The sequence below is a fragment of the Sorghum bicolor genome, chromosome 9 (genome assembly GCF_000003195.3).
Source record: "Sorghum bicolor cultivar BTx623 chromosome 9, Sorghum_bicolor_NCBIv3, whole genome shotgun sequence".
Taxonomy (NCBI): domain Eukaryota; kingdom Viridiplantae; phylum Streptophyta; class Magnoliopsida; order Poales; family Poaceae; genus Sorghum; species Sorghum bicolor.
Window position 1 is genome coordinate 1,872,031 of NC_012878.2, and position 71,392 is coordinate 1,943,422.

General features: G+C 43.7%; 5 protein-coding genes and 3 long non-coding RNA genes across 8 annotated transcripts in view; 4 read left to right on the top strand and 4 right to left on the bottom strand.

Annotated features, from left to right (window-relative positions):
• Positions 14,351-17,935, bottom strand: LOC110430183. Its single transcript, XR_002447485.1, has 2 exons — positions 15,277-17,935; positions 14,351-14,811 (listed from the first exon to the last, which is right to left on the bottom strand). It is a non-coding gene; the product is annotated as an uncharacterized LOC110430183 (long non-coding RNA).
• Positions 22,320-23,471, bottom strand: LOC110430604. The gene is made up of 2 exons (XR_002447971.1): positions 22,676-23,471; positions 22,320-22,581 (listed from the first exon to the last, which is right to left on the bottom strand). It is a non-coding gene; the product is annotated as an uncharacterized LOC110430604 (long non-coding RNA).
• Positions 30,155-31,753, bottom strand: LOC110430590. The gene is made up of 2 exons (XR_002447951.1): positions 30,628-31,753; positions 30,155-30,553 (listed from the first exon to the last, which is right to left on the bottom strand). It is a non-coding gene; the product is annotated as an uncharacterized LOC110430590 (long non-coding RNA).
• Positions 33,164-34,053, top strand: LOC8067357. The gene is made up of 2 exons (XM_002439135.2): positions 33,164-33,504; positions 33,618-34,053. Exons 1-2 carry the CDS (start codon positions 33,221-33,223, stop codon positions 33,805-33,807), a joined length of 474 nt encoding a protein of 157 aa, XP_002439180.1. The 5' UTR covers positions 33,164-33,220; the 3' UTR covers positions 33,808-34,053.
• Positions 36,553-37,494, top strand: LOC8071230. Its single transcript, XM_002439136.2, has 2 exons — positions 36,553-36,923; positions 37,054-37,494. The coding sequence occupies exons 1-2, from the start codon at positions 36,634-36,636 to the stop codon at positions 37,238-37,240; spliced, it is 477 nt and encodes a 158-aa protein (XP_002439181.1). The 5' UTR covers positions 36,553-36,633; the 3' UTR covers positions 37,241-37,494.
• On the top strand, positions 39,801-41,319 carry LOC110430036. Its single transcript, XM_021446887.1, has 2 exons — positions 39,801-40,292; positions 40,887-41,319. The coding sequence occupies exons 1-2, from the start codon at positions 39,821-39,823 to the stop codon at positions 41,021-41,023; spliced, it is 609 nt and encodes a 202-aa protein (XP_021302562.1). The 5' UTR covers positions 39,801-39,820; the 3' UTR covers positions 41,024-41,319.
• Positions 46,082-48,250, top strand: LOC8067358 (agglutinin). Its single transcript, XM_002439137.2, has 4 exons — positions 46,082-46,479; positions 46,902-47,103; positions 47,243-47,440; positions 47,650-48,250. Exons 1-4 carry the CDS (start codon positions 46,199-46,201, stop codon positions 47,881-47,883), a joined length of 915 nt encoding a protein of 304 aa, XP_002439182.1. The 5' UTR covers positions 46,082-46,198; the 3' UTR covers positions 47,884-48,250.
• LOC8071232 overlaps positions 70,618-71,392 on the bottom strand; it is a 1,437-nt gene continuing 662 nt past the window's right edge. The window contains exon 1 of the mRNA XM_002440446.2: positions 70,618-71,392. This exon is cut by the window's right edge and continues 662 nt beyond it. Within this exon, the coding sequence (XP_002440491.1) occupies positions 71,098-71,392 (295 nt within the window). The 3' untranslated portion in view covers positions 70,618-71,097.

Here is a 71,392-nt window from a genome sequence, read left to right on the forward strand (position 1 = left end):
TTTGTAAAATTTTTTGTAACTAAACAAGGCCCTAGTTCGCGATTTTTTTATGTCACACTGAATGTGTAAGAAGGATGTCGGGAGGTATTTTCGGATACTAATTAAAAAACAAATTACATAGCTCGTATGGAAACAGCAAGATGAATTTATTAAGCCTAATTAATCTGTCATAGTACATAAAATTAGTTATTTCTTTTATCTATATTTAATGAGATTCGATGCGACATAAAATCTTGATTTTTTTAAAAAAACCAGCCTTAATTAGCAGAAAAAAATTACATACATACCGTCCACACCAGCAACAATACAAACCCCATCGCATACTGATGGTCCGCACGCAATTTGTTTCCACTGCCCAGGGGCCTAGGGTGGGTCATGGCCTCATGGTCATGGGTGTGTCACCTGGGTGTGGCCGTGCGACCGTGTGCGTCTCTTGCCACCCATGGTCCACGTGGCTGCATAATACCTGCACAAAGTCAATGCCCAGAGTAGTTTGTCATGTCGTCTTGTCCCATCACATGCACGTCGACGTCACTACCGGTCGGGCACTCTTTTTTCTTTGAAAAAGAAAAAGAAAAAGCAAAACAAAATAGTTGTCGTCTGATCTGGCTTCTCCCTCAAGTCATCCCGTTGACGCAGGCCGCCGCACCGCCGTGACAGACGCGTATACATACCGGAGGTACACGTACTTGTAGCAGTACGTCTTCAGGGCAAATACGCGCATACATACCGTACGCTGTATCTGTTTTTCTTCGTACTGCAATGTACTCCGTACTGATCTTGTGGAACCGAGAGATCCTTATAAGGACATTCGGGGACAGACAAAACATAAGGGTTTCTACGCCTTCGTGTGCGAGAAGTTTTTAAATGTTACATCGAATGTTTCATGTGGAAGAGATATTCAGATACTAATTTAAAAAATTAATTACATAACTCGTATGAAAACTGTGAGACAAATTTATTAAGCCTAATTAATCCATTAACACATATGTGTTACTGTAGCAATTATGGCCAATTATGAAATAATTAGGCTTAAAAGATTCGTCTTGCGATTTCTATACAAAATATGTAATTAGTTATTTTTTATCTATATTTAATGCTTATATGCATGATGAGACTGGGTGAAAGTTTTCGAGTAGGAACTAAACAGGGCCTTTAGGCCATCTTCAGTGGAAGTTTCATGACCTAGTTTCTAACGCATCTATATTTTGGAAACTGTACAGAAGAGTTTCATCTTCATTAAACCCCCTCTACTCCTATGAAACTCTTATCATCTCTCTTTATTAGTACTGTGCCACATCGGTATATTTAATGCCCATAAAACTCTATTGAGGCCTTGTTTAGTTCACCCCGAAATCCAAAAAGTTTTCAAGATTATCTGTCACATCGAATCTTGCGGCACATGCATGAAGCATTAAATATAGACGAAAACAAAAACTAATCACACAGTTTGACTGTAAATCGCGAGACGAATCTTTTGACACTAGTTAGTCTATGATTGGATAATATTTACCACAAACAAACGAAAGTGCTACAGTAGCGAAATCCAAAAATTTTTCACATCTAAACAAGGCTTGAAACTCCATTGAGACTGGTGTTATATAAGATTTGATTGGTTGTGTTTCTTTGCCAGCCTAGCTAGTAAAATAATTAAGCCTAGGAGTAATTAACCTAAGCCAGTGCATGCATGGTAATGTAATTAAGATGTTTTGTCTTTATTACATGTACTACCTAAGATTTGGCTAACAAAAATCTTATTTGCGGTTTCATAGATGGTTTTGGTAGAATCACCTTATCTTTTGTGAGGGTAATTTTTAGCTTCATCAGCTCCCACAACTTTCCCTTGCGCTCACCTCCTCTTCTACTCCCCTTTACCTCTTTGGGTGATGGAGCAGACAGTGCGAAGGCCTCATGTTGGCTCCGATGATGAGCTCGCTACGTTTATAGTAGGGCCAGCTATGGCATGTTCATGTACTACCTCCGTCCTCAAAAGGATACATCACGCATCAATTATTATTAAGTAAATTGTTTAAAGTTTGATCGAACTTATAGAAGGATAACAAAGACATCCACACTTGGCTTAGCAAAAATAGTTTTACTATTAAAATATGGGTATTTCAATTTGATCAAACTTTTTCATCAAAAAAATTTGATCAATTCTATAATGATTTAATTAACTTGGGACTAAAGCATGTTCGCTTGTCTGAAAATCTATGGCTAAAAATATTGTTCGCTGATTTATTATGAGAGAAAAACACTGATAAACTCAAGCGAATAGGACCAGGTGGAGTACCAATGATTGAAGCCATTTTAAGCCTGCCTATGCAAGCTCCAACAGTGTGCACTGATGCTCATCACCACCAGCAGTTTCCTTTGCCCCTACTCAACCTCCGACGTCGACGTCGATCAGTCGATGCATGGACGTCTCCACTTTTGTTGGATCTTGCTAACAGCAGAGTCCTATACTCCTATGTTAGTTAATTACTCTCTCTGATCATTATTCCCAACAAAGGTCGTCGTTTTAAGGTCGTCATAAATCAATGTGAATATTTTTACTTTGACGACGACCGGCGTCCAGTGATAATATATATAGCTGAACATTTAGATAGGTTATGCATACTGTAGTAAATAAGATTAATTCCAGTAGATTAATTGATCATGAAAAATTGCAAAGTAATTCTGAAGTATATAGTTATAAATACAATATATTTCATAGAAAATTGCTAGTCAAAGTTTAATGACGACCACTACATTGTGAATGCCTTCAGTGTCCTTACTTTAGGTATAAATATATATTCGGGGGATCGGAGCATGCGATTTGGTTAAGTTATCTACAAGTGGATCAGAGAGTTCATATATAAAATCCTGGGTGCTTTTCAAATCAGTAGAATATCTTCACATCGTCCGCGGCTTCTTGGAAAGTTCCGAGCGATCATCCCTGTACGTGCTCTGAATCTCTGTAGCAGTTTTATTGGGAAGACTGCACAGACTATAAAGTATAACGACGAAGTTGTTTAAGACTTCGCATCCAAATTGAGGACAAGAACGAAGAGGACTTGCGTGCTTTAGTTTACTATACTACCGTTTGTTTGTTTATCTGCTAATTCTAATGGACGTCACGTTCTTGTATTCCTACGATTTTGAGGGATGCATTTGGGGGAAATGGTAATTGACTAGTGCGTGGAGGAATACCATTTCTTTCCGAGAGAAGGGATAGCCTCGTAGCGTTTTCATTACCAAGGAAAGTATTTTTTAGGGACAATCATATTTAGTTTATAGAGAAGAGGCACTTTTTTATTCCAACCGTCTCTAACCAAGATATATATTTTGTAGCCATCAACCATTTCCGGAGATGGTCGTCTAGCTAGGGACAATGTAAGGAGTTGTTCGGTTAGGGCTGGTTCGGAGCAGGAATCAATCCCGGTGAACACTGCCTATATAAGTTACACAGGTAATCCTGGCTAAAATGATTCCAAGGCATGAATCCCTGTCAAACGAACGGGGCCTAATTGAGAAGAAATCCACTAGTGAAATGGGTCACAGGTTGCATAGTCTAGCTAGAAGTATTGTCGGTAATGTAACCTGAAAGAAACCCACTAGTAAAGTGGGGTCACAAGTCATCCGGTTTTTTTCCCATGAAAAGCTCTTTCTATAATTAAACTAATTTGCGGGAAGATACTGGACTTTTCAATTTGAAAAGATTTTTTTTTTCAGACAAGCGCCTTTTCTACAATTCAAATCTATGATCTCTAGTGCGAGCTGCCTTACCACCACGCTATATAGTCACTTCTGACCGAGTATAGGATTATACTCTTTTCTACGCACAAATCTTATATTGAATATTTCAGTAAAGGATTTTAAATGAAAAAAGTTTCCCATCACTTTGAGCATTACAACTTTGCTATTTGATGTGTCTCGATCTGATGTCGCTTTGGTATTTGGAAATTTTGAATTTAAAGTTACGAGAACAAAATGTGTATTTGGATCCTGAACAATTTCAAGTGAAAACTTGATCATCTATAAGTTTTATATCTCGTAGAGATTTACAATTCTGACTAACTTAGACTTTTCCTAGTTTGATTTAGAAATTTTTATATGTTTCTTTGTGCGATATCTATTCTTATTACGTGTGGTGCACTACCAAGCACCTTTCTAAGAGTGGCTAGTGTATCGGATCGCCCCTAGAAGTGCCTTATTTTTAGGAATAGTCCAAGCACCAATCGTCACTAAAACTCTAAAAGTAGCATCTCTATGGGTGATGTGTAATATGCCCCTGACAATAAAGGATATTTCTATGGGTGGGCGGTAACACCAGCCACCGAAATCGATTTTGTGGGAATGTTCATCTCTAAACAACTTCTAAGGGCGGTGTTTGATCTGGCCATTCTTGAGAAAAAGAGAGGGTGGCGTCCGGCGACCACGCCGACGGGCGGTGTCATTTGGTCGGATCCAGGCCTCTGCGGGCAGGATCTACCGTTCCTATCGCCTGATGCGGCAACTGCTCCCCGGCAGACCTCGCGCAGCTCTACACCGCCATCATGGTCGGGGAGGACCTGGGCCCCTTCGTGCGCCAGACCTTCACGTGCGGCCGCCCCGAGCCGGTGCTCGCCTCACTCCGTGGCGCGAACGAGGCTCCTCCTGGCGCTGCCTGGCGGCGGTCGAGCGGCCGTGCGGCCGATGGCCAACTGGGCAAGATGCCTTGGCGGGCAAGCGAGGCTAGGGCGGGGGCAGTCGGCCAGTGTGGCCATACTTCGGGGCGGTCGTGGCGAGCCTGTGGCTGCACCCCTATCTGCGGCGTAGCCAGGCTCCCTCCCACAAGGTCTGCAGTCCGGTGTGCAAGGGCGGTATGGCGGTGCTTGTGGGATTCATGGTGGAGTGGCAAGTTACACAAGGTCAGGGCGAAAGCTCAGCCCGGCTCTGCCGGGTGACCGACGGTGATGCCTTTGGCGCCACTCACCTCCATGGAGGCGTCGTTTTCTGGACCTCGTGCCCTTCATTAGCTTCATTGGATTCTGGGTGAAAGCCTCGTCTTAGAAGCATCTAAGGCCAGCGACAATGGCGTCTTGGGCGTCAACTCCTTCCTGAAGGCGCCGCTGAAGAATCTCCCATAGCTCGTCGCTCACTCCCTTGGATGGTCGTTGTGGTCGCTGCTCTGGTCCTAATTTTGTTTCATGTTTCTCCTCACTTGGTTGGTCCAGCTTGTGTTGTTGTAGCCGTAGTCGTCACTTGGTGCTTGGGCGGATGCTTTGTCGCTACTGTTGCTTGGGCAGTTGCTTTGCCACCAGTGTGATGGTGGAGTTGCCGTCACCGCGTGCCATGGTCTTCATGTTGGTGCTCCTCGCCCGTGGTACTGGCCCTCAGTGACTCGGAGGAGTACTTAGAGGGTAACTTGGATGTGCTCCTCGTCCGTGGTCCTAAGGGCATTACGTCCTTAGTGACTCGGAGGAGTACTCCGAGGATGACTCCGAGATGTTGCGCATGGGTTGGACCCCATCCGCGGATGCTTTGCCGCGTCGATGGTGGCCTTGGTATGGAGCTATTCCTCGTCCGTGGTCCTGAGGGCCCTTAGTGACTCGGAGGAGTCGGTCGCACGGGGCGGTCATGTTTTCCGGCGGATGCTTTGCCGCCGAGGAGTTTTCGATGGATGCTTTGCCATCGAGGTCGTCATATCTTCCGGCAGATGCTTTGCTGTCGAGGTTGCTTGGACGGATGCTTTGCCGTCTAGAGGTTTATCACCTACGACTACACATCAATGCTAGCGACCAACGTGTTGAGCTATTTTGTGTTAGATTCAGTTGCTTGGGGTTGTCATGTGGAGGGTCCTCCCACCTCATGTTTCTTGCTTCGTTTGTGTTGTGGACTTCGATGGTAATCCATGGATTACTTATGAATCCGTTGTATCGGTTACTTTGCCGTTCCATCGGCTCTCCTGCTTAATGAAAAACGCGTGAAGTCGCGATCTCGAAAAAAAAGAGAGGGTGGATGGTTCTTTAAAATTGTGTTTGTTAGTGGGTCTATTATTGCTGTTATTTGTTTTGGCCTTTTGTTTTGCTTCTTTCGTTCTAATACCATTTGTACAAGGCAAACTATCCTTTCGAGAAAAGGGTTTGCAATTTTTAGAGCCGGTAAGTGCATAGATGATTCTCTCCTAGTAGGTCATAGCTATCTTTGTCAGAGTAGTACAAACAACAGAGCAAGAGAGAGATCAGCGTGAGGGACAAGTTGATTGATCACACATGAGACAAGATCATGTATTTCTTTGGTAAATTACCTAGGAGTTCAGGAGCCGGCCTGCATGTGCAATACTTTTTAACGAGTCTTCCTAGCTACTGTTCTACTACATGATTATTGCTGCACACAATCCTCTGTGATTCTTCAATTAAGTAGCTTTCACTGGAGAATGAGGTAGCTTTCGATCGATCATATACTAACTACTACTCTGTGGGATCGGATTTGGATCGGATAGATAATGCTGTACTGAACTTCTATACCAGATTTCTTGGATGCTTTTGGCGACATTTTCCATCGGTAGTTTGCCATGTACTTTGGTCCGAAATTCACCTGTGGAATATGCTGAATGTGCCGACTGAGTCACCAGGCATGATCCAGTGCAAATAGGTAGGAGACAATCTGAAACGCTTGATGAAGCTGGCCACAGGATGTTTGGAGGCTAGCCAGTCTTGGGATATATATATAGTGTTGAGCGTGACCTATATATCATATCCTTTTCAAAGTACAACCAACGCCAACCAACCAAGATAGACTACATCAACGTGAGCAACAAGCTCACCAATATTTGTTGCATTTGCTTAGTTACTTGGTAGCTAAGTTGGTTCTTTCACAATTTTATTATATATATAATAGTACTTCATAAATAGTTGTTGTAAGGCCTTGTTTAGTTCGAGAAAAGAAAAGTTTTTGGGTATTATAGCACATTTGTAACTATAACAGTTAGTGTTCAATCATGGACTAAATAGACTTAAAAGATTCATCTCGTAAAATATATGCAAACTGTGTAATTAGTTATTTTTTAATCTATATTTAATGCTCCATACATATATCCAAACATTCGGTGGGATGTGGTGAAAAGTTTTCCTAAGTAGCTTTTGCCGAGATCTCCTTTTTGGAGCTGTGAGGCACATACATATGTGTAGAGTACAAGTTGGGTAATGCATCGAGGTATCCGAGGTTGTAGTAATTTACAGCTATGTGCTAATGCGCGGTCCCGACTGATGCAGATGTTGTGATAAATTTTCATTTTTGTATCTACAAAGAGCAATCTGAAAACAACCGGCAACTTTATTTAGTCAAAAAATATGTCATAGCTAGAGATTCACAGTTTGAGAAAGATTTTATATGACACTGTCATTTGGAAGGATCAAAACAATAGTTAAGAGCTCCCCATGCATGTCCCTTTCTCTTGAAAATGAAAGGAAAGGAAAGCAACTCTGACGATGTTAACAGGCCCGGTGGATTTTAGTTAAGAGAGAAGAGTGTGACGGTGATACATAGATACACACAAGCAGAAGCTGCTGCCTTGACAGCTTCTCTCTACGACCAGACGACTTGCATGCATTGCCCTCTCCGGTTCAGTTGCTTGTCCTTGTGGAAGAGATGTTGGTGATGTGGATGTGTGATGGACCGGGTTGTATGTATTCTGCAGGTTATATATTAGCTACATAAACCAAATTAAACCACCACCAAACTCATCGGTGATGTAGAGATGAGGAACCAAAAGCAAAGCAAACGCCGCTTTCGTACGGAGGAGATGTAAGGGCCGTACGTACGTTGAAACACATGAACCGTGTGGGCCTGTCAAATTTCAGATTTTTTTTTAATAAACGAATTACTGGGAGTAGATTCTTGGTTAAACAAATTATGAGGAGCTTTGTAGCTTTCTCCTAGCGTAGCCTGAATCTGTGCTGAACATTTCGTTTACAGATCGGTATGACAGTTTGGCATTGAAAAATCCATCAGACAGACTGCACGCAGAGGAATGAAAGAAGCATCAAAATAAATAAAGGCAGTAAAAGCTTAAGATAGTTTATATATATGTTCCTTCGTTCATCCGAAAGGGATCCAGTTACCAAGAAAGTTGTCCATGTAACATGCTGCAGGTAACTACTAATCTCTCTGTCTCTGAATGTCAATGTTAGTCTGAATATGAAGGAGGTATTTAATTTATCAGTTAATCTGAATCTGAAGGAAATAAAAGCATAGCAGTGACCAATGAGTTGTACGGTGTGTATACAACAACAATGATGGTAAAGCTAAAGCATGCACTGCAGCAGGTGATCTCTGATCATTGGCAAATGGTGGATCATGGTACTAAGTGCTATAGTTTTCTACCTGATCTATCTTTTCCACCCACGTGTCTACCAAAAATTTAAAGGCAGGGACAGCTGGATGGATGCATCTGCACTCTGCAGCAGGCCATCAGGACTGATTGTTAATGAAATGATTATAGCTACGGTGATTAAGAGAGAGATGGAGTGGCGAATGTGAGTGGTGTGTGATGGGCAAACAAAGAATCCTGTGGCTGGATGCTGTCTCTGCCTGTACGGCTGTACCTCACCTTCTTCCTGCGACCTTCCACCTTACACATTACTTAACTGACACCATGATGGCCAGTAATGTCATTTAGGTGTCTGTATACTGTGTTCTATGGCCCTCTTATATTTTGCAGCTTAATTTTGTTTTAGGGAACTTTACCTGAGCAGGTTTTATTTTTCATACTTTGTGGAATAGTCATATTAATTTTTTAGGGGAAGAAAATTAACGCAAATTCAAAAAAATCTCGAAAATAGTTTTATGAGACGAGAACACCAGCAGCAGCACTGAACAATGACCATCCCACCAACAAAAAAGAACACAAAATACAACTCATTACACGAACGTAGGCTTGTGTACCATCTCTATTTTGGCTTCGTTACTTCTTAGACCAAGTCTCCCCAAAGTCAATAAACGTATTTCTGCGATCCTAACCAACATGCCTCAATCCATACAACTCAGGCTAGCCAATTGCACGACAATTGTTGGGTAAAAAAGTTGCATGTCCAGTGCCCAACTCATTTCCATTATTTTGTCGATCCAAAGTAACAAAGTGGTAAGACGTTGATATGCATTATCGACACAGTAAACCAATCATACATATCATTCTTTGTTTTCATGTCTATTCTTCATTTTGTCATCTAAGTGAATGATATATTTGCTCCTTCCTTCATCCTACAAATGCACACACTGATGTGACTTTGTTCACTCATGAACTGTTTATCTCCAATCAACCTTTCATTGAAACAACCCACTTTCTCACGCTTGCGAGCATGGCTTGCTAAAATTTGGTGCCCTCCAATGTCTCAAGATATATCACTAAGCTTGCATACAATAGATCTTCAAGAAGATGCATAGCTACTGAACTACTACAAACAGTTTGCCTACTAGTATTCCAAACATCTTTGCCTGCAACTGCGAATACAAACATTATATATTCAGCCTTGGTACCCTGTATTTTCAATCTAACATGTAGTAGCTGTGCCATTTATCATGTCATTGCTATGAGCAGCTAGTGAGCAGTGTCATGCATTTCATGTAGTTCCAATGACAACACGTTCAGGTACACAGAAAGCCTGTACGGAGAAAGAACGTGCATGGGCGGCGGAGGACGCAAGGAGCGTCAGATAGATGCTATTGCTGGCTTTCTGCTGCATACCTAGGCACCGCCGCCGTAGTCTCTTGTGCAACTGTGCTTTTGGGAACCACAGTTCTTCTTCTTCTCCTTTTGATTTGAAAAATTGGGTACAACACTTATCAATCCCGCCATAGAAATAGAATGACAGACTAATAAGTAAATCACCTATGTTTGGAAATTGGAATGGCGCGGCAGCACCAGCCAGCACTCGATCCAGCAGTATGTATATCACAAAATTTGTCACGTATAAGCCTAGGACAAGAACATCCAAGGACTCACAAAAGGCATCACGATTGAATACCTTGAACGCAACACCGCTTGCATTGACACACATGCATGCATCCGGCCTACATACTACGGTGCCAATGCCTGGTGTGATGAGGTAATAATTAAGCGGTGTCGCCAATTCACCATGACGACGATCCTCATTCAGCCGGCGATTGAACACTACCGGAGACGACGATTTTGTCTAGTGTTTAAGGCCTTGTTTAGTTGGCAAAATTTTTTAGGTTTTTGGACACTGTAGCACTTTCGTTTGTTTGTGGCAAATATTGTCCAATCATAGACTAATTAGAGTCAAAAGATTCATCTCGTGATTTACAGATAAACTGTGTAATTAGTTTTGGTTTTCGTCTAAATTTAATACTCCATGCATGTGCCGTAAGATTCGATGTGACGGGGAATCTTGAAATTTTTTGGAACTAAACAAGGCCTAAGTACTCGGCAAAGACCCAAAGTCCAAAGACACTCGGCAAAACCTTTGTCGAGTGTCACACTCGGCAAAGAGCAGTAGTAAAAAAACCAGATTATTACGCTAGGTGCAGCGAGTAAAGTTTGTGTTAATTGATTGAAGAGGCATGTGCATGTTAATTGATGTTTTCACGTACGAGCGATGGAAAATCAGCCAGTCGAGCAAACTCGGCCCATCTGTGGAGGCCCACAGAGCCCACCATCAAGGCTTGTTGAGCCTGCCGTCGAGGCCCGTCATATGCTGTTTCACCACCTGATTAATTTTATTTGGCCCTATCAACTGCCTGTCATAGAGTACAAACCAAGCATCTCTAAAGGTTTTGTATAATTAAGTTGGCATTCGTTGTTGTTTACAAACTCACAAAAAAAATGTAAAGTCTAAAAATAGACCATCTCCAAGGGTTTTGCATAATTGAGTTGACAATTAGCCAAAGCGGACCCGGCTGCGATTTTTTCCTTTGCGCGCGCTCGCGATCGTCTTCCCGCACGACTTTTCTTCACGCGCGTAAAGTCGCCGCCGGTTCTCGCATTTTCCTCACAGGTCGCACCGCCAGTTCTTTTTGCTCTCCACCGCTCGTTGCAGGTGCCACCGCGACGACTCGTATCAGGCTCGTATTAGACTCGTATCAGGTTCTACAGCGGACGGCGACGATGGTGTTGCTCGCGATCGGCAGTGGACGGCGGGGGTTTCTGTCATGATCGATGGACCATATATGGCGCGAAGAAAGTCCGGGTCGCGCGGGGGACCGGGAGACGCGCACGATCGGCCTTTTGCCAAGCCGTGCGCGGCTTGGCATATATGCCAACTTTGCTCTCTCGTTTGCCAAGTTGCTCAAAATGCAAACTCCAAATGCAAAACCATTGGATATCTCTTTTTGTGATTTTTGGCAAAGTACAAGAATGCAAAGTCCAAATGCAAACCCTTGAAGATGCTGCTTGTGGAAGAGATGCAACCATATATGTTGGTGATTTAGATGTGATGGCCGGCCGCGGTTGCAGCAGTGGTTCTATCGTATTATTAGCTTCATAAACCAAATTAAACGACCGCCAAACTCATGGTGATATATGGAGATGAAAGGAACCAAAAGCAAAGCAAATGCCGCTTTCGTATGGAGGACATGTAGGGGCCGTATGGCCGTTGAAACATGAACCGTGTGAGTCTGTCCAATTTTCTGTTTTTTTTAAGAAAAATGGATTACTGGGAGTAGATTCTTGGTTAAGCAATTTATCAGGAGGCTTGCTTGTAGCTTTCTCCCAGCATCGCCTGAATGGCTGAATCTCTCCAGAACACTACTTTACAAATCCACATGGTAGCTCGGCGTTGAAAAATTGATCACACACCCACTGCACGCAGAGGGATGATGAAAGAAACAGCAAAATAAATAAAGGCAGTAAAATCTCAAGATAGTTGATATATATGTTTTTTTTAGGGAAAGTTAGTATTCAGTTCATCGAAAAGGGAGACAATTACCACAAAAGGTGCCCATGTAACATGCTGCAGGTAAGTACTTGGATCTCTCTGTCTCAATGTCAATAGTTAATCTGAATCTGAAAGAGGTATTTATTTTGTCAGTTAACCTGAATCTGAAGGAAAGAGTATAAAGGCATACCAAAAGAGGTGTCCATGTAACATGCTGCAGGTAACTACATCTCTCTCTCGCTCTCTCTGATTGTTAATTGTTAATCTGAATCTGATGAAGGAAATAAAAGCTAACACTGGTACGGTGTGTATACAAGAACAATCATGGTAAAACTGAAGCATGTACTGCCACATAAAGGTGATCTCCGATTATTGGCAAAATGGCAAGTGATGGATCATGGTAGTGCTAGAGTTTTCAACCTCAGCTGTTCCATCGGCATGTTGTCTACCAAAAAAGATGGGCCGGGACAGCTGGATGGATGCATCTGCAGCCGGCCATCAGGACCGGTTCTTAATGAATTGATTATAGGGTGATTAAGAGAGAGATGGAGTGTCAGATGTGTGTGGTGTGATGGGCAAACAAAGAAATCCTGTGGCCGGATGCTGTCTCTCGCTGTACCTCTGCTCCTTCATGTCACCTTCCGTTCTACAACTGACACCCGGCGGCTCACGATAATATCAGGTATTCAGGTGTCTCTATGGCCTGTACTATGTTTCACGGCCCTACTATGTTTCATGTCCCTCCTATATAGGGCACCTTAATTTGGTTTAAGGAATTTCACCTTTATTTTTTTTCACACTTTGTCGTTTTTTTTTTGAAAACCTTGTAGGAGCTCTATGTCTCAGATTTAAGAAGGAATGAAGTTCTATGTAGAGGAAAGTCTGGAAGTCCGGCTAGCCCCACCGAACACACACAGAAAATAGGGAACACCCAGCTCTTACCTCTCTTGGGGTTATACAATGCAGACAAATTAAGTCGCGTTGTTAATTTAGGCCTGTTTTGCACAACTCAATTTCACTAGTGATTTTTTTTAGAAAAAAGTTTCATGAGCAACTTTTTAAATAAAGTTGAACTATTTTGAAAAGGTTATTTGGCAAACAGCTTTACCAACAACTTCTTGCATGGATGAAAGAAAAAAATGGGGGAAGAGAGCTAGGATAAGCTACATTTTTCAGCTTCATACCAACTCAGGTTCATGTGAGACGGGAAGAAAAATAGCTTCACCCATGAATCTATTTTGGAAAAGTGTGTTTGGTAAAAAAAATACAGAGCTGTTGTGAGCTATGCCAAACATTGGAAAAAGTCTACATAACCCCCTAAACTATCTAGGGTGGACTACTTCACCCCTTGAACTATAAAACCGGTTATTCTACCCCTGAACTTTCAAAACTGGTCAAATAACCCCCTCGAGTGGTTTTAGAGTGTGGTTTTGTCTTTTTCTTTTTTATTTATTTCCGCTGAAACTTTGAAAATCATAATAAATCACAAAAAAAAAATCATAAAATGGAAAATTCAATTTTATTGGACTTATGATGAGTAGATCTACACAGTGAATATATAATATGATATATTTTAGTACAAAGTTTTTGTTGTAGCTTTAAATCTATGTTTTTCTGTAATTAATTGGAATAATTCATATACGTAGTTCCTATGGTCCATTTATGGTGAGCTCATTATTGTATGCTTGAATTATGGTAAAAATTTCATATCCATTGGATCACGTATAACTTAGTCATAGATTTCACAAAGAATAAAGCTAAATAAATCTATAACTAAGTTATATGTGATCCAATGGGTACGAAACTTTTACCATAGTTCAGGCATACAATAGTGAGCCCACCATATAAATTTTACCACAGTTGAACTATAGGAACTACATATATGAATTATTCGAATTAGTTATAGGAAAACATAGATTTAAAGCTACAACAAAAACTTTATACTAAAGTATACCATACTATATATTCACTATGTAGATCTACTCATCATGAGTCCAACAAAATTGAGTTTTTTATTTTATGATTTTTCTGTGGTTCATTATGATTTTTCAAAGATTTAGTGAAAATAAATAAAAAAGAAAAAGACAAAACCACCCTTCAAAACCACTCAAGGGGGTTATTTGACCGGTTTTGAAAGTTCAGGGGGTAAAATATCCGGTTTTATAGTTCAGGGGGTGAAGTAGTCCAACCCTAGATAGTTTGGGGTTATGTAGACTTTTTCTGCCAAACATTGCTTATCAAGGTCCATGGCTTTCAAGGCAACTTGTTGAGCATCCATAGCCGTGTCTTGGAAAATCCTTCTGTTTCTTCTCTCTTTTCATTTGTTCCATATCATGTATATCACCACCTCGTTGAAATGTCGTCGTTGCACCCTAAGGACTTTGGTTGCCGCTTGTTCCCAACATGTTCTTATCTCTATTGTTGAAGTATCGTCGTTGCAGTTTGGGTCTGATGCCAAATTAAGTGTGATCTGATGCCAAATTAAGTCACACTTTGTCACACAGTATTCGTAGACGTTGATTGATATGTGGAAAACATTGGCGACTAGTTGATTGATATGTCGAAAACATTGGCTTTCTATGAACACCACGATTAGTCTGACCAAGTCTAACTTGATGACATGCACAGGATTGTCTTCGAATTATAGTCGTTCACCACGTTATAGAATCTAGAACATCTTCTCCACCCAACTCCGAACCACCTATTTTTTTCTAAGCTTCCTTCCCTAACTCTGGCTTCTTTGGTAACCCACTCAAGAGGTTGGCATAATTGCTACAGAAACCTAAATTTGTTGTGCATGGAACCTCATACTCGGCATCCGACCATTCCCAAACCGCTCCCTCTAGATCTTACTCCTAGTCACAGTTCTCTTCAATCTTTTCTTGCACTGGATCAAATATGAACATGGACTTGATCTTTTGTACATAAATCGTCACTCCATCCGTGGCTAAACCTGCCAAAATGGGCAATGATCAAATAAAGCAAAGGATAACATGCCAAATCTAGGTAGCACAGATAAACTTTCTTATTATATATACTAAAAAGTATGACTATGTCTCTCTCCTGAAAAGACCTGACTTATTTGTGTTCCTATAAAGTGATACCAATATAAAAAATATGAAATAAAAAAATATAAAAAATATAGCCTATAACAATTAGTTGGTGACTTGATCATACTGTTATGATAGCTGTTGCCATGCTGCGGCACTCGCGGCACTATAACGGCCCTTAAGCTAGTAGTGTTTTGCAAGAATGCAATACTCAATTAGTTGGTGACTTGATCATACTGTTATGATAGCTGTTGCCATGCTGCGGCACTCGCGGCACTATAACGGCCCTTAAGCTAGTAGTGTTTTGCAAGAATGCAATACTTAGTTTATTGGGTAGAACAAAACACACTCAAAAAAATTGCACGTACATTGGGCAACTGATCTCCACTTGTTCACTCTCGCGACAAAACACTTAAATTTGGTGGCCTCCAATGTCTCAGGATAAACCACCAAGCTTGGATACAATAGATACTTGAACAATGTCATGGATGCATAGCTACTGAACTAGAAACAGTTTGCCTAATATTTATATTGCAATCATATTCCCCTGCAAATATATACATTATATATTCAGCCTTGGTACTCTGCATTAAAACATGTAGTAGTTGTGCCATTTATCATGACATTGCTATGATCAGTTAGTGAGCACTGTCATGCATTTCATCCTAGTTCCAACTACAGTTTCCAGAAGAGTTCATTAGTTTCTTATCTGATGAGCTCTTGCTCCCCAGCCTACGCAACACCTCTACATGCTTTATCCGTACAAAAGTGTCATGCAGATACCAAGTCTACTTGCATGAGAAACCTACCAGTGATACTTATTCATCTTAGCTAGAGGTGATACTTTTCTTCCTAGGAGCCTTGCGTCCAACATTTGGTTCTGCTCTTGCAACACGTGCAGATCCAGGAAGACTAGTAAATGTTTCTACACAGCGACCTTTTTTTTTTAAAAAAAAAGAACAAGAGGCCCCTACTGAAATTTATTAAAAAAACAATAGAAACAAAAGGCATTATATACAAAGAGAAGAGTATAATGTTTTTCTCTCACGATAAAAGGCTTATCAGTCATGATACAATGTTTTTCTTTTACAACAAAACAACATCAATCAGCTATGGCTTATTAGTTATAAAAACCATCAGTCGAATAGCCCGCTAAGACTTGAAAAAAAAGGGCACCCGAAAAGAGCTACGGTGAAATTTAGAAAACGATGATAAGAACATGCATGGGTGGAGCACGCAAGGAGCGTCAGATAGATGCTATTGACGGGCGACGGCTTGCTGCATACCTTGGCACCGCCGGTCTTTTATTGATGCATGCACCGCACACTGACTAACCGCCCAAACGACTCCACGCGCCTTCCGTCGTCTCCGACGGCGATGGGCGCAGCTGGGGTTTCCATCTCCCGGGGCCTCTCCTCCGCCAAGGCCACGGCGCGCCTACGGGCCCAACGAGCTGGCCGAGCACCCGGGGCTGCTAGACCAGTTCGAGGACACGCTGGTGCGCATCCTGCTCGCCGCGCCGCTGCCGCCGCTGCCGCCGTGAAAGCATGTATAATCCCAGCATCACATCGCTTGAATCTCTACCGAACATTATTAGTTTACTCTTTATAGATAACAGATCGATATATGGTAAAATTAGCTCAAGATAGTTTATATATATGTCCATTCATCCAAAAGGGAGCCAATTACCAAAAGAAAGTGACCATGTAACATGCTGCATGTAACTAGATCACCAACCTCCCTATCTCTCTCAGATTGACAATATATAGTTCATCTGAATCTGAAGGAAATAAAAGCATACTAGTGGTATGGTGATTTATACAACGACAGTCATGATAAAGTTAAATAATGTACTGCAGCAGGTGATCTAGTGCTAGTGGTTAATTGGCAAGTCGTGGATCAAGGATCATGCATGGTAAGTGTGCTAGACTAGAGTTTTCTAATTAATCTACCAAAAAAGATAGGGACAGGTTGATGGATGGATCTGCATCAGACCATAAGGACTGGTTGTTAATGAATTGATTATAGGGTGATTAAGAGAGAGATGGATTACTGGTGATATGTGTGTGGTGTGATGGGCAATGCCGACATTGTAGCTCATTCAATAAGGTGTCTGACTACATAGTGTGTTCCATGGCCCTCTTATATTTGGCACCTTAATTCGTTTCTATGGAAGTTTGCCTCACAGGTTTTATTTTTTTCTTGACACGACATTCATTGTTTTTTTTTCAAGAATGTGTCCATTGACACGTGTTTCATTAAGAGAATGTTTGAGTGTTACAAATTGCAAGCATAGCAGCATTCACGCGAGAAGCGTTTACACTTGTGCCCCACCACGACGCAACATGGCTGCTTGTCAACTGCATTTAGATTGTGATTACATGATAACTAATTTTGCGACTCGTGGGTTGTCCCTAGGTCCTCATGACAGACATTCATTATATCTTTTAAAAAAGATAAACATTTTTAGATAAAGAACTCAACTTCTAATAAAACTATAAAAGTATTGTATAAACTAGGATGGATATCAGGTAACAGTGAGCACAAAAAAAACCTAGAAAGCAAAAGAGGAAACGATTACATGAACATAATGTCTGAGCTAAGCTCGCATGATGTCTTCTCATCCATTTAGTCAAACAATTTACTATACTTCTTCTTAACCGAGTCTTTCTCCTTGAACAAGCTTTCCCAAAGCCAATCAATGTAATCCTACCCTTATGTCTATCATTTTCTCGAACCAAAGCAACAAATGATTATGGTGTTCATATGCATTTTAGACGTATTGAACCAAACATACATACCCTTCTTTACTATTTATCTCTATTATACGTTATATTTTCTACTTCAAGAACATGATATTTCTAATCATTCCTTCATCCTACAAATGAAAAATGTTCAGTTGCGTACGCTCACTCTTGAACTTCTTATACCTAAACAATCTTATATGCAGAAAATCCACTTGTTCACGCTCGCGAGCATGGCTTGGTTCAATTTGGTGGCCTCCAATATCTCGAGACAAACCACTAAACTTAGATGCAAAAGATGCTTCAGAAATACCATGGATGCATAGCTACCGAACTAGCAAGGGTTTGCCTACTACTTGTGCTGCAAGCATCTTCCCCTTCAAATGCATACGTTATATATTCAACCTCGGTACTTTGCATTTTCAACCCAACATGTAGTAGCTGTGCCATTTATCATGCCATTGTTATGAGCAGCTAGTGAGCTCATGCATTTCACCCTATTTCCAATGACAATTTCGTAGGGAGTTCACTAGTTTCTTATCTCATGAGCAAAATGACGGGTTGCTTCTCAACCTACACAATACCTGTCTTTACACATATAATATCTGTGTCTCTACTATTCATCTTACCCTGCGAGGCATAATAGAGATGATATGTTCCTCCTACGTACAACACATGGTGCTCCACATTTGTTCTCCAATGTACTATATGTCTTCAAACAACCTTGCATGTAGAAGATCTCTTTTTAGAGTACACTCGTGATCACGACTTCACTAAATTTGATGACCTTCAATATCTGAATATAAACTACTAAGCTTCGGTGAATACATGAATGGTCTATTTGTGTTATGCACATATGAAAGATATTTAATTTGGTTAAATCAATTCGTGCTAATATGATTTTTTAAGCTTCAGTGAACCATTTTGGCTAACATAAACATGCAAATACAACCAACATGACTTTGACACCTAAGATCAAGTCATCATCTTTGCATAGAATAGTATATATATATATATATATATAATATATATATATATATATATATATATATATATATATATATATATATATATATATATATATATATATATATATATATATATATATATATATAGGTTTCTTTTGGTAGAACCCGCTCACTAGGGTCAAGTCCTTGACTTAGCACGATGGTGGCAATTTCACAAACACTACCGTTCGTATATTTGTGGTAATGTCATATCCAAAAGATGTGCAATTTGAGTTTATTGGTTACTTGAACTTAGATTATTTGCAAGGTTGACAGAAAGAGCACATCAAGAACATGCCAATGAAATGCTAGGCAGGTCACTTGTGTCATGGTCATTAATGAAGCAAATATCCGTTGCATTATCCATGCTGAAGTGGAGTATATATCAACTAGTAGTTGTTATATGCTCAATAGCTATTGATGAGAGTGAGAGATCCTATGTGACAATGGAAGTACAGTGAAGATTGCAACCAACTTTGTTCCAACAGTCAAGAAGACTCAAGACTTGCAAGATGTCCGCACCGGCTCTTACAATTTGACGGGCATTGTAATACCCGATTTTAAGGACAAAATCAGATATGCACCATATGTGAGTTTTAGAAGTCAAATCTCACATATAGCTACAAATAAGGGGTAATATCAAAAGACAATGCACAAATATATAACGTACTTAGTTTAAAAGAGATAACCTTTAATAGCAAACAGCGGATAGACAACTCCAACTTCGGGTATTAACTTCACTCTACAGGATCCAACTGACTGGTTGATCACAAGCCTAACACATCTCCTGAAGTTTGGTGGAAATAGCAAGAGTGAATCCATGTCGAACTCCACAAGTATAGAAACTAGATTGTATAGATCCCACAATCTCATGATCAATGTGACATAAATAATGTAGAGCATTAAATAATAAATAATGAACATATTTAACACACAAGAATCATCATCATCGATTCAAGAATCCCCAAGGCCGCTCATGACCGTGAGCACGGCTAGTATACCAGTTTTACACTCTGCAGAGGTTATACATCTTTACCCATGAGTCATGATTTACCCTTTCGCCTGAGGTAGCTAATCACTTAACCCCCTTCCTAGGGAGGTCGGCAGGGATTACTATGAAGCCTTTCAAAGGTTTTGTCTAACAAGTTAGGGCCATTAGATTCACTCGGCAGGCAGATATAGAGCCCTCCTTCCATGGCACATAACCCGCAGCCTATACACATGCATGGACAAAGGCCACACTATACCCAACGTGTCTAGCCATTTAAGGTAACCGCTAACAAGCTAGAAAAAGGTCCTCATACTGAGCTAAAGCCAGAGCCATTATAGCCCTCATGGTTGCACTGTTGTCCCGGTTATCACTTACAGATAAATCATCAAGTGGCTAAAAAGTCATTTTTATCATTTATTACTTAACATTAATCTAGTCACAGGATCATGGTCACAGAAATAAAATCCAAATGCTATACTTGCCTTGATCCAAATGCTCTTGCTGATCCTACTGATCTTACTAGCTGTCCAAGGCTCGGATCTTGATCACCAAAAGCTGCTTTCCGTCTAAACTCGATCATCGATCACACAAACAACAATCGGAGACAAACATACACGAAGCAACCAAGGCTACAATTAGAACAGTACACTAATCATATAAAAAAACAGTATAAAAAGTCTATAAAATGATTCTACGCATCGCTGCGATTTCATAGACGTAAAGATCGCGAAAATCGGAATTAAAACAGAGGAGTTATGAATTTCCCAAGATTTCCTATAGAAAAATAATTAATTAAATAAGGTTACAAAAATAAAAAAGTTTCAAACTGAGTAAACAACTTTACTAACATGTAGAGCTCATGAAAAGGAACCTAACGCAATTTGAGTGGGTCAAAATGGAGTTAAAATGAACATTTTATGGCCAAAAGAAACTCAGTGGCAGTTTGGTAATTACTGAAAACGTATTTTGGAATCAAGCCAGCAGACTTTACGTCGAAGGCGTATTTCAATCTGTACGTATTGGACCGCGGGTTTTATATATAAAAACGCCAGGGGTTCTTTAACAAAAAAGACACTGAACCGACATCTTCTAATCTGAGCCGCTAGGTTTCGATCGGACGGCTCAGATTCAACAGGGGATGCGCACCGGCCGGCCGACCATCTTCCAGGACCCCTGCGCGGCGGCGCCATGGCTGGGGAGCGTTGGAGCTCGCCGGAGTTCGACTAAGTCGCGCTAGAATGCACTAATCGATGCACCAAAAGCATGGGGAGAAAGCGGGGGTCAACGCGAGCTTACCAAGGGAACTTTGGAGCTCCAAGGAAGGCTTTGGGATGACCAGCGGCTAGGGACGGCAGCTCGGTGCTCCTGCAGACGATTCGGCACGGATTCAAGGGCAAATGATCGCGCTAGAAAGTAAAAGGAAAGGCTCGGCAGCTTCGTTACCTCAGCACAACGCTCGGCAAGGCTTCAATTTCACCAGAACGGCTGCGAAACGCGATATCCACGGCGGCGGCTTCCTCAAGCTCTCGGCGAGATCCAAACTCAAGGACACACGAAGCTAGGGCCCTAATAAGCTGCATAGATGGAAAAGTAAGGAGCAGGGAAGGATCTGGGGCTTTATAGGGCTTCGCTTGGCGCAAAAAGGCAACGAATCACGGTTTCCCGGGGATCGATTTCGCCCGGGATCATGCCCTGCTCGGACTCGAGGAGGAAGAAAGGAGACGCCCACTGCCAGGCGGGACCCGAGCGTCAGAGAGAAGGAGAGACAGGCCCAACTGTCGGCCTAAGGGAGAAAGAAGGGAAGGTGCGCGCTTCCTGGCCGATTGGGCCACGCCGTGGGCCGAAAGCATAAGGGGAGAGGGGTGTTGGCTGCGCGGGGGGGGGGGGGGGGGGGGAGGAGCTGGGCCGGGGTAGGCCAGAATCAGGAGGGGGGAGTTTTGATTTGTTTGTTTTTTCTTTTATTTCCAAACCTTTTGAAACTCATTTCAAAATACTTTTAAATCATTTTGAATTTTGAGTTCAAAAACACTCAGCACAATAAATAAAATGCAGGAGCATGAGTGCACAAAAATGTTGCTACAACCTATGATAAATTTTAATTTTGACAAAAAATATTTATTTACTAGATTAAATGCCCACAAAATGCTTAAACAAATCCAATTAAATCCTATTAATTCAAAAGCAAATTTTTGAGTGTTACAGGCATGTTGTAGGTACATTCAATGGAGGCAGGGACCACTAGGCCCCAGAATGTGCCAAGGTTATGCTTCTTGTTTAGCAAGATTAGTGGTAGTGCTTCTCCCCGTAATATGGGCCTTGAGAGTTAATGGAACAATGATTTTACATGCTCCCTTAGTTTTTTTTTTGCTTTTGAAGAGTCAAATGATTTTAACTTTGACCACATATATACAAGAAACCATTAATACTTATAGTAGATAATTAGTTTCATTAGATGGATCGTTGGATCTATTTTTATAATAGAACTTATTTGGAGATACAAATGTTGCAAATATTTTTTACATACCTAGTCAAACTAAGTTTGACTGGCACGAACACCATAAAGACAATTATTTTGAGATAGAGGGAGTAAACAACTATGCTGCTATATTCCTTTCCTTTTACAGTCATCCCTCTTAGTTTCTTCAAAACTGATAATGTAACAATAAGGATTGGTTGCAAACAACATGATATTATTTTTTCATAATAGCACAATACACGTTCAAATTTAAATCGCCATGATATTATTTTTTCCCCCTGTAGCAATGCATAGGCAAATTAATTAACAATGATTGCCCTTTTGCAATTGAATGCTGGAGTAAGATTGGGATTGTAGTGCAACCTCAGACCAACACCTTTACCTATCTAGGTCATTAAGGGACAAACTCACCCCCACTTCTTCATGATGGTTATAATCCTGTTGTGCTAGGCAATCTGGAAAGCAAGAAACGACATCATCTTCAACGGTGTCTAACACAACTCGGATTGGGTAAAGACTGTTTTCCTGAAAGAATTAAAGATCCTTTACCTGAGGGCGCGGCTAGGTTCTCTGTAACTTTTGATTTATGGGTAGAAAACCTGCTGTAGTTTCTCTCCTTTTCTTCCTCTCCTTCTTTGTACCCTGAGTTCAGGCTTTCCTATTGTTTTCCTCTTTTTCTTGTTTTGCTTAGTTTTGCTTCTTCCTTTGTCGCTTTGGCTGTACAACCTTTACCTCTTTTGAATAAATTTATGTAGAGGCCTTTGGCCTCTCCAGTTCACTCAAAAAAAAAATCCAGCTAAATGCAAATCCTGTCCTTATAATATACATTTAATGATATGTACGGCCTCAATAATTAGTTTGTTCATGTTTTCTCTTGAGGTGACATAGAACCAAATTCTATAATTTTTGTGGATTCATATTTTCTTGTTTCTATAAATAAAAAAATTCTTGTTCTTGCTATATTTCTTGTTACAAGGAATAGCTGTAAATTAAAGACAAAATGGATTAAAGAGTTATCGGCCACCGCATTTGAAACAATGCAAGTATTTTTTTGGAAGTATATTTTCAGGAGGCATGCTCTCAGCAACAATGGTGGTGGGCTCAAATATATTGCTCTTACATAACATTTTAATTTGATTTTAGGGAACTAAAGAGCATCTGAGTACAAAAACGCAATGTGTTTGAGATAAGCTTCACTAACCTACCCAAAGCCAGTCACCATAACTACCCATGCTCTCGAGCATGCCTTTCTTAATTTTGGTGGCCTCCAATGTCTCAAGATAAACCACTAATAAGCCTGCATACAATAGATGCTTCAGAGCTGTGATACAATAAATGCTTCAGAAATGGCACAGATCATATAGCTACCGAGCTAGCTACAGTTAGAATACTAGTTGTGCTGCAGACATCTTCCATGCAAATGCATACATTATATAATCTGCCTTGGTACTCTTCATTTTCAATCCAACATGTAATAGCTGTGCATTTATCATACCATTACTATGGCTCTATGAGCAGCTAGTCACCACTGTCATGCCTTTCATCTTGGTTCCAACGACAATTAGTTTCTTATTTGATGCGCATCATGATTGGTTGCTCCCTAGATAATATATATAGTTATTGATATTTTTTCTATAATAGCTCAATGCATCACTGCTTTGAAGAAAAAAGTCTACCTAACCTCCTTAAGTATCGATAATTATTTACTTCATTCTCTCATCCATAAAATCAGTTATTTAACTCTTAAACTTAGGAAAACAATCTAAATAAGGCAAAGAAGAAATGACTCAACGACGTTCATGAAAACAAGACTCGAAGACAGGGACGGAAAAAATGCCCTTTAGAACGGTATGGGAACCTAACTAGACGGAGAATTTCTAGCTGACATAACAAAACATACAACACTTACACTACGGTTATTACTTATTAGGATATATAGTTCACCTTACGAAACACAACATATGTAACATTTCTTGATTGATGTGTATAAGAAGCAAAAAGGTCGAGTTAAAGGATCGATAATCTGGTATTCTTTTTTTTAAAAAAAAACTAGACAATTTCATTACTCATTTGCTAACAAATCGTCAATGATTACAAAAATGTCATCAGGAATGGAGGAGGAAATGATCTCCGCATCGTCATGACACAGATAACCTAATTTAGCCAGCTCGTGAGCGGCCTCATTACATGATCTACCCACATGAACACACTCAAAACTAATAACATTTGAACTTAACAAGCTCTTTATCTCCTCGACTAGGTGGCCAACAACAGAATCATCATAGGTCGCAGAATTCAGGGCTCTCACTACTTCCTGTGGATCGGTTTCCAGTGTGATATGTCCAATGCCTAGATCAACAACAGATTGCACCCCCTAGAGACAGGCGATCAGCTCAGCTTGGAAAGCATTTAACAGATATATAGTTTATCTTGCCATCTCCCCGCCATAACCACATCACCATCTTTGTCTCTAATCTGGAATCCCTAGCTGCCATCTTTTTCATTTGGGCGGCAAGATCCATCACAATTGATCTTGAGCACATCATGTGGCAGTTTTGCCCACCTCTGTCTGTGCTGCTCCATCCGACCCAGGCAACTAGTTACTTGCTGCACATTCTCATGCATATATAATTCCATGCATCGGGCAATTACTGCGGTTGGCCTCCGACACCCTCCTCTCGGATGTTGTTTCGTTCTGTCCAGATAAACCAGAGGATAATCACCATAAAGTCTCTCTTTTGTCCTTGCTGCTTCAGAATCCAATCCACAGCATCGTAGGCGTCAGGGATGGCAGCTAGTGCTTGACGTTCATTTTCAAAGTTTAGAATTCGCCATATTTGTTTTGGCAACTTACATTTGAAAAAGAGGTGACCTCCATCTTCACTCATTTGCCCACACACAGGGCATCTTGTGTCAATCAGCATCCCTCATCGAGATAAACTGCACCTTAATGGTTGGCTGTTGTGGGTAAGCCGCCACAAAAAGTGTTTAATTTTATTTGGACACTTCAGTTTCCATATGTCCTTCCAAACACCTTTCCCATCATTGGCGCTGCCACCTTGTCCTCCACTTTTGTGCTGAGATGTAAGCATATCTTGTCTATTAACTTTGTAAGCACTCTTAACGCTGAAAATCCCATGCTTATCAAAATGCCAGGCTAGGGTATTAGCTCTCCCCCCATGAACTAGTAAAGCAAGGATCACTTCAGCGTCTTCATCCCAAAATATATACATCTCTCACAAGTTGAACATCCCAGCTACCTGAAGCCGGATCAATGAGCTCTGCCACTTCAGTGAGCAAAGTCGTCCCTCTTGGCGTAAGTGGGCACCTAGTTGAATCTCGAGGCAGCCATGGGTCGGACCAGATATTCAAACCCACCCCATCGCCGACCCTCCAAATCATACCCTTTTTTATCAACTCAATTCCTTGCAAGATACTGCACCTGTGTACGACATGCCTGACTTCTGTTTGGCTTCCAAAACTGATGAGTTCGGATAATTTTTGCCTTCAGGACCTGGGCACACAAAAAATCAGGTTGCTGCCACAAACTCCACCCTTGTTTAGCAAGCATAGCCAGATTGAATAGGTGAATATCTTTGAAACCTAGGCCCCCTTCTTCCTTTGGCTTCAACATTTTCTCTTTATTCAGCCAATGAATCTTATGCTTCCCTTCTTGATTATTCCACCAATATCTGCAGAACATTGCTCCAATTTGGTCACAAAGCGTCTTGGAGAGATCAAAACATCCCATTGCGAAGGTGGGTATAGCCTGAGCCACAGGCTTTATAAGAATTTCTTTGCCCACCCATGTCAAAAAAATTTCATTCCACCTTTGAATCCTTTTCCAGATCTTATCTTTTAGGTAGGCGAAGGCACCGGTTTCACATGCAACGGTAACCCTAGGTACTTCTCCTCGCTCATGGTTTCTTTTGTGAGGAGATCACATATCTTCTTTTTCTGTTGAGCTTCAACATTCTTACTGAAAAGGATAGCCGACTTAGCCTTGTTGTTAACCTGCCCTGAACAGTCTTCATAAAGTTGGAGAATCAACTGCAGCTGCCTACAATCCCCTTCGGTTGCACAAATCAAAATAAGAGAGAGTCATCGGCAAACTATGATCTAGTATTCTCATCTCATAGAGTTTGAAATTCTTTGTAAAAAGAATTAACAAAACTGATTTGGTCCTCCCTATTGTGTTGCGGCGCAGTTAGATGGATTTGATCTAATCTGGTCGATGCATGCATGCAGATCGAGCACGGGTAATAACTCGGCCTTCAAACTGAACATCCTCCAACAAGCTAAGTGACCGGTTCCTTATTACCGGATCGATCAAGGGCTCACTGATCTCGATTATCACAACTCTCTCTCTTCTCTTCTCCGGGATTCGACTGAGACAGTCCGAATGTTGGCGAATTTCATCCATTTTGGCTAGCTAGGTCCGAAACGAATTTTATGTTTCAATCTCGAAAATTTTCCAATTTGTTAAGTTCAAAATTGGATCGAATTTTTCTGAAATTCATCCATTTCAGTTGGGACTGAATTTTTTCCAAAATGAATCCCAGACAACTAGCGCATGCATCCATGTGCATGCATGGAGGTTATTCGTTCTGCGTCGGCGACGGCGAACTAAACTTCTTTTAATAGTCAGCCGCCCACTATTCTTGCTGCCATTCAGAGAGAGGCACAGGAAAGACCTCCGCTCCGCTGCCCTCTCGATCTTCTCCTATCCTTACGCCGACGCCGGCGGTCGTGATCCCGACCTCGCCGGTGGCGCGCGCGTACGTGTACCACCATGTCCGCCTCCTTCTCAAAGCCACCATGTGCGCGTACGTGCATCCACTTTGTTAGAGAGCAGATCTCCATCTATCGCTAGCAGGCGTCTGCCATGGACAGCGGGCTCTCCGACCAGGCGGCGGCGGTGATCCTACCTGCCGCTTCTTCCCGGGTGGTGGTTGCCATCCATCAGCAGTCACCAACAGTGGCCCTCTCGGTGAGCAGCTGGGGCAGCACTGCCATACGAGAGGCGTTGCCATTCGTGGACACGTTTAACGTGAAGCCACAGGTCCTGCCGGCGACGGTAGGGGCGCCATGCCTGTCATCTGGAGTTAGGCTTCTCCTCTTTCTAATGCATGAGAGATGCATTTCCATGACTATGCATACACAAGAGCTAGTTTAAACTTCGTCGTAGATTATATTCAATAATTAGTTTAAGAAACGTATGTAGATTAGATGTCTCGGTTTTCTTTGGAGAGTATATTAATTATTTTTTGCGGATCAGTACCCAGTAGTTTAGTTAGGTTTTATCAATCATTGATTTTCGTCACTCTACTATGTGGATCAATCTTTTTTTGAAAGAACAAGAGGGGCAGAAGAGCCCCTACTGAAAATTTATTGAGACAACCTAGGAGGTTGCAGAACAAGCAAACAAAGTTCAAAAACAAAGGAAGAAAAAACAAGTAAAGGAACAAGAACTAAAAGTTATAGAGCCTGGGAACATATCCATTCAGGACACAAAAAAGAAACAAAGAAGATTAAAGCAATCACACAAGATGCTCTAACCATGACAGAATTTCTAGAAAGTATTTTTTTCTTTGCTCTCCATAGGAGTTGCTTGAAGAGGACTTTGAAACCTTCTAAACTTTGAAAACAGCTTACAGAAGCTCCTTTGAATATAACATCATTTCTGGTAATCCAAATGCTCCAGCACATAAGCACAATAACTTCCATGAAGAAACTGACATTCAGTTGGATTTTTAGGCTTTGTATTCTCTGAGAAGCATCTGGCTAGCTAATAATGGTCAGATCAAGTAAACTCCAACAATTTCTAGCAAAACTACATTCCATGAAGAGATGATCCATCGTTTCTTCACACTGGAGGGAGCAGAGAACGCAGTTTCTGGAAGGGATTGGCATATGTCTTCTGCTGAGGATGTTTCGAGTACTAAGTCTATCTTTGATAAGGAGCCATAAAACTTTGTGCTTATGTTTGCAAGATGATTTCCAAATCCACTTGAAGATGGGATGAGCTTGCATTGCACATTTCCAAGCATTTGCTTATAAGCCTTTCTAGAAGAAAAGGAGGCATTTCCCTAGATATAAGTCCACACATCAGAACCCAAATTATGTTGCTGCTGTTGTTGCTGGAGAAGGATGCTAGATAGGAGCTTGAGCAGAAAGAGGAAGCATGAAGAGATTCTAGTGATCACTGGCAGATGCAGCACATTGCAAGGAAATGTTAGGCTTCTTTGCAAAAGTGTATAGTTCAGGTAGAGCCAATCTGAGGGGTTGACCATTCCAACCATCATCCCACAAGAAACAAGAGGAACCATCATTGGGAAGAACAGTGGCAAAAAACCTTTGTATTTGTGCAACAGCTTGAGGATATCCCTCCACCAAAAGGGCCCCTTCTTGGTATGGTTTGGTAATCTGTTATTGGAGTAATGTTTTTCCCAAATCAACTTAACCCAAGGAATATTAGCCTTGTTAAAAAAAAATTTGTGGAAGCTCTTTAGGAGGAGAGCTTCATTCTGAGTTTTAAGGTCTAGCATGCCAAGCCCTCCATCAATCTTTGGTTTGGCCACCATCTCCCAAGCAGTCTTCACTTACATCTAATAATATCATAATATTTTTTCTTTCCGTATTCCAATTGAACTGAGTTATTTATTAATTAGTAAATTGCGCCCACCATACAACAACTTGACATGTGGGTGCAAATTGGTTCAACAAGGTGTAAAGTGCTCAAATAAGTACAACAAACAGATTTGTTGCATATAAGGTGCAAACATTACTAATATGGCAAAATATTTCATCACTAGTTAGATACATTATATTGATACATAGCATATTGCCACAAAGATTTCGTTTTCTATTGCTTCTAACGAGAGAGGAGAAGAACATTGTCCAATAATTTATGAGCAACAGGGACGTTAATCCTATTACTATGTTGCCACAAAGATTTCGTTTTCTATTGCTTCTTCCCAAGCTTTTCTTAGCGGAAAGCAGTGTTGGACACAGGGACGTTAATCCTGATCGGTTTTCAGAGCTTCCACCAGGCACCGGAACCTGATCGAGTCCGAGATGGAGGAGGAGAACGCTAGCTACGCTCGGCACCATATACGCACGCCACATTGAGGCTGCCGTATATATAATCTATCCCAAAATCCTCATCAAGGCGTCGAGCTATGAGCAACCGGAACGACATGGCGGCGCCGGCGCCACCGGTCGTCATCGGAGGCGGCTGCTGCGGCGCCCCTACCAAGAAGAGGCCTGCTGCCCTTCTGGCCACGGACGTGTGCGCGGAGAAGAGGGTGAAGGGCAGCTGCTGGGAGAGGTCGGAGGACGAGAACGTGGAGGCCATCCGGGAAATGCGCCGAGAGAGCTCGCTCCAGAATCAGGCACTCGTCGCCATGGTCGACAGGGTCTGCAGCGAGCTAAACCACATGCGTCGCAAGCTAGCTAATTTGTATTTACCTCCCTAGCAATAATATGTGTTATGTGATGATGCTCTTGTGGTGCTGAGTGCTGACTGTGAGTCTGTGACTGATCAATGAATCGCAGCGCCCCAATCAACGGCTTATCATTTATTGGTGTATTTTCCTATCGACTACTATCATTTTTGAAATTATTGGAATATTGGTGCTATATTCGTTTCCGACAATATTATACCGATTTCGTTTTTTAGAAAAAAAAATGATTTGACCTCTTATCGGTCGTTTCTAATCATTTTCATCCCTACTTACTCCTGTTATTGCGCTAATAATAGTAACTATATGCTCGTGTGTTTTCATGAGAGAAACATGTAGAGTAGCAGGCAATATTGGAAGGTAGTCGTAGGGTGACTAGCATCCTTGCATGATCGAGCTCCTTCAACCACTCACGCCTCCAACATGCTCGACACCACGGTGCCCGTCCACCGCCTCATATACCACCGAATTTGGAAGGTATTCCTGGGATTCAAAAGACTTTTATAGCTGCTGAAAGTTTGCGTGGGCAGGTTTAGATCATGGGCTGTACTGAAAATTCATATTGAGCAAAATTATTTTGTCTAATAATGTACTTTTTTCTCGGTCCTGTTCCATCTTATCCCACTGAATTTCGGTGCACTAGGGTCTAATCCCAGAACCTTGCACTACCACATAAGAGATTTACAGAGACAGTCCAAATGAGTTTATAGAGAACACCCGTCTCACATCGTCACTGTTATTCGAGAACAGTGAATACAAGCACATGACCTCCTCTGTAAATCCCCAAAAAACATCGCCGAACCCACGGCACCATGCAGGATGCAAGCCCCGCACCGTTGACTTCACGCCGTCGCCGGACGGAGGAGCCCTGCTCCCCACTCCTGAGCTTGCCATTCCCACCGTACTGAGTCCCCCATAGCCAACCAGAGCACTCCCAAGAAAACCAATGCCGTCAACCCATGCACTGTGATTGAGAAGAGCAATAGAGATAGAGAAAGTAAGGGTTAAAGTGCAAAATCGAAAAGAAGTCGAACACACCTCACCGAATGTGCTTTCAGTTTGCTAGGTCCGCAAGCTCGCTTGTAGGAGCCTCTGCTGCCTTGCCATACTTCCCTCACTTCGCTACATCTGCCATCCCCACGCTTGGATCACTTTGGTGCGCCACTGCCGCACAGAACACCTCGGCCCTGCCTCCTCCTCCGACGCAACTCTGCCCCCACCGCCTCCACACTAAACGCCTTGGTCCGATTGGCTCCGATGAGGTGCCTCAACCCCACTAGGTGTTGCGCTCCATCTCAAAGCTTGACGCCTTGGTGTGGAGGAGAAGAGAGGGAGGGAGTAGAGGAAGAGCAGTGGTTGATGAACGTGGGAGAGAAAGAGAGAGGGGATGAGCTTGGGACTTAGCTAGTGTTTTAAGTCAACGTGGCTTTAGTGGTCTAGGCCATTTTAACAAAAATAGACCTCTTAAGAGGGCCATCTTTATAAATCAGATGAAGTGGTTTTTTTGCCTGTCTCCCGAACTTATGCTAGCTACCAATTTCAAAGAAACTTGTAATTGCTCCTGTTCTAGCTTTTCTTAGCCTAGTGCCTCACGATGCAATGGACTAGTTCTCCATTCTATAGAAGCTAGCAAGCCATAGTTCCTCAGGTCGCAAATGCCATTAGCAGCTTAGTGAGGGGATAGAGATCCCCTTATTATTGGCCTCATCTTATGTGCATTCTTTACCTTCAATTTACTGTGTACCTCTAATCCTGAGAGCAACAACCAATCTGTGTTTAATCATTTCACTGTCATTATGACTGAGATATGTATGCTCATGGCTCATTACCATTTTTCTATAATGTAAATAAATAAAATAAATAAAAGAAACGCACAACGACAAACACCTTGACAAACGAAGTGCTATCCACAACGTGCATACAAACCTGGAGAATATTTTCTGCTTTCTTATTTGATAAAGAGAAGTATCAACTTCCTTAATAACAACCATGGTAGCTATAGTGATGAACACCACAGATAACACTTCTTCGCTTAGGCGACATGTCTTCAAACATCCTTACATGGAGGACATCCATTTTTGCTTATGCTTTTAATCTTGGCTTACTTGAATTTGGTGTCCTCCAATGTCTAAAATAAACCACTAAGCTTGAATACAGATGTTCCATCAATGTCATGCACCCTTCTACATGCGTATATATTATATGCCTTGCAATTGGTACATCTAATTTCAATCCAACATGCAGTAACTGTGAATTTTCATGCCATTATTATGAGTGGCTAGTGTGCGTTGTCATTCATTTCATTCTCACAGGTTTCAAGATCCATTTTCCGTGCGGGTCATTAGTTAGTTCACTATCTGATGAGTAGCATGTCCGGTTTCTCCCCAACCTTGTCTCCACCAACCCATAATATTATTGCCAAAAGCAATTGGTGTTCAACTGACACTACTCTCATAGTTAGTACATCAACTTCATTTCTCTGCCGGCCTCATCAGGCCATCAGTGAATGGATACATTGTACATATGAATACAACATATATACATATAATAAGTACCATTACTACGACTGATACTGAGTAGTCATACTAACTAGCTCGCTAGCTTGTCTTGGCTTGTAATAACTAATCAGACGAACAGCTTGGAAAAGTATCATTGGTGCTTCAGGTACTTTATTTTTTCTCTATATTGTGTCAATTATTTGACAAATATTTTTTATAAATTTAATTTGGTTATTGAGGATATACTTCTATTTTGTGTCAATTATTGAATCTTCATCTTAACTTGCACTCACGAAGCGGGTTGACCCTTTTTACTTTCTGCTTTACTGCTATCTGCAGTCTGCCCTTCTTGTAACAGGCTAACAGCAACCAAGTGCATTCTTCTAGCTAATAGTGCTCATCTACTTGTTACAGCCTCGCCAAGCTCGAGACAATCAGCTGCCAAAAAAAAAAGCCCATGAGCATCTATGGCCACATAAGCCCGCGCAATGATGTTGGCGAGTTCGCGCAGGGTTGAGGACAGCCGCAACCCACCCAACCTGCAATTGTACATGGCACAGATGAGCATTGTGATGGTTGCGTCTGAACCCAGCAGCCGTCGCCTTGGTGGATTGGTGGGGCGGCGGCTGCTGCCGACGCGCCATGCGCGTGCTTGTGGCATCTGTGGTTCTTCAATTAACAACTGATGAGACAAATGAAAGCATGTCTGTTGTTGTGGAAAGACAATCCTTATCGAGCAGACTTTTATTTTTTGCCCTTTGCCATGGTGGAAAGACGAATTCTTGTCGAGCAGACTTCAGTTTTTTGCTACTGCCATACTGGAAAGGCGAAATGTTATCGAACAAACTTCTGTTTTTCCCCTTCCATGGTGGAAAGGCGAATAATTATCGAGCAAACTTCTGTTTTTCGAACGTCATAGTGCAAAAGCCAATTATAATCCAGCAGACCTCTGTTTTCTTCCCACTACCGTGATGTGGAAAGGTGCACCAGCTGCCATATTTGTTATTCAGTGAACGAAACTAAAGACACGCACTGATCATCTATAAATACGTAGCTCGCCCTGCCTTCTTTGGAGCATTAACACAACAGAGAACACAACACACGGCACACTAGCTACATACTAGTAGCAAGCAATGGAGAACCCTCCGAGCATCATAGTGACTCCCATTGCTCCAGCTGTATCAGCGCAGTTCACAAGATTCACCTTCAGCAAACTGTATATTCGTCGGACTAGCCCAGGCAGCAAGGAGCTAACTGTGGATGGAAGGCCATCTGATCATCTGGGCACAAGAAATGTCAGTGATTGCCCCATATTTGATGGCCCTGGGTCCAACGCCATCCTCGTGGCTCGCATACAGGGAACCATAACCCAAATAAGTAACGCACACGAATTATACACCATCGTCTTTGAGGAGAGGTATATATCATTAAACTTTCAAAGCATTTATATATTATGGTTAAACTTTCAAATACAGTCTGTTGGGTCTCTTTTATTTTTACTTGATGTGCAATTGATTAATTTATCGTCAGGCTTAAGGGCTCCACGATCGTCACCGAAGGAATAATGACGGAAGGGTCTGATGAATGGGCAATCTATGGTGGAACTGGAGTGTTTGCTATGGCAAGAGGTGTCATAAAAAGAAAAAATCTTGCTGATAAGAGTGGTGGGAATACTGATGAACTTACCATGGAAGTTTTCTGTCCGGTGTTTGGCTCATAAAAGCAGTCAATTTAGTTTGAATAGCTTGCTGCCTGGCCAGCTACTACCTGCTTGATCGATTATCCTTTTAGTTCGGTTGTCATCATCTTGGGTGAAATAAATGTCTTGCGTCGTCTATATATGGCCATCATCGTCTGGTTGTATCTATATGTTAGTGTCTATATATATATGAGTCAAATAAAGGTTGATCAAAGTCATCTTGTTATAAAATAATTTCCTTTTATATATCATATTTGGGTTTTTTCATTAAACAATGTTTTATCTATATCTATATCTATATCTATATCTATATCTATATCTATATCTATATCTATATCTATATCTATATCTATATCTATATCTATATCTATATCTCTTATAAAGCAAAATTCCACTAATGGATCTATCTAATCTCATAGCGATCCACGTCATCAATACATGAAAAAGTCACCAATGAAAATTATTTCTGTACTAGTGTTTGATGGCTACCAATATATCTGTTGTGTTCTAAAATGGATAGAACGAGTAAAGAAAAACTAATCCATTTTTAGTTGCGAGTATTAAACACTAACTTCTAATGCCTATATTTCTTATAATTCTAGCTGGTGCCAGGAGCATATAGACTCATGGTCTAGTGTTTTATTAATTTGACATGTATTTATGGTATAAAAAAAGAGTTATCCTAGATGGATGGATAGAGATGAGGGTCACCATGGCATTATTATTATAGGTGTGAAAGCATGTGGGAAGCATCATGCATCATCCTATGGAGCTGACCTCTGTGCTTGTGTGTTGTGTGTGTGCCTTGTTGTGTAGTGCTCCAAAGAAGGCCTGCTGGGCTGCATGTTTATAGATGATCAAAGCGTGTGACCTAGCTGCTTGTGTTGCCAATTAAATTAGTGGACGGGCTTTGGGATGCGTCTATGATTGATTAGGTGCAGTACTCGCCTCTCCAACCATTGTAAAAATATTTTCAGAATATGTGAGCTGTTGTGGCTTCCCGCCTCGACACAGTGTGGGAAATAAAAGACGAGCACTATACCAAGTCTGTACGATAATTTGCTGCTTTGCCAGCTAGCTAGGTGTGTGTCGGCTTGTGATTTAATTTGACTTATGATCCATCATTTGTTAACACACTCACGTGAACAAGGCAGCCTAGCTATACTTAAACAATTTGTCAAAACCATGATACTGAAACTACGTCATCGGAGGTAAGAGCTTAAAGAAATTGCAACAATTGATTTCATTTCAAATGTATAGGACAACTAAACAATTAAAATATTCATGGATATCTTAGGCTGTTGATCCAACATGCCCCAAGCTAGTGTTGAAGCCAAGAACTCGTAGGAGCACGCTGACGTTGAACAGAGTTGATAGAAGTTAGGAGAAGAAGTCCACTATGCCCTAGAGTGTATACTACCATGTCGACCGCGGGAGTTTTGTGGAATTTGGGGGGCTTATGTTCGTCTCCTATATAAGTATGGGAGTCTCTAACTATTGGAAATAATAATTACGGATATTTATTTTTGTTTTCCCAAACTGTTCTCATTAATTTTTTGATATACCCTAACTAGAAGATTGGCACTTATGAGTTTTGCACCGTTAGCTCCCCGCCGAACGTCAGTCGCGAACGCCGCTTGGTATCTAAAAACTACTTATCTCCAAACAATTTTGAACAGGAAAGATTCACTTTCTCACTATCTTGATATATGGTTTTGCTCAATTTGGTAGCCTCAAATGTCTCAAGAGAAAACACTAAGCTTGCATACCAGAGGTGTTCCCAGAATGCAACGGTTGCATGCATATAGCTACCAAACTAGCAGTTAATAACTTACTTCTACTTCTCCATCACCCTACCCCCAATGTACATTTATATATTATGTGTTCCATAAATTTTTAATCCAACATGCAGTAGCGATGACTTATCATGCCTATGAATGCTACTTAGCACTGCCATGCATTTCATAGTTTCAAACAACAGTTCTCAACTCCCCGCGAGTTTATTGCTTTTCTATCTGATGAGGAGCATGACTGGTTGCTCTCTAACCTATCCACATTACTCTAACCTATCCACATTATCTCCACAACTCCACCCACAATTTTCTTAACAAGAGAGGGTGTTAGAGAGAGAAACACACGAGATAGAACGTAAGTTCGGCGACAGCCGGAAGCCCGGAACCCGCGTTGTCCCAGCCAGTTAAAAGTAGGATAATATTCTACTTATGCATTTCCGCACAATCACTTTAAATGGCATCCGTAGTTTGGACGTAGATTCAGAGGTTATTTATTTTTTTCATAATGTCCAAAATGGATTTTTTTTAAGAAAACAGAATAGGTTTATTGACTATATATATGATTACAGTCCGATGAATCATTATCGCATAGATTTTTGTTTCAAAGAAACAAAAATATAGTGGAAAGGCAAATTATTATCTATCCAGCTTTTGTTTTGTCCCCACTGCCATGGTGGAATAAAGGCGAAACATTATCGAGATGATTTTTGTTTTCTTCCCTACTGCCGTGGTGGAAAGACGAATTGTTATCTAAATCTTCTGTTTTTTTCTCCACGCACTGCTGCGATGGAAAGGCAAAATACTATCGAGTAGACTTCTGTTTTTTTCCTCATTGCCATGGTGTAAAGGCGCAAACTTCTGTTTTTTCCCATGTTGCCGGCCGTGGTGTGGAAAGGTGAACCAGCTCCTGTATTTTAATTGATTAGGACAACGCGCGCTGATCACCTATATAGCTATAAATACGTCTCCAGCCTTCGTTCTTTGGAGCATCACACAACAACACAAGGCACACACATTACACAATAAGCAGAGGCGGTAGCTAGCTAGCTAGCAAATGGCGATGAACCCTCCGAGTAGCATAGTGGCTTCCATGGCTGCACCTGTACCAGCCAAGTTCACCAAGTTCACCTTCCGTACCTTATATATTCGTCGGACGGATCCAGGCAGTAAGGAGATGTCTCAGGCTGGAAGACCATCTGATCAGCTGGGCAGAAGAAACATCAGTGACTGCCCCATATATGACGGCCGTGGCTCCAACGCCAGCCTAGTTGGTCGCATACAGGGAATCACAGTCCAAATTGGCAATGCACATCAATTAGTCACCATCGTTTTTGAGACCCAGAGGTATTATACATGCATGTATGGTTAAACTTTCAGAAAATACTGCTTGCTGGTCGGTCTCTTTAATTCGTTTTACTACTTATTATATATAAATGTATGCATGGGCAATTAATTAATTCATCATCTCGATCAGGCTTAAGGGCTCTACGCTCCTTACCAATGGAATGGTAACGGCTGGGTCTGATGAATGGGCAATCTACGGTGGAACCGGAGTGTTTGCTATGGCGACAGGTATCATAAAAAGGAAAAATCTCGCCGATAGGACTGGTGGCAACACTGATGAACTCAGCATGGAAGTTTTCTGCCCAGTGTTTGGCTAATCAAAGTAGCCAATTTAATTTGAACAGCTTGCTACCTGGCCTGCTACTACTACCTACTTGATCGATTATGCTTTCATCTGGTCGTCATCATCCTGTGTGAAATAAAGGAGGTCTTGCATCTCTCTCTATATATATGGCCGTCATCGTCTGGTTGTATCTTTATAGTGTCCGTATATATGGGCACTATATATAGGTCTGTATGTGTCAAATAAAGGTTGATATCGTCTTGTTATAAAATCATTTCCTTTTATTTATCGTATTTGGCATTTATTATTAAATAATAATAATTTATCTATATCTATATCTATAATATAAAGCAAAATCTCACTCTATCTCACAACAATCCACATCATCAACTAATTTAAGCCGTCCGGTTCACATTCTAAGTAAAATCCATCCATTCATCCAACTAATACACGGAGGTCCACCCTATTCCTTCCACATGCCTCCAAGGTCCATTACGTTTTCTCGTTGCAACACACGGGTATTTCACTACTAAAGAATTTCTTTTGTGTCGTTAACCCTTCCTGATTGGAGGCGTACACACTCCTGACCGCCTGCGTTGTTCCGAGCTAGATCACCCTGCCAAAGGCCTGCCTCGGTTAAACTTTAGTGAAGGCGGTTGCCTTAAAACGACTGCTTTCATAAATAATGGAGGCGGTCACCTTAAAACGATCGTCTTCATTAATAGGTATTAACAGAGGTGGTCGATTTAATACGACTGTCTCTATTAGTGGATTAACAGAGGTGGGCACGTTAAGATGCCTGCCTCCAAAAATAATCTATTTTTAGAGGTGGTCATCTTAACGTGCCCGCCTCCGTAAATCGATTTTAAAAAACGGGCACACTATAAGGCTCACCTCCAAAAATGCTAGCCCAGCTCAAAGCCCAAGCAAAAGCCTACATTTATTCTTATATCAGGCTTATATATAAATCGGACTTAGGGTTTTTGTCTAATCATTTCATTTCACTCCCCCACTCACAGTCTGCGTCCTCTCCCTCTTGATCTCGACGGCGCCCCCTCCCTCTCTCTCACACTGTCCTCCCTATCCTCTCCCTCGTGAGCTCTCTTTCTCCAACACCGGGATGCCCTCTCCCTCCCTCCCGAATGACGGCGCAGCACCCTAGCTCCCTCCCTATCGGTATTTTGTCAATATGCTCTGCATATGACTAGGTCCCATAAATGCTACTGGGCCTTTTGCTGCAATTGTTCTATAGTATTCTCTTCACTTTACTTATTTTGTTTTGACTACGTCCTTGGAGTTAGACTTTGACTTGTGTTTTCTATGAAAAAAATATAACCATATCTAGTTAGATAATCAATATAATGAATATGATTGTAATAAATTTTTATATAGTTAATGAGCATACATATATCTGATTCAAAATATACAATTTTTTTTTCTTGTCTAACTTATAATATGCCTTATGTTTACTTCAAAACTTTTTGTTTGCCTTTCTTTTCCAGAGAAGCACTAGCCTTTAATATGATTATTAATTTTATGATTTATATAAAAGATAATTTTATATCCTAAAATATAGAAGACAATTTTATATCAGTAATCTTATTCTATTTCTAAATTATTTTAATCACTTCTAATATTTTTTTGTCTCTTGTACATTTGTTTCATGAATCTATTCCTCCTCTTTAATTTTTCTACACTCTTCCACCTTTATATTGACCATTTTTATTTCAGATGAGGATTTTCTTTTTGGTATTTTTTCGGATTAGACTTCTTTGGCTTTGTTTTTTTCTGTAGGGTGGGGGTGCAGGGCAAGCAGACGGTACCTTGTTATTTTTTTCGGTGGTATAAGGGCCTATACAATGTTTGACGCTTATAGTCCGTTATTTTGTTTTCCTGCGATCGTGGAGCACAGCCTGAACAACTTAGGGCGCTTGTGGATGGCATCATCGCTCGCTCCATGAAGCAGCGGCGCTTCGACCACCGCCCGCGTAACTCTAAGAGCTATTCAGTTTATTTTGATGTGCTAAGCGCCTGCAGAATGACTTTTGTTTGCGTTGTAGATTAAGCGGCGGGTTTCGTTGAGCATCTCTAATAGTTTCTTGAATAAACTTGTTATTTCTTGTTTATTTGGCAAAACTAGAAAATAGTTACTCCAACAGTTTGGTAAATGAGTTGCCATTTTTTGGCAACTTGCCATCCAGCAGCACGGCGCGCCCATATATTTGTCAACTTGCTATCCAGCAGATTAGTTGGTTTGGTTGTTGGTTGTGAGTTTTCTTTTTAAGTTTATCAAGCCCAATTGGTAAACTATTGGAGACAGAAGAAAATCTCATTTGCCATATGTTTTAGCAACTTGCCAAATCACAAGATTTGACAAGTGAGTTTTACTAAACTATTGTAAATGTTATACTGAGTCCCGTGTTGTACGTGCCCTAAGTATACGCTGTGCTGTGCTGGGTTGGGCTGGAAATGTGATTGTATGATCTGGGCTGGGCTGGAATTGTGCTTGTCTGATCTGGGCTGGGCTAGAAGAAGTCCGACATGCATCCATACACTGATACCGTGGCAGATGAGGAAATATAGGGCCGCATAGGTTGCCGACACTTTGGCGTTCATGGCGGCAACGGCGGGCGGCGCAGCGGAATTCGGCTGTCTCTCCTCCATGGCGACGGCGAACGATGACGACTGCACAAGCTTAGGAGGTTTATGCCTCGACAAGGCGGGGACGACGGTGGTCGACGGGCACGCTGCGGCGGCGGAGGGGGAGAAGGAGCGCAAGAACACGTGCTCGAAGAGGCGGCGTGCGCGGCGGCGGAAAGCCAACCGCTGCGAGCAAGGCGCCGCCGGTTACGGGGACGACGAGTGGGAAGATCTTGTAACTCTCTTCTTCGACAAGCCAGAAACGGTGGCCGAGCGCGGGAGGCGGATGCAGAGAGAACAGCAGGCGGCGCACAACTGGAAGCTGTGCAGAGCCCGCGAGGCCGCCATGGATCGGATCCGCGAGTACGATCCCAAGATTGGGCGCAACTACTACTCCCGAGTTGAATACGTCGACGACATGGCCACATTCAACCACGACGAGGAGTGTAAGTAATTTCTTTCTGTTACCCAACTTTTTAGATTTGACGATTCTACTAACTCCGTATTGTTTGCTGTTTGCCATCCATGTAAGTTTAGTGTATCGTCTTTTGTTTTGTTATAATAGCCATTTTCTCAAACAGAAGGGGCTCAGGAGCCTCTACTGGAAGATTTATTAAACCAGCAACCAAGGGGGTTACAAAAACTAAACAAACAGTCAAAAAAAAATTAAAGAGAAGAACAGAACAGAACAGAAGAACAGAGGAGGGAGAGGGTTCAAGGATCAAAGAAAGATTGGAAGTGTATCGCCTTATTAGCTGATTGTTTTAACTAATTGTCTAGCTAGACACAACATCACCAAGCTATTCGAGTGCATGCTGAAAATTTGTTTGTAATGTGCCTGCACAACCTAATTGATTGTATCTGCACAACCTCTATTTTTTTTTCGTTTATTTGATTGTAGTATCATCTGCTTACTGGGTCTTTGTTCATCTCATCCACAAACAAATGCATCTATGTTTCAGCAACTGTGTGTGCCAGGTTTCATCCAAAACCTTCATGCATCAATCTAAGTCTAAAGCTTTTCTTTTCTTGCACTGCAGCGCCACTTGGTCCAATGAGAGACACTGAGGCATTGATCTATGCACATGGCATAGCTTCAGATGGTGAGAAGAAGTTCATTGCCAGTGACTCTGCAAATCTCGGCAAACATCTTCTCTGTAAAGATAGTCTCCTCTGATGTTGGCTTTCCGATCGAAGTCTATGGCACCGTGATTGCCAGAGACAACATCGATCTCAAGTGTGTTTATCTCTTCCGCCGAGATAAAGATCATTGGCAACTCATCTTGTCCAAGGTAAATCAGATGCTCGTCTATGCATATTGTGGGGGCTAACTTAAGATTATATGACCTTGGGTGTCAACTAAGTTTTTGGTTGTTGTTGTTGTTGTTGTGACTTGTGACCTGTGACCAAAGCACATACTGAGCTGTACTCAAATGTCTATTGATCAGTAATGTAGCTGTGGTTATCAGTAAACACCTGCAATCCCCTAGGATGAATACTTGGTGGTGTGTGCTATTTTTCTCTTTTCGGATGGAATCGTATGGTTTCTAAAATTGAAAACGTCCATATAATTTATCAATCATTTGAACGTAAAAAAATGTGAAGTTTATTATTTCTGTGTTGCATAAAGTGGAACTGTAGATTTATGTTAGTAGCAATAGTGCTAGCTGATGCAAGTATGGTAAATACATATGGATCCAATCGTTTGATAATTTGAGTGTGTGGTCTTAAAATGGGTATGAAAGAGAGTAAAACTGACGTTTGAGTCCTATCCTTGGGAGTTCAGTATTCATGATACTGTGTTTTTTTAGACCTGTACTGATAAATACTTCTAGTAAGTGCTTGCACACTAATAGCATTGAATCTCTAAAGATTTCATCATGGCAGTAGCATGCTGTGTGGTTGGAATTTCTAGTACTTTTATTGCAGCAAAATATATTCAGACAAAGATACCACTTCCTTATCATCGGAACCATTTCCTTATCATTGGAATTTCTTGTACATGTTTTTTGAACGAGCAGGAGGGGCTTGCGCCCCTACTGGAATTTATTAAAAAAGATCCAAAGGAGAGGATCCAAACAAGAGAGTAACAGGGAGTACAAGGGAGAAAAAGAGAGAGTAAGAAAGTAAGAACAAGAGAAAGGAAAGGATTCTACAAGACAAAGAAAGAAACAAAGAAAATAAACAACATTACACAAGCTTCTCTAGCCATAAACTAATCTGGGGCAGGTATCTTTTCTTTGCGCGAAGTACAACTAGGCCAAAGACATTTCTGAAGATATGTTTGCAATGCTGCACACTCGCCTCTTGATTTCTGAAGATCAAGTTGTTCCTGACTGACCAAATGCTCCAACACATGAGAACAATAATTTCCATGAAGAAGGGCACGTTGAGCTGTCTTCTGAAATCTGCCAAGACTTGAAAAGGCCCTTGAGATTGTGGAACTACCAGTCCTATCCAAATCCAACAATCTTTTGCTATGCCACAATGTAAAAATAAATGATCAACTGTTTCTTCCACCGAGTTTTCGCATAAAGCATAATTGTAAGACTGCAGAAACATGTTTTTTCCTTCTCAAGATGTTAGCTTGTCCTGCACCAAGAGCCAGAAGAAAACCTTGTGTTTGTGTTGGTAGGCTGATTTCCAAATCCAAGAGAACACTGGGTGCACCGACGCAGAACCTGAGAGCTGTCTGTAAGCCTTTGCACATGAGAAGGTTTGGCTGCCCCAGATGTAGGACCAGGTTTCACTGTTTGTAGTGGGGTTAAAGTTATTCAAAGTATCCTCCAACTGAAAGAATTGCTGATAGGCTTCCATTGACAGAGGCAAATGGAAGCTTTCAATTAAAGGCTCACTATTTTTGGCTATTGCAACCGTCCAATTTGGTTTCTTAGTGAAGGAGTATAACTCAGGGTATGCAAATTTTGGGACCTGCCCCAACCACAGATCATCCCAGAGAAGGCATGACTCACCAGATTGAATGGAAATCGTGGCCATGCCCTTGCACTTGTCCAAGACCTTAAGAATATCTTTCCACCAAAAAGAACCCTTCTTTGTGTGATTAGGCAGTTTGCCATTGTTGTAGTACTTTTCCCAGACCAGATGTACCCAGGGGATGTCAAGCTTATTGAAGAATTTATGCAAGTTCTTAATGAGCAAAGCCTCATTCTGAGTTTGCAGATCAAGAACTCCTAACCCTTGTTGTGTAGATTCATGCTATAACTGCAACTAGAGCGGCCCCTTTTTTTTGTTTCTCGAGTTATTAATCCCGTGTTTACCCTGACAACACTGTTAATCCTAATAACACCTCCATCAAACAATCATCAATCAAACCGAGTGATAAAACCAAGCCTAGCCCGTACTACATCATGACGTGGAGCGTCACGTGGATGCTCACGCTCATGGCATGTTGCATGAATCGACTCGGTGGCGGCACGTGCGCACGCGTGTGCCACGCCCTTAGTCATTCTCAACTTCTCAATAGGAGCACATTAACCCATCAATTTAAGTGGAGTCAACGTACAATCAAAATCCTAACAGAGCTAAAACTATATTGGACCGTAGCATTAACTATGAGCCTAAAATTTATTTTATTTAATTAAATAAATATGGACCAAGTCTACATTAAATCTAACGGGCTGTAACTAAGGCCTTGTTTAGTTTACCCTAAAAACCAAAAACTTTTCAAGATTCCCTGTCACACCGAATCTTGCGGCATGTGCATGGAGCATTAAATATAGATGAAAACAAAAACTAATTGCACAGTTTACCTGTAAATCGTTAGTCAAATCTTTTAAGCCTAGTTACTCCATGATTGGACAATGTTTGTCAAATAAAAACAAAAGTACTACAGTGTCAAAATCCAAAAACTTTTCGCATCTAAAGAAGGCACGGTAACCACGCTGCTCGTCCTTAGGTATCATAACTGGGTTGTGTCCGCTTTAATTTATTGTCCAACAATAATATGCCTATTATTCAAAAATGAAAAGAGAGAGTACCTAGTGAGCAAGGATCCATGGCCTAGAGTTTTATTAAAACGACATATATTTGTATGGTATATAAAAAATTGAGTTATCCCTAAGAGATGGAAAGAGACGAGGATCTCCAGGGCAATATAGATACGAAGGTCCATGTGGAAGCATCATCGTGTCATCGTCATCCTTAGGTGCTGCTTTTTACATATAGTATGATTTTCCTATGTCTGTATCTACACTCATTAGCTTGCATAAGAAAATGAAAAAGAAAAGTACATAGCATGGGGAGCATATATAAAATGAAAGTTCAGTCTATACAAGTAAGTAATTGCTGGTGCTCTCTGATCGAGATAAAAGAAAAAAAAAAGTACATAGCATGACCAATGCAGCTGATAAAATAAATTACGTACTTCATTGTCATTGTTGAGGGGAAAATCTGATCTGAGCAAAAGATATATGACTCTTTCCACATATATATGACGGTATATAAAAGAATTGAGTTATCCCAAGAAGATGAAAATAGACGAGGATCATCAGGGGCAATAAACTTTACTACAGTTTTTCTATGTCGGCATCCACATGCATTAGCTCGCCAAGAATTTAAAAGTTCAATCTAGTACAAGTAAATAACTGGGTGCTCTGATCAAGATGAAATAAATTAAAGTACACAGGATGAACAATGCAACTGATATAGTACTATAATAAGAAACCACTTCATTGTCGTCCAGGGGAAATATGATCTCCGGACAAAAAAATATTGACTTATTTCCCCAAATTTAATTTTATAAAAAAAAAGAGTTATCCTCAGATGGACGGGATGAAAAGAGAGGAGGGTCACCAGGACATTTTAGGTATGAAAGTGTTGAAAAGTAGACAATGAGTGAAATACACTATATAGGTCCCTAAAATTATTTGTAGGTGTCATATAGATCCCCAAAATCCCAAAATGCATTTTTAGATCCATAAAGTTAATTAGTTTGAGTCTCATCCTCCAGGATCAAACAGGTATTTACCCAACCCGATAGCTGACATGGCATGCTGACTCAGCGCCTACATAAATATGAGAGATGACCTACGTGTTAGCGGCAAGGCTCAATCTTAGAAAAATCATATCTTTTTCATATGGCCTTGGATGAAGATGATTTTTATATAAAATTGTAGCCCTTGATGAAATCTATAACTTTCTGGTTTTGAATATTTTCATTTAGGATTGTTAAAATGCTCTGAAAAAAATATAAAGTTTGAGGACCAACATGTCCAGATCGAGTTTTATTATTTGGACATATGCTGATGGTACAAAAATGAGGTATATCTCGAGATGGATGCATGGAATGAGATGAGGATCACCAGGGCAATATATATATATTGCATATATAGTCACGAAAGCGCATGGGAGGAAGCATCATATATCATGCATCGTTCTAAGGTGCTCGTACATGATGCTTAGGACATTTTCCTTTGTCCGTATACACGTGCATTGGCTACCGTCTTTTGTGTCCTACTGTAAAAATGAATGTGGCATGTATCTGTGCTTTGAACCTGGAACTTCCAAAGTGGAAAATGCTAAGTTTGATTAATGATTATATATAGTATATATAGTTCACTTGAATTTACTTATTTCTGCACCCTTGACAGTGAACAGCTGCTGGCTACTTGAATCTCAAAGTGTTAGAAGCTTTTTGCTTGGGAATGCTGGAATTCATTGGATCTTGGTTGGAGGATGGAGATTGAAGTTACTGCTCTGTAAACTTACTGAATTTGCCTCTGAGAAAGAGAAGATATACATGCATGCACACACCATCTCGATCGTAGCTAGCAACAAAGTGAGCATAGATCCATGGTCCAGGGTTTTATTATTTCGACATATTCTTATGGTATAAAAATGAGTTATATATCTCGAGATCGATGGAATGGAATGAGGCGAGGATCACCAGGGCAATATATAGCGCATGGGAAACACCAAGCATCATTCTAAGGCATTCAGTGCTGGTACGCGCTTAGGACACTTTTGCTATGTCCGTATACACGTGCATTAGCTCGCAAAAAGGATCTCACAGATCAGTCTAGCTAGTACAAGTATATAAGTAATTAGTGCTCTGATCGATGAAGATAAAAGAATAAAAGCACCTAAGCGTGAACCATGCAACTGATAAAATAAACTACTACGAGTACTTCATAAATTGTCGGCGGTGTGGCCCTTTCATTGCGGCGTTGAATAGGAGTAGCAAGCTAGCTAGCTAGGTCACGTTGGTCATCTATAAATACGTAGTCCTTGTTACAAATCAAGCAAGGCACACAAAGCAAGCTAATTAAGCCACGTACACTGCACACAAGAGAGCGCTTAGCCAGCAAAAATTAGAGTAGCTTAATTACTAGCAATGGAGAACCCTCCGAGTTTCGTAGTGACTCCCATCGCTGCACCTGTATCAGCGGAGTTCACCAAACTCACCTTCCGTAGCTTGTATATTCGTCGAAGTGGTCCAAGCAGCAGGGAGATATCTATGGATGGAAAATCTGATCTCGGCAAGAGATATTTCAGTGACTTCCCCGTATACGATGGTCCTGGCTCCGAGGCCAAACTCGTGGCTCGTGTGCAGGGACTCTCAGTCCAAGTTGGTAACACATACCAAATATTCACCATCGTCTTTGAGACCGAGAGGTATATGTATATATGTGCTTGCGATTTCAATACATTCATACATATATATGTCGTTGTTAAACTTTTCAACTAATAACACTACTAGTGTGTCACTTTCATATTTTCCTTAAACTCATGTGCAATTTATCATTAGAGACTGAAATTATAAGGGTGAGTCTCGTTACACAGTAGCTAATAAGTATAAACCTGCTTCTCGATCTATCAGCTCCATGTTTGGTATGCATAAAACGAGATATAATCTTCATGCATGCATGTCTTCGTCACGATTGACTAATAATGTGACATTTCCAGAGTTATTAAACAACTGTCATGGTAATAAACCACATTTACAAATTAAACTGTCGTTCTAGTATATGCGGAGTACTTACTTGTACTACTTCACACAGAAAATATGATTAACTTACCCTAAATTAAATATACAGGCTCAAGGGCTCAACGCTCCTTACCAATGGAGTGATAACTGGTGGGTCTGATGAATGGGCAATTTTCGGCGGAACCGGAGCGTTTGCTATGGCGACTGGTGTCATAAAAAGAAAATATCTTGCTGATAGGGATGGGGGGAAAAATACTGAAGAACTTATGATAGATGTTTTCTGCCCACTGTTTGTTGCTTCACAGCCGAAGGTGAGGGAAATCTTTCATAGAGTAGAAAGATCTATATGTTCTTAATTATCTGCATGCAGGACAGGCTTGCAAAGGTAGTATACTCACAGGTCACAGCTAGCTAGCGTTCTTGGATGAAACTCTTTGGTACTGGATGCAGGGCCCTACCACGAAGGCTGGATTATGGGGTGGACAGGGAGGGTCGAACCAGGACATAACGGTGCCACCAAAGCGTCTGCAGAGCCTCACCATTCGCAGTGGCAGCGCTATTGATGCTATTGAGTTCACTTATATTGACAATGCTGGTCAGAAGCACACTGCTGGCGCATGGGGTGGACCTGGTGGCACTGCTCACAGGGTGAGTGAGTTTTTTACATACCCCTATCTTTCAGCAAATAATTAATTAATGGTGTAAATATGACACATAATATATAACTAAGATGATTGATTGCCCAACTTTATCTGGGTTATTTCTCTGCTGCACAGAATGACAGAAGCAGCTACATTGACATCTCCATGGAAATTTCTAAACAATCTGCCTGATTTATGTCTTCCTCATGCCTGCAGATCGATCTTGACGATGCCGAGTATGTCAAGGAAGTTTCAGGAACCTACGGCACATTTGAAGGCATTACCGTCTTGACCTCATTCAAACTTGTCACCAATGTCAGAACCTGGGGCCCATGGGCCATCGAGAATGGGACACCTTTCTCCATCACCGCGCCAACCAACAGCAGCATTGTGGGATTCTATGGACGTGCAGGAAGGCTCATCGATGCCATTGGTGTTTACTTTGCGTGAATTTTGAAGAGCTGGCCTAGATACACTGCCTTCCCAAAAATCCCTTAAGGCCCGTTTGTTTCTGAACTGGAATGGTCTGGAATTGTTTCAGGCCTAAAATCATTCAATATTTATACTAGGCTGAAAATATTCGGGGCTATTCTAGGCCAGAAATGTCTAACCGAACGGGCACAATAAATACAATTAGCTAGGCAGGGACAATGCAATGCACTGGACATATGTTAGTGTCTATGGCCATCATCATCCTTTGTCAAATAAAGGTCTTGATCAAAGACTGCCTCCATGTTATCGAATCATTTCCTTTTATTATAGTTTGGGGCTTTCAGCATTAAACAATTATGTATTAATATTTATTTACTTACACCAATTTCTGATCGAGCACAAAATGTCCAAATAATTCAAAGATCATATTATTCTTAGAGAATTTTTACAATGGTTGGAAAGGCGATGTGAAGCGATTAATGTGTCTATGGTTGGTGGGCCTACAACATGAGAAGCGATGAGAGGCGATGAAAGCAATACGATAGGAAGCGATTGGTGTGTCTATGATTGGTGGGCCATATATGTCATGTCGCGCCTCCCATCGCCTCTAAAATTGAGAGGATTAGGATCCCCAAATAGAGGAGCGGTAATTTCTTTTTTCGTAGTTCTTTTTTAATAAAGGGTAAAAGGGTAAATGTATAATTAAAAATGTTTTTGAGTAGTATATGGTGTATAATTCAAGTATTATAGTTAGATGTATATTTTCTTGTTAGGGTTCATTGAACTTGCGGTTCTTACGCTTCTCGCTGTACCTCTGCACCCTCACCTCCCGCTCCGCTGCTGCAACGACCACGGCGGCAGCGGCGCCTGGGACGCCGACAACAGTTTTTTTCGAGACCACGCCGTTACGTGTTTTTCATTAAGCAGAATAAAGGTGAAACAAAGTTCTTGCAGGACTTTACAAACCGGACACGCAATAGTAACAACCGGTTACCAAAACGTATCCCAAAAGGACCGACCACCCCCACCAAGAGAAACAAGGAACTACAGGCTACCGAAAGAAAGCAACTGGAGGCGGCACACTAAAGCCTGGCAAGCAAAACACCAAGCTGGCTGCAACCGGCCGACTCCCAAGCCCGCGCCTCAGACAACATGGCCTCGAAGAACTTGGTCGGGAGCGACACCACTCTATCGAAGGTTCTAGCATTCCTTTCCTTCTAAAACAACCCGCCAATTAAGAAGACCAGGATGTCGAAACCCCTCTGCAACGTTTTAGGCACCAGCTTGCGGCTCCTGATCCACCAATGCAGCACACCAGCTTGCGACGCCGACGACAGTGGCCGCAGCATCTGCCGGCGGCCACATATGGCCGTCCATGCAGCGGCCTGCAGGTCACCGGGCTGCGCCCACAACGGTACAGTGCCGTGGTGGACGGGCGCCACGCCATCCGGCAGGTAGTAGCTATCGCCCCCCGTGACACAGACCGCAGGGAGTTCAACGTCGGACAGCAGGTCGAACAAGCACATCCTGCCCTCCGCGCCGCCGTCTCTGGTGGTGAAGCTCGCCGCAGCGAGTTCAGAAAGAATATATAGTACACATGCTTCCTTTTGGAAAAGAATGAACTGAGAAATCTGTAGATAAATGCCCGCTTCCTGTTGGAAAAGAATGACTGCTGAATCGGTAGATAAATGCACCTGCAAATTGGGAACATCCAAAAGCTGAGCAAATGATACACCCATGATTTTCTTTAGCTCATCTGGTGCGTCGTAATTGAGAAGCCAGTACAACGTAAACTAGTAACTATGGCCTTGTTTAGTTCAATCTGAAAACCAAAAAGTTTTCAAGATTCTCCGTCACATCGAATCTTGTGACACATGCATGAAACATTAAATATAAACGAAAACAAAAACTAATTACACAGTTTAGTTGTAAATCACGAGACGAATCTTTTGATCCTAGTTAGTCTATAATTGGATAATATTTGTCACAAACAAACGAAAATACTACAGTACCGAAATATTTTCACTTTTTGGAACTAAACAAGGCCTATATACAACCAACGTTACTACTGCAAAATACGTTCGGTGCCGCGCTCGCCGCCGATCGACGTGTACCTGGCGCGCAGAGGATGCCGGCTCGGAACGCGTCATGGCCGCCGTCCCCAATGCTTCGTTAAAAACCAGATGGAGGTCAGTTGCCAAGGCTGCTGGTGCGTAACATCCTGCTGTTTGCGCAGTACTACTCCCGTCCATTGCACGTACATCTACAACTACAACTCTACAACTCCAACTCAAACCGGCCAGACTGCGTACGTGGAACTCCGTCATAGAGTCATAGCGCAGACGCTCGGGATAAGATAACACGGCAAGAAGACACGGAAGAACACAATTAGGCTTTGTTTGTTTAGTTCCGAAAACATTTTGGTTTTCGAAACGGTAGCACTTTCGTTTTTATTTGACAAACATTGTCCAATCATAGAGTAACTAGGCTTAAAGATTCATCTCGCGATTTACAGGTAAACTGTGTAATTAGTTTTTATTTTCGTCTATATTTAATACTCTATGCATTTGCCGCAAGATTCGATGTGACGGAGAATCTTGAAAAAATTTTGGGTTTTGGAGTGAACTAAACAAGGCCTTACAATGGCACCAAAGAGGCAAAGACCAGGACTTGTGTTAGTTCCCGATGCGTCACGAGCAAGCAGTGGTCGCTGTCTTCGTCTTGCTCTGGGCCATCGAGGACCGGCCTCCACGTCGTCCGCCACCTTGGCATTTCCTGAGCTAGCTAATGGCATGACGTACGCCGGCATGGCATGGCGGCGTCACTTGGTTCTTGCATGGTTGAGCTTCTTATCAATACAACTTTTGCATTTGACGTTGGCTGACCTTGCCTTGCTTTATTGTGCCCCTGAGAATGGCATAAATCAATGGAAGAAGATTTTTCAAACAGCATACCGAAAAAGGATAATTAACATTAAGGAATAGGGTTTACAAATTGAAGGAATGGAGCATAACGATGACCAGTATACTTAGAGATGGCAATGGCTATCCGAAACCCGATGGGTATTTACTCTATTAGAGTAAAAGTTTGGGTCAATTTCTACCCATGGGTTCGTTAATGGGCAAAATGCTAGACCCAGCGGGTTTGTGGGCATGAATCTAGGAGTATAGTAACCAAACCCGTGAAACCATGGGTTTTTCAAACCCATAAACTTGTATTTAGATAATCATAAATATTTTGTGAAACATTAATTAAGAAAAAAGAACTAAGAAAAGGATAGCTGATATATGCCTAACCACTAGCAAGTTGGTACTGCATAGGTGTTGATACAGTTGTGGCCTAGTTAAGCCAGCAGCCTTTGGTGGATATGGATAGAAGCGGTAGCAGCACACTGCACACAACAGTGCTTCATTTTGATCGTCTACCTCCCATCCATGGCATGGTTGGGAGAAAAAATAAAATTAGCTATTTACAATATCTATAGCTATTTATTTTTTATGTATATGTATATTATTCTTATATATACTATTTGAGTCTATTTTTACTGTTGGGTATGGGCGACCCGTGCGTACCTGAAACTTACGTGGGCATAGATTTGGGTTAAATGTTGCACCTGTTATAAGTCGGTTTTTTAATGGGTTCATATGATCTTCACAGGTATAGATCTGGGATAGTAAAACCCAACAGGTTTATGACCGTTGTCATCTTTAAGTATACTTGGTACTTTGGTAGGTGTACCACACCAACTTTTTCCTCCGTTGCCGAGGCCTTGTTTAGTTCCGAAAAGTGAAAACTTTTCGAAACTGTAGCACTTTTGTTTGTTTATGATAAATATTATTCAATTATGGACTAATTAGGATCAAAAGATTCATCTCGTGATTTCTAGCTAAACTATGTAATTAGTTTTTGTTTTCGTCTATATTTAATGTTTCATGCATGTACCACAAGATTCGATGTGACGGAGAACCTTGCAAATTTTGTGAACTAAACAAGGCCCGAGTGTGATGACAATCGAGACGTAGCCATCCACGGTGGCGGCGGCCACCGCAGTCACCTCGGACATGGCGCACATTTAAGGCCTCCCAACGACATGCACATATACAGGACGTCCACTCCATCTCCATCCTCGACGGTGGCATCGATGATGGCCGTGAGGATCGATGCGTGACCCCGACCGCATCAACTCGTGGGGCACCACGATGTCATGCATATTTATTAGAGTGACATGTCAGTAAAATTGTACTTTTTACATGAAACGAAGAGGAGAGAGAAGGAAGTAGTTTCACTATGGTGAAACTTTGCTGGCGTTGTTTCCCACGCGGTGAAACAGGATGAAATCCCCACTGATGACTAAATCGTTTCACCATCTTGCATGTGATCCAATCATTTTGCAGTAATTAAATGCTTTGCCCAGCAGTGGCGGGACAAGACTTTAACGTTGGGTACTCCCATTTAGTAAGGCCCTGTTTAGTTTCCCACCCAAAATTTTTTCATCTAAATTGGACCTAAGAAGACAGTATGTCTCCGCCAAAAACCCAAAAAATTTTCATTTCTAATCTAAACAGGACCTAAGAAAAAGATTCCATTCTATGACAGTATGTAACGACACCGATAACAAAAGGTATAAATTGCTCAAATCTAAAATACCCAAAGAATAAATGGAAATTACAACATAGGAATATTAATGAGAAACAATTTAGTGTAGAAGATGGTTCCTCTCTGATGTTTTGAGAAGAAATATTAGGATAATACCTAGCAGGCTTAACCAATTGTCTTTATCAATTTTTATTTGTTATGCATACTCTGGGATCTACAAGAAGAATGTACACACTAGTGTTAATTGAAAAGTTTTGATAGTCATATTACAAATAATCCTAAATTAAGGCAATAGGATTTAACCACGTCACGTCTTCATCCATGCTAACATAGTAACTAGGAATTATGTGCTACCACGTACCACCTGCTATAGTTGGCAGCTCGTTCTTACGGCCGATGGCCCTGGCTTCACGCAATTGTGCATGGTGTCGCAGCCATCCCTGGGCCCTGCCCAGCTAGCCAACACCCCAGAACAATACAGGGACGCTCGGCACCAATGGGTGAGCGTCAGCCGCCCTAGCATAGCGCAGTCACGAGCCGTGCAACCATCACGGGGAATCCAAACGGGATTGGGCAAGAATCGGGTCACTTTCCTACTTTCTTGGGCAATCAGGTAGGGGCTTTTAGATGGGCCATGAGAGGGGCTGCGTGCACAACGGATGGGAGTGGGCGTTTTGACTTGAAATGGAGAATAAAGTTGAATATAACATATACATATATGTATAATTGATGTATAAGTATTTTTTTTGGCATAAAAGTTGGGTATTCCTGGGAATACCCAGCATCAACGTGGCTCCGCCCATGTTGCCCAGCCTAGGAAACATCAAAGTGAAACTCATGCATTGTGAAGGTTGTTTCATTGTTCGTTTCATTGATGCTCTGTCAGCAGATTTGTTTTGGAAACAGTGCATTGAAACGGGCCATTGAGACTGGCCTGAGGACACCAGGCCATGGCACGGTAGCACCCTAAAATTTACTCCTTTTGAAATATAGATAAAATTATTTTAATTTTGTATTTTTATGCTCATGAAAATATAGGAAAAATAATATTTTTCATTAAATTAAAATTTATCATAAGGCTTAGTAATATTATTATGCATACATGCTGGTGCATATGTTTTGATGTGATGCTTGTTGCTCCTTTATGTGTTGATAGTAAGAAAAATATTTAAAATACGTTTAGTAGATCGATCTTCCTTATTCGGCACGTATTTATCTTTTATCTACAACTAAATTTCTTATTTCTAAGCTCAAATTTTTATTAGGACCTTCCTAAAATATTTTCTTTATCACTCAAAGCACTTCTTTTAGTTCCTCGTCCATCAAGCACTCTCTACAAATTTTTCGAGAATTTTTTCAGCTTCTGTTCTCACTTTTCTGTGAGCATGATCTAATTTTTAGATGCTCCAAACAATCTTCTCATGAGCTCCAAATACTTTATTTGGATTCCTCATGTTCTACAATATCTCTGAGAATTTTTTCCAAATTTTCAGAGCTTTCAGAGTATTTTTCGTGGCTTAACTACTAATTCTGGACTTTACTAGAATTATTTTATCCATGAAAATAATTAATTTCGAAAATAATAAATCCTTCATTTTACTCTAACCCAACGTCATCATGATTCAAAGGCCAAATGTTTTTTTTTACTAATGGGCTTTAATAATTAATTAGGTCCATTAGTAAAGGTGGTAGGTGCAACATCAATTAGTACCATATTGCTATTTGATGTAGATGTGGAGAGTTTTTCTCCCTATATATATATGTACCAACTCCTTAGGTTCAACACACCAAAACTACCATATGAGAGAAGCCCTAGTTTAGGAAATCTCTCGTGTAGTAAATTAAATTTTTCTCCGGTCCTTGTCTCGTCGACACTTTCGTCTCCAGGCTGCACGACTCACCGTTCGCACAGAGTTCATCTAGAAATCATCATCGTCAGAGTGGTGAGCCTCTTTGTGTTACACCCCGGCTATTCTTATCTTTTTTTTTAACTGGAACTATACCTGCTCTTCGCCCGTTGCTTCCAATTTATGTTTTGATATCTGTCTTTATTAAAAATTACAGCGCTCCTAGGCTAACTCAGTGGCCGAGACTGTCGACGAAAGCTGGTCGGCAGTCTACCTTGGGGTATACCCACGGTAGTAGTTTATCGGTAGACGGTGCGCAAACTACGAACTCGATGGTGACGCAAGACACGGACAAGCTTTTTATCCAGGTTCGGCCGCCGAGTTGGCGTAATACCTACGTCCTGCGTCTGGTTGTATTGATTTGTGTTGAGAGAATATGATGTCCTAGGGGGGTCCCTTGCCTCTCCTTATATAGTCCGAAGGGCAGGGTTACAAATCTGGAAACTAATCCTAGTCGGTTACAATTGCCATAGATAGTTCGATATCAATTCCTATTCTAACCGACTAGAATCTTGTTTGATCTCCACGTCTTGTTTCCTTGCGCGAAACTCCGAGCTGTCGGATCAAACCTTGAGCTTGTCTCGTAATGGGCCAAGCCTCCTGGCCCAAGTCTAGCCGTAAGGGTATAGGGTTTTATACCCCCACAGCTAGTCCCCGAGCACCATGTATTGTGAAGTAACACGCCGTCTTGAGCTTCTTTGACCAATGAAACTTAATATCTTCAATCATTATGAAAGTTGCCCAAATAGTTGCGACAACTGTTTGAACAAATCTAAAGGCGTCCGATTAACTTCATCATCAAAGAAGCCAACTGTTCGAAGAATGCATGGTGCTCTTGAGAAAAAATATTCCTTTTTTGGTGAAGTGTGCCCACTTTATTTTTTTCCAAAAGTACAGTCTATCAACAAAACAAGCAAATTCACCACAAGGTGAAGTGTGCCCACTTAGTCCCCGAGCCTGGTAGCAGGTGACATAGTCACGTGGTGCCAGGGTCCAAAAAAGAATCTCCAAAGCTGCTTTGTATGTGGGATGCATCGCTAGATGCATCGTACCGATGTAGTCCCCGAGCTTGCTGGAAGACGAAGTATGAGCCTCGTAGCAAGGTCTAAAAAATTAATTTTACCAGTCCGTCTGCAATTGAACAGACTGATCGACCAGTCCCCTGGTGTACAATAGTATGACCATTAGGACCCAAGTACCAAGTGCGCTCCTTAGAATCCTGCGTTGCTATGCTGGACGACCAGTCCCCGAGCATCAAGCGCTTAGTGGTCGGTGCGATATTTTGAAGTTCCGAGCTGATAGACTAGACGACCAGTCCCCGAGCATCAAGCGCTCGGTGGTCGGTACAGTCCTTGAAGTTCCGAGTCGATAGACTAGACGACCAGTCCCCGAGCATCAAGTGCTCGGTGGTCGGTACAGTCTTTGAAGTTCTGAGTCGATAGACTAGACGACCAGTCCCCGAGCATCAAGTGCTCGGTGGTCGGCACAGTCCCCGGATTGTTGACTCTCTACCATATTTGTCTTCTTGTTTTTGAAAAGATCTTTCCAGTTAAAGTTGACGTGACGAGGCCTCCTGACGGGACGTCAGATGGATGCATGAAAAGTTGCGCCTGGCAACTGTGCAGCCACCCTTCGCATGGTTTGAGGAAAGGAAACCATCAATTGGTACGAAAACTCCACCGCATTAATCGTCTATAATCATTGAAAACCGGAACGCCGCATCCGCCGCACGGCCTGCCCACTTCCCGAGAATACGGGAAGTGGGAGAGGTGGATTTGCGAGTTATAAGAGCTCGACAGTTCCGCCTGTACTGCTTACCCTGCCATTGCCTTCAAGCCTTCCGCTCTTGCCTCTTTCAATCACCGGCATCTTCCTAACTCAAGTCCACTTCCTCACCTCCAATGGCGAAGAGCGACTCCAAGAAGAGGGCCGAACTGATGGCCAAGGAGTGGAAGAAATCCCGCAGCACCACCAAATCTCTTGGTGACCTCGTCGATATGGGGCTTCTGCACAGCCTGGAGCTCGGCGGCTGGAGGGCACCGGAGGGGGAGAGCTACCCCGACCCCCGCGCCGGTGAGATCGTCGTGTTTGAAGATTTCATTAAGAGGGGATTTGGGGTTCCTGTTCATCCTTTTCTTCAAGGTCTTCTTTTGTACTATGAGATCAGGATTTGCAATCTGCACCCGAACTCAATTCTCCTCATTTCCACTTTTATCCATTTGTGCGAGGCCTATGTTGGCATAGAGCCGCACTTCGATCTCTTTCGTTATCTTTTCTGCTTAAGGAAGAAGGGAGCAGTTGGAGGCTCCAAGATTGCAGGTGGAGTATACCTCAATCTCCGGGACGGGATGAAGAACCGGTACCTGAACTGCCCTTGGAATACCTCTCTTACCGAGTGGTATAAGAAATGGTTCTACGACAGGGAGGAGCCGGGCAGCTCCACGTTCTGTGACGTGGGGTACATCCCCGAGAAGAGGGTCAGTTGGACCGACCGCCCAGAATTCGACGGACAAGTAGCAGACCTGATGAAGCTGATCGACTGGTCGCGCTTGGACGGGCTAGGGGTGGTCGGTAACTTTGTTTGCCGCCGAGTGATGCCCTGCCAGAAGAGGGTGCACTCGGCGTATGAGTACGCCGGAAGCCAGGACCCGACCAGGATGAGGCCTGAGGTCCTGGAGAAGGAAGAGGTGCAGCAGTTGTTGAACGAATTGTTCAACTTTACTGACGGGGGCTTCATCCGTGGTAGTGATCGGGTGCAAGCTTTCAAGCTGGGGCGACCAGCCCCTAAGGTAATGTCCTTTACTGACTGACTCTTTAGCATTCGTTATATCGTCGGCTGCTGACTTGTCTGTATTTCTCTTTGTAGATCGGAGATGTAGATAGGTGCACAGTGTATGTGTCACTGGCACCTGGGATGGAGGATCCCACAAGGAAAGATCCGCCTTAGAAGACGCTGCACGGTGTGATCGGTACACCAGCAGTGAGGAGGACCAGGCCCGCCCCGTCCCGACCACCGAGGAGAGGGTGGCGGGGAAAAGGCCACTGGCAGCAGGTCCTTTGCCGGTACCGACGTTGCCGGCGGAGAGCAGCCAAGCGCCGAAGCGCCGTCGGCTCGTGCGGATCGTTGACGACGACGACGACAACGACGAGGAGGCCGTACCGTCGCTAGTTCGACGACCTCGGAGCCGCCCAGATAGTGCGCCGGCCACTACTGATCGGGTGGCCAGCGACCCTCCTGCACCGCGCGTTGTCGAGATGGGGGCGCAGGTGCCGACTGGCCGGACGAGGAGGAGGTTCACCGCGACCTACCGTCGATCGGACTTGTAAGTGTTCGACTTACGTATTTTGGCATTTTTTTATTGTACTTTTGTTCTTTTAGCGCGGCGTCGGATGTCAACCCCGGCCATGCCGCCGGCCAGGGGACGGATGAGCCTGCCTGCGCTGCTGAAGACGCGGCGCCGCAGACCACGGAGCAGCCTGCGGCTGCAGCCGTGCCTGTGAGTACCGAGGAGCCCCCAGCCGCGGCACCGACCACGTCGAGCAGCCCGGCCAGGGCTGAGGAAGCTACAGGGGCACCTCCCCCAGCGAACGCCACAGAAGGGGAGGGGAGAGCCCCGACCCCTCCTCCCGCCGAGGAGAGCGAAGTCCCCACGCCGCCCCGAGCAAGGGCCGCTTCGACTGCAGGCTCCCCGGGTCTAGCCCGGGGGCCAGTAATGCCTTCGACTGCTACCGGGAGCAATACGACGGGTGTGGAGGAAACCCAGGCGGCCTCCGATGACGAGGTGGAGGAGATTGAAGGTCGTCCCCGCGATGGCCGCCAACACGTGTATGTGTGGCGCCAACGCGGGGATCACTTCATCGGGCATGAGGAGCTTGCCGAGACCGAGGAGGCCGCCAGGGTCGAGCGCGCGGCCAAACGCCTTGTCGACGAAGTCAAGGTAAGCGGTTATTTGCACTGTTGTACATTCTGTGCGTTGTCTTGCTTGGTTGTCATATGTTCGTTTTGTAGGGCGCGATGAAAACGGCAAAGTACCGGAAACGGTGCTTCGACCAGATAGAAGGCGTTGTGGCCGAGAACAAGGCCCTGGCCACGGAGGTGGACCGGCTGCGATCGGAGGTTGGGGAGAAAGTGGCCGAGATGAATGCCCAAGAGGAGCATCGTCTCGAGCTTACGCGTCGCTTAGCCGACCAGTACCGTCAGCGAGAAGGTTATTCGCGCGCTCCGAGCACCTTCGTGTAGCTGTGTAGTTCGCTTTGCTGACCAGGTTATGATTCACTTAGGCCTGGAGGAGGAGGTGACGCGCCTCCGACAGGAGAAGGAGCAGCTCAGCCAAGAGCTCGCTGGTGCGCTGGAGTCCGGGCGCTGAACAGGAGAGGAGTTGGGTCGTAAGGACCGGGAGTTATCTGGTAATACGCACCGCCTCGTTATCTGCCGCTTGTCGCCCCCTTTGTTTTTTTTGATATGTTGAAGATAACGTCCTGCTTGACTTGCAGTGCTCAAGGTGAACGCCAAGAAGCACCTGGATGAGCTGGTCAAGGACCGGGACTCCTGGAAGGTCAACTGTTGTAAGATCTGGAAGGGAGTATCCCCGGTCCTGGATCTGATCAGTCCCGAGCTCCCGGAGAGCCAGCCCCGCGCGCCGAAGTTGACTCCGGTGGAGAAGGCGCAACGGGCGTGGGACTGGCTCCAGCAATTTGTAAAGGACGCTGGGGACTTCGCTGGCGCGCATGTCCTTAGCATGGTGCGCGCCCACTACCCTCTGGTCGACTTGTCCAGGCTGGAGAAGGGGTACCCCAAGGAGGTCGGCCCGCAGGAGAAGGACGAGCTTCGGGGTGGTCTGCTGGACTTGTCGTCGATGGTGATCGGCGACATCAATCTGTGCGGAACGGCCACTCCCCCCGACCAGCCAGGCTCAGACAGGTCGGCTAGGGAGCTGTCGGGCGCGTCTGTTGCGGGAGATGGGCGGTCGACGCCTGCGGTCTCGACCAGCCAGGCGCCGGTGGCCCCGACCCCTTCGTCCGGGCAGCAGGGCCAAACGGGTGATCAGCCCGAGCAGTTAGGCCGATAGGGTAGTCTGTAGGAGTAGGCTAGCGTCTGCCCGTCAGGGTATTTATTGTAAACTTTGTATGTAAAGTTTGTAATAAAGTTTGCTTTTGTCATGACTGTTATTTTGAGCGCTGTATAATTTTCTGAGTGACGTGTCACCGTATTCGACTTTGTAGTCGCTAAGAGCTTCCGTTGCAGAAGGTTTGCCAAGAGTTCTGCGTGCAACAAAGTATAGGCAAAAAAAATAGAAAACTTTATTATTGACAATTATAAGATATTTACAAGCGAAAGTTGTTAGAACTTATGGGTAAAATCGTCGAAGTTTGTCTATGTGCCAAGAGTTAGGCACGCGTGTCCCGTCTGGGTATGCCAATCTGTAGGACGTGGGTCGTGTGACTTCGGCGACCACGAAGGGTCCTTCCCAGGGAGTGGAGAGCTTGTGCATTCCCTCTTGGCTTGTTCTCCACCTAAGTACCAGGTCGCCGACCACGAAGGAACGGTCCTTGACGTTCCTGTTGTGGTATCGCCTGACTGCCGCGAGATACTTTGCTGTTCGGAGACAAGAATTCAAACGCTTTTCCTCCATGCAGTTGATTTCGAGTTCTCTGGCGTTGTCGGCTGTCGCCTGGTCGTAGTGTTCAATCCTAGGAGATCCGAAGGTTATGTCAGACGGCAGGACTGCCTCGGAGCCGTAGACCATGAAGTAGGGAGATACTCCTGTGTTTCGACTGGTCTGAGTTCGGAGGCCCCAGACCACGGCAGGTAACTCTTTCATCCATCGACCGGGTGCTCTGTCGTTCTCGGTGTACAGCCTTTTCTTTAGGGCGTCAATGATCATTCCGTTTGCGCGTTCAACTTGACCATTGGCCCGTGGATGAGCCACTGACACATATTTTATGACTATGCCCCTGTCATCGCAGAAGTCCCAAAATGTGGTGCCAGTGAACTGAGTACCCAGGTCGGTGATTATGCTGTTCGGGATGCCGAATCTGTGTATGATTTGATTGAGGAACTCTACAGCCTTCTCGGAGGTTGCTTTGACCAGAGGCATGTATTCAATCCACTTGGAGAACTTGTCAATTAACACGAAAACAAACTTGAAGTTTCCGGGAGCTGATTTAAATGGCCCGATCATGTCAAGCCCCCAGCAAGCGAAGGGCCAGGATGACGGGATGGTTTGAATTTCGTGAGCGGGTACGTGGGTCCTCTTAGCGAAAAACTGACATCCCTCGCAGTGTCGAACCAGTTTTTCTGCGTCGTTGACCGCGGTTGGCCAATAAAAACCTGCTCGGAAGGCTTTTCCGACCAACGTTCTGGATGCAGCGTGATTGCCGCAGGATCCAGCATGTATGTCTTCTAGGAGCTTGGTACCATCATCCTCGGATATGCACTTGAGCAACACTTCCGAGCTTGCGTTTTTTCGCATGAGTTTACCGTCGACCAGGATGTAGTTCTTTGACCGTCGAATAAGGCGCTCGTTCTCTGTTTTGTCCTAAAGCCTGTCCCGTCTGATATATACTTGATGAACGGTGTACGCCAATCACGACCACCGGTTGTCGGGGTGGCATCGTCTATGAGCATTGCCTCGGTGGGTTGCTTTTCGACCAGGGTGGAACCTGCGCTTGGCTCATGGATGTCCTGGACGAAAATACCCCGTGGGATCTGGGCCCGAGATGACCCTAACTTCGACAACGCATCTGCTGCCTGGTTCTTATCCCGGACCACGTGGATGTACTCTATGCCGTAAAAGTTGGTTTCCCATTTGCGAATTTCTTTGCAGTAGAGATCCATCTTCTCGTGGGTTGCGTCCCACTCCTTGTTGAGCTGGTTGATAACCAAAGCGGAGTCGCCATAGACATAAAGGCGTTTGACTCCCAGCTCAACGGCGAGCCTTATGCCGTGCAGGCATGCTTCGTATTCGGCAACATTGTTTGACGCTGGAAAAAGGATCCTAAGGACGTAACGCAGTTTGTCCTTGTTAGGTGATACGAATAGTATCCCAGCGCCGGCACCGTTGATTTTCAAGGATCCGTCGAAGAACATTGACCAGTGGTCGGAGACATCGGGGACGGGAGGCTCGTGGAGATCCGTCCATTCAGCAATGAAATCGACCAGGGCTTGAGACTTGACTGTGGTGCGGCTCTGGAACTCCAGGGAAAATGGGCATAATTCCATCGCCCATTTCACGATTCTGCCGTTGGCGTCTTTATTGCGCAGAATGTCCCCGAGAGGGAAACTGGTGGTTACCAAGACCCGATGGCCGTCGAAGTAGTGCTTCAGCTTTCTTGATGTTATTAGAATGGCGTATATGAGCTTCTGTATTTGTGGGTACCTGGCCTTAGACTCGTTTAAGACTTCACTTATGAAGTAAACGGGTCTCTGGACTTTATAGGCATGACCTGGTTCATCTCGCTCGACCACTATTGCTGTGGAAACAACTCTGTCGGTTGCAGCAATGTAAAGGAGTAGGTCTTCATCGGGCTGAGGCGCTGTAAGGACAGGTGGTGAAGTGAGGAAAGCCTTAAGCTGAGTGAACGCGGCGTCGGCTTCTTCTGTCCAAGAGAAATTTTCTGACGCTTTCAAGAGTTTGAAGAAAGGGAGGCCTTTTTCTCCTAGCCTTGAGATGAAGCGACTGAGGGCAGCCATACATCCGGTAAGCTTCTGAATATCCTTGACGTTCTTGGGTGGTCGCATGTCGAGTACTGCTTTTACTTTTGAAGGGTTTGGTCGTATGCCGTCGCGACTGACAACGTTGCCGAGCAGTAGACCGGAAGGAACGCCGAAGATGCACTTTTTGGGGTTGAGCTTCCACTTGTACCTATTAAGCGCCTTGAAAGTTTGGTCTAAGTTATCGATTAGGGTGCTCGCGTCCCTTGTTCTTACGACCACGTCGTGTACATAGGCCTCGACGAGGTCGTCACGAATCTCGTCGTGGAGGCACTGCTGGATGGCCCGTTGATAAGTGGCTCCGGCATTTTTGAGTCCGAATGACATGGTCGTGTAGCAGTATGCGCCGAAAGGAGTAATGAAAGATGTTTTGATCTGATCGCCTTCCTTTAGCGAAATCTGGTGGTAACCAGAGTAGCAGTCTAGAAAAGAGAGGAGTTCGCATCCGGCCGTTGAGTCGACCACCTCGTCGATGCGAGGGAGACCAAAAGGATCTTTAGGACAGTGTTTATTGAGATCAGTGTAATCAACGCACATTCTCCATTCATTATTCTTTTTGCGTACAAGAACCGGATTGGCGAGCCAATCGGGGTGATACACTTCTTTTATGAATCCGGCTGCTAGAAGCCGTGTTATTTCTGTCCTAATAGCCTCCTTTTTGTCACGAGCGAACCGTCGCAGCTTTTGCTTGATTGGTCTTGCGGTCTTCGAGACGTTTAAGGAGTGCTCGATCAGGTTTCGTGGGACGCCGGGCATGTCTGCGGGTTTCCATGCGAAAACGCTCACGTTGTCCCTTAGAAACCTGACGAGCGCGTCTTCCTATTTTGGATCCAGATTGGCCCTGATGAGGGCCGTCTTCTCGGAGCTGCCGTCGACCAGCTGCACTTCTTTGTACTCTTTGGATTTTGAATTCTTCCTGGCTGTCTCTTGTTCGGGCAATCGGAGCTGGTCGGGAGGTAGCTGCGCGGCTTGGGTTGCTGTTTCTGCCATGCGGGTTGAGAGGTCTATTGCTTCAGTGATCTTGAAACTCTCTTCTTCGCAGGTATACGCGGTGTAGACATTGCCTCTGACGGTTAGGACTCCCTTCTCCGTAGGCATCTTAAGGACCAGGTATGAGTAGTGCGGGACTGCCATGAACTTTGTCACCGATGGTCGGCCCAGTATAGCGTGGTAGGTCCCGTCGAAGTCCGCGACCACGAAGTTGATGAACTCCGTCCAAAAGTGGTCGGGTGTGCCGAATTGGACAGGCAATGTTATCTGTCCGAGGGGCACTGAACTCTGACCTGGCAAAACCCCCCAGAATTGGGCATCGTAAGGTTTTAGTTGTGCTGGAGATATCTTGAGAGCGGGCAGGCTGTTGCGGAAGAGGATGTCGATGGAGCTTCCTCCGTCCACGAGCACGCGCTCGAATCTAATGCTGTTGATGCAAGGGTCCAGGATCAGAGGGAAACGACCTGGCTCTGGGATGGCGGCCCACTGGTCCTTCCTGCTGAATGAGATCTCTCTGTGCGACCACGGGGGAAATTTCGGGTCTGCGATCAGCCCGTCCGTGCTGTCTATGTTGAGGCAGGCTCTCTTTAATAGCTTTCTTTCCCGCTTGGATTCGATGGAGACCTTGCCCCCGAAGATGGAGTGGACCACGTCAGTGGGACTGACGTATTGGTGTCGGGGGTCCCTATCTTGGTCCTCATCCTCGTCTTCGTGGTCGTGCCCGTCTCGCTTGCCGTTTTTCTTGGCGGAGTCATCTTGGGCGGCCCGCCGTGTATAGATGCTTTTGAGGACGCGGCATTCCTCCATGGTATGATTAGACTTTGGATGTAGTTGGCACGGTCCCTTCAACGTTTTGTTGTAGTCTTCTTGGTAGTCCCGCCGTCCGTTGGGGCGCTTGACCGTATTTACTTCGTGGTCGTAGTCGCGGGGGCGCTTTCCTCTGAAATCGTCGCGGTTGTCGCGCCGCCGATCCCAACCTTCTCTGTGATCGCGGTTGTCGGGGCGGCGGTGGTTCCTGTTGTCGTAGCGACCACGACCGTCGTCTCGCCGGGGAGGCTGGTCGGGACCTCTCGCATCGTCTCGGATTAGTTTTTCTGCGTCGTCAGCATCGGCGTAATTTTTGGCCGTGGCGAGGAGCTCCGCCACCGTTGTTGGCCGTTTACGCAACAGCTTGTTCCTCAGCGCTTCATGGAAACGCAGGCCCTTGATGAAGGCAGAGATGGCCTCGTCGTGGGAAATCTTTGGGATTTTAAGGCGCATATCCGAGAAACGTCAGATGTAGTCGCGCAGAGGTTCGTTCTTCCTGTCCCTTATCCTTTCGAGGTCATACTTGTTTCCAGGCTGCTCGCATGTGGTGATGAAGTTGTCGATGAAAGCCTGGCGTAGCTCTTCCCAAGAGTCGAAGGAGTCCTCGGGCAAGCCAAGGAGCCACTGATGACCAGCCTGGTCGAGGACTACGGGGAAGTAGTTGGCCATGACGTGCTCATCTCCCGCTGCTGATCGGACGACGATTTCATAGAGAGTGATCCAGTTCTCTGGATTTCCCTTGCCATCGTATTTTTTAAGTTTTTCAAGCTTGAAATTGCGGGGCCACACGACCTGGCGGAGGTGTGAGGAGAATTGTCTTAGGCCCGTGGGGCCGTGTGTTGCATCGTACTCAATACGGCGCAGGTTTTCGTGGACTGCTCTCTCTGTGGCACGCCTGCTGATGCGGTCCCGGGCATCTTTGGGAGGGATGTTGTGCCGGAGATCCCTGTGTTGGTTTACTTCTTGACCGCGTCTGCGGTTCTGCTCACGGTGACCGTCAGTGTCCCGACCACCATCGTCGCGCCGTGAATCTTTTCGATGGTTGTCGGGAGAGCGGCTACGGCGACGCCTGCTGGGGGGTGGTGAGGTCCGGCTTCGATTAGTCTGGTCGGAGGTGGCTTCTGTGTAAGAGATGTCCTGGACTCTCTTGAGCAGAGTGGCTGTCTGTCCCATTGCGGCGATTAAGTGTGCTCGGATGCTGGTCCGGACTCCTTGGCACTCAGGGGTATCAGGGAGCCGATCTAGATTAGCCATGGCGACAGCCACGTTGGCGCTTGGCGTCTTGTAGACTGGCTGGTCCCCGACCATGTCAAAAGCGTCGTTGAGATTGTGCGGTGGAATTTGTTGTTGCTCGTCCGCACGTCGTCGGGCGCGATCGGCGTTGCGCTGCTCGCGGAGTTGCCTCTGCTCATCCGTTTCTCCATCGACGACCGGTTCGTCGGCGCTGACGTTGAAGACAATATCTCCTCGCCGAGGGGGGAATACCGGGAAACGAGGGAAACCCGTAGGGTGTGAAGGCAAATCCAGGTCATAGTCCTCGTCTTCAGTGTTTATAACTTCGGTGGGGACGGAACCGGTGCTCGAGTTGGTGCTGGAAGCCCGGCCGTCCCGTAGTTCTCGGATTGCCACCATGTTGACGTAGTGACGACCGTTCCTTTTCGGTGGCCAACCCGCCTTGCTGAAAACGGATTGGATGTGTCGTGAGTACAGAGAGGCCGAGTTGTTCAGGCCGTAAGGATGATCTCCCTTCTTGAGCTTGACGGATCGTCCTGAGGGGGTTGAGGTTATCGTTAGAGACGTTCCTAGCCGTTCGTGTGTAACGACACGAGTTGGCCGGCGGGATTTGAAAAAATCCGTTGGAGCAGCTTGATCAGGCTGACGCAGGACTCCGTCTACTAGTTGGGAGGCTTCAAGTAGCTTGGAGTCAGCGCGATCAAGCGCTTGGAGAAGGTCCGAGCAGTCAATCTTCTTTCCCTTGTAGAGCGGGAACGGTGGTCGGGCGCTCGGTGCCGCCACGCAAGTGGTCGGAGACGGCGTGATCTCAGATCGGATCTGAGTTTCTTTCGAAACCGTGGTCGTGAGGCCGTCGCTGCACGTCGTCCACGTGATCTGGCCGACGGTGAACGTGAGGCCTTCAGGCACGGTCGCGGAAGCTGGGATCGTAACCATCTTGTTCGCCGAAGAAGTTGCACGCACACCCCCTACCTGGCGCGCCACTGTCGACGAAAGCTGGTCGGCAGTCTACCTTGGGGTATACCCACGGTAGTAGTTTATCGGTAGACGGTGCGCAAACTACGAACTCGATGGTGACGCAAGACACGGACAAGCTTTTTATCCAGGTTCGGCCGCCGAGTTGGCGTAATACCTACGTCCTGCGTCTGGTTGTATTGATTTGCGTTGAGAGAATATGATGTCCTAGGGGGGTCCCTTGCCTCTCCTTATATAGTCCGAAGGGCAGGGTTACAAATCTGGAAACTAATCCTAGTCGGTTACAATTGCCATAGATAGTTCGATATCAATTCCTATTCTAACCGACTAGAATCTTGTTTGATCTCCACGTCTTGTTTCCTTGCGCGAAACTCCGAGCTGTCGGATCAAACCTTGAGCTTGTCTCGTAATGGGCCAAGCCTCCTGGCCCAAGTCTAGCGGTAAGGGGGGGTTTATACCCCCACAGAGACACAAGGCCATGATCTGTGCATCGTATATGTTCCCACCGTCTTGATCAGCGCCACCTCATGACCAATCAAGCAGATCCCCTAATGTTCTGCTACAACAATTCCATGTAAGCCTGCAAAGTCGGACTACATCCATACATAATTGACGCATCCATCCTATAATCCCTCTCATCTACTGTTTGGTTAGTCATGCCTTATCTTCTTGTTTAATTAATTTCCCACCATCCAATCCAAAGTACCGTTGTATGTTTTTTAATACATCAATTCACCCAACGTCACTGAAAGCCTTTTTTTATATGCATATACTTCTTTTGAGTAAATCCTATAGTTAGTATATTGTATGGCGCTGTACATTTAATATTCTTTTGACATTTGGCTTTGTATTGATGCAAATGATGGTACTATTTCTAAGCGACTGTACTGCAATATAAAATCAAATAGTCAAATAAAATATTATTTTGTATGGCATACATATCAATTTTACATTGATCTGTCAATTCTTTTTTTTTACTTACAAACTTCACGCCTTGCTATATCTCTGATCGATTTAATTATTGCTCTTTATCTCTCACACACATTCTTATTAAAAAAATTCAAAAATACAATAGAAATACACTATAGGATGAACAATCGATCCTCACAGTTTCTTCATTTTAATTCAGATTCGGTTCGTTTAAGTTGAGTTAAGTTCGTGACCGTGCGATCTACGCCCTAGTATCGTTGTTTTATCTTGTGTGGTGTACTGCTCTTAGTTGTTTCTATTTGTTTGCTGGCATGCTTGATTGCTGCGATCTGTGAGTAGAGGAACTGTTCGTTGAAGATCAGAAGGTGATGACTGAAAGCTGATGGTGCAAGAATTGAGCAAATATTTATGGCAAGTATAGCATTTGGATTTTATCTGTGACTAGATTAATGTTAAGTAATAAATGATAAAAATGACTTTTCAGTAACTTGATGATTTATCTGTACGTGATCACCCGGGACAACAGTGCAACCATGAGAGCTATAATGGCTCTGGCTTTAGCTCAGTATAAAGACCTTTTCTAGCTTGTTAGAGGTTACCCGAAAGGGCGGAGGGGCTGAACCGTTTTGGGTATAGTGCGAGCCCCTGTCCTTATGTGTATAGGCTGCGCGTCATTGTGCCATTTGGAAGGGGGTATCTATATCTACGCGCAAAGGAAACCTTGCGGCCCTAACATGTTAGACGAACTTTTGAAAGGCTTCATAGTGATCCCTGCCGACCTTCCTTGGAAGTGGGTTAAGAGGCTGATCACCTCAGGCGAAAGGATAAATCATGACTCATGGGTAAAGATGTACAACCTCTGCAGAGTGTTAAAACTAGTATACTAGCCGAGCTCACGGTCTGGAGCGGCCTTGGGGACATCTACATTAAGGGTGATGAATCTTGTGTGTTAAATATGCTCACTGTTTATTGTTTAATGCTTTACATTATTTATGTCACATTGATCATGAGATTGTGGGAGCTATACAATCTAGTTGCTATACTTGTGGAGTTCGACATGGACTCACTCTTGCTATTTCCCCCCATGTTCAGGAAGAGTGTTAGGCTTGTGATCAACCAGTCAGTTGGATCCTGTAGAGTGGAGTTAATACCTGAAGTTGGAGTTATTTATCCGCTGTTTGCTACCAAAGGTTATCCATTTTATACTAAGTACGTTATATTTATGCATTGTCTTTTGATATTACCCCTTATTTGTAGCTATATGTGAGATTTGGCTTCTAAGACTCACATATGGTGCATATCTGGTTTTGTTCTTAAAATCGGGTATTACAGGCACACTACTAAAAAAATTTAACCGAGACCTTTTACAAAGGGACTCAGAGGCGGTTCGGAGGACACCATGGCACACTACTAAAAAAAATTTAACCGCGACCTTTATTACAAAGGGACTCAGAGGCGGTTCAGAATAGGATTAACTGAAATAATCATTAACTAACAGGCAGTTATAATAAACTGCCCTGGTTAATCGATTTATGGAGACGAGACAGCCTAAAATGTCCGTCGTCTTGGTTAATATAGATTAACCAAGGTTGTCATTCTAATGCAACCGTTTCGGTAAATTATTAACCGAGGTGGTTTTTATTGTAATGCAACCGCTAACCCACACTAGCCCACTCCACTCTCTCTTCTCTCCTCACTTCACACCAGCCGCTGCACAGCGCGCCCCCTCTCATCCAAGCGCGCCTCTGCTATATCGGTCCTTCCCTATGCCTCTTACCAACAGAAGACTCGTTTGAGAATCCAAATCCAACACAATACCTATAGCCTCTCTCTTCGAAACTTATTTGCAGATAGTATTGTCTTTTAGATTTTGTCGTTGGAGAAGACTAAAAATACGTATGGAACCTTTTACCTGTAATGCTACCTATAGGATAAATGGGTTTTGTATTTTGAGTGACGATTGTTGGAAATAGTCTAACCAGGGCATCTGTGGTGCCCCTTCTCGACCCTAGCAGGCCACGGGCAGCGCCCCTCCCAAGCCCCTCCCAACCTTCGAGCTACTGGTGGGACGCGGGCGACACGGCCTCGCGCCCTGCGGCTCCACCGAGGCCCCTACAGCTTGATCCGGTAAGGAGGTGGTGGATCCAGAGAGCCACTGACGCAACTCTCCCCTTCACCGCTACAACGACGCACCTCTTCGCTTCACTAACAATGGCCACAGCGAGGTATGCCTCTCATCCTCTCTCTCCTCTCTCGAATCATCTTTCCTCCCTCCCTCGCAGATCCATGACGACGGTGACCAGATTCGGTGGTGGCACGCGCGTGGATGCCGCATCCAACCGATGCTAGTGGATCCGACGAGTGACGGCGTTTGGATAGGTTTGGCGGGCCTATCGATGGGCTCACTAGATTTTTCTTTTATTTTATTAATCAAGGCGGCTATCTAAACCATTTCAAAAATAGTCCCGCGCGCGTGGCTCTCCTTGCCTTGCAATACGACGAGGCACATGTACACTGCCTGGTGCCTGCATATGCGTCAGGGCCGCCGTCCGTCGTCCCCAATGCATGCTTCGCTGGAGGAGAAGCCAGCAGATGAGATCGATCTGTTGCCAACAAGCCTACACACGTACATCGGTTCCGGCCTGTCTTTATCTATCGTTCCATATGTATGAGAGAGTGGCAATCTCTGACGGTTAGAAGCTGCGACTCTTGTATATGTCAGTATATGCCTAGTACATACGTACATGTGCGCATTGCAATTAATGCGTGGATCCATGTCGATGTCACAATCTCTGACGGTTAGCAGCTTCCTGTCGTTCTCATGAAGCTACACTGTACTGAGTAAATGGCGCTCCGCAGTCAGCGTGTATGTCACAATAATCCATGGTACCTAGGTGCCAACTAGTAAAATTATTCGATAGAGCTTAGCTCATTCAGGTGATTTCGAGCAATCTATCACTTGAATTTTCTCTTCTCCAAATCCAACATCTCCTCCTCTTTTTCTCTAAATCCGATGGCCTTAGGCTGAGACCCATTTGGGAACCCAAACCCAAAATGGGTCTCCAACACAATACCTATAGCCTCCAACAGAGTACCCATACAGAAGATCCATTTTAGGTATCAAGAGAGGCATAACCCAAATTTGGGTATCCTCTCTCCTTGAGACCTATTTGCAGAGAGTGTTGTCTTTTAGGTCTTGTTGTTGGAGAAGACTAAAAATAGGTATGGAACCTTTTACCGGTAGCGCTACCCAAAGGACAAATGGGTATTGTATTTTGGGTAACAATTGTTGGAGATAGTCTTAGAAGGGCTCGAGGGAGATAGGCTGGCCAGACATTGAGAGAGTGGTGTTAGGATTCCGGCGATGCTGTTGAGGTGGCCAGGCCAGGTTGCATTGGGACAGAGGTATCCATGGCCATACCGGTGCGCGGGAGAGGGGAAGGGGAAGAAGGAAACACCTGCAAGCATGGTAGGGTCTCGTTGGAGCTGTACAACTATGGCCACAAAGCTCCGATGAGACTCTACCACGTCGCGGTGGGGTGGTGGACTGTGACGGCACGTCAGGAGGAGGAAGATGAACAATGATCCATTGGTAGGAGAAAAAAAAAATCGAGCGATCCATCTCACTCGAGCGACGGATATATAGACACATCTAAATTGTTTCGTTCCAGTAGTAAAACTGTAGCAAGTATGGTCTTAATGTAATAACTAATAACCATGCACAACAAGTGTATACATATATTATACCAAATAAATAAATAACACAAGCACAGATTGAGTATATTAATTAACTTACTACAGTACGTACGATCGTCTCCACCCTGATTTAACCTGCGTCCACACTACTACATGCATGCATGTTCACTAGTGTTTACTGCCTGCTACTCTCTACTGCAGTGGAGACGGATGCAGTAATTTAATTTAATCACTGTTACTACTAGCTAGTAGCAACCAGGCAGGCATGCACACGAAGAAAATCAACAAAAGCTATAGATCGAGCAGCATGCACGACGCAGAGCACCTCCGATGGCAGCAGCACACAGCACGCGTAACATGCATGCATGGGCATACACGGCCGGCTCACGGCTGCGGAGGCGCACTGGCGCCGTCGGCGACGTCGACGCTGGTGGTGCAAGCCAGGAGGCGGCGGAAGATGGCGCGCACGGCGACGCAAGACGCCTCGTGCAGCCTCCTGACCACGGCGCACCCCTTCTTCTTCTTCCTCCGCCTCCGCCGCCTCGCCTGCTGCTTGCTGCCGCCACGGAGCCCCAGCACATCGTCGTCCCTGCGGCTCTCGCTGCGCGCAACAGCAGGAATAATGCGGTTGCTGGCGCTGCCGCCGACGGAGCCGGCGTCCGAGCCAGCGGCGGCCGTG

What these genes read in the sequence shown, in the direction of transcription:
- LOC8071230 (XM_002439136.2), top strand. Translation starts at nt 36,634, where the DNA reads ATGGCGATGAACCCTCCGAGTAGCATAGTGGCTTCCATGGCTGCACCT. An exon ending in ATCGTTTTTGAGACCCAGAG is followed by an intron (nt 36,924 to 37,053) that starts GTATTATACATG and finishes CATCTCGATCAG; the next exon opens with GCTTAAGGGCTCTACGCTCC.
- LOC8067358 (XM_002439137.2), top strand. Translation starts at nt 46,199, where the DNA reads ATGGAGAACCCTCCGAGTTTCGTAGTGACTCCCATCGCTGCACCTGTA. An exon ending in TTGTTGCTTCACAGCCGAAG is followed by an intron (nt 47,104 to 47,242) that starts GTGAGGGAAATC and finishes TACTGGATGCAG; the next exon opens with GGCCCTACCACGAAGGCTGG. An exon ending in CTGGTGGCACTGCTCACAGG is followed by an intron (nt 47,441 to 47,649) that starts GTGAGTGAGTTT and finishes TCATGCCTGCAG; the next exon opens with ATCGATCTTGACGATGCCGA.
- LOC8067357 (XM_002439135.2), top strand. Translation starts at nt 33,221, where the DNA reads ATGGAGAACCCTCCGAGCATCATAGTGACTCCCATTGCTCCAGCTGTA. An exon ending in ACCATCGTCTTTGAGGAGAG is followed by an intron (nt 33,505 to 33,617) that starts GTATATATCATT and finishes ATTTATCGTCAG; the next exon opens with GCTTAAGGGCTCCACGATCG.
- LOC110430036 (XM_021446887.1), top strand. Translation starts at nt 39,821, where the DNA reads ATGGCGGCAACGGCGGGCGGCGCAGCGGAATTCGGCTGTCTCTCCTCC. An exon ending in ATTCAACCACGACGAGGAGT is followed by an intron (nt 40,293 to 40,886) that starts GTAAGTAATTTC and finishes CTTGCACTGCAG; the next exon opens with CGCCACTTGGTCCAATGAGA.